The sequence below is a fragment of the Gorilla gorilla genome, chromosome 16, assembly GCF_029281585.2.
Source record: "Gorilla gorilla gorilla isolate KB3781 chromosome 16, NHGRI_mGorGor1-v2.1_pri, whole genome shotgun sequence".
Classification (NCBI taxonomy): Eukaryota; Metazoa; Chordata; class Mammalia; order Primates; family Hominidae; genus Gorilla; species Gorilla gorilla.
This window is the reverse complement of record NC_073240.2, coordinates 63008568-63079086: the sequence shown is the minus strand read 5'-3', so window position 1 is coordinate 63079086 and position 70519 is coordinate 63008568. Positions and strand designations below refer to the sequence as shown.

At 44.2% G+C, this 70519-nt stretch overlaps 2 protein-coding genes and 2 long non-coding RNA genes across 10 annotated transcripts; 3 read left to right on the top strand and 1 right to left on the bottom strand.

The window, feature by feature from the left end:
• Positions 1 to 25220: 25220 nt before the first annotated feature.
• Positions 25221 to 47299, top strand: LOC129527210 (uncharacterized). Of its 4 annotated transcripts, XR_008672180.1 has the most exons (9): positions 25221 to 25506; positions 31247 to 31324; positions 34610 to 34702; positions 38920 to 39041; positions 40041 to 40090; positions 43715 to 43758; positions 43876 to 43943; positions 47123 to 47173; positions 47262 to 47299. It is a non-coding gene; the product is annotated as an uncharacterized lncRNA (long non-coding RNA). The 4 variants fall into 4 exon arrangements; XR_008672179.1 differs by having other exon boundaries at positions 43715 to 43943; XR_008672182.1 differs by lacking the exon at positions 38920 to 39041 and having other exon boundaries at positions 43715 to 43943.
• On the bottom strand, positions 29015 to 54846 carry LOC115930816 (uncharacterized). Of its 2 annotated transcripts, none has more exons than XR_010131003.1 (5): positions 53471 to 54846; positions 39034 to 39229; positions 33098 to 33267; positions 30843 to 30987; positions 29015 to 29213 (listed from the first exon to the last, which is right to left on the bottom strand). It is a non-coding gene; the product is annotated as an uncharacterized lncRNA (long non-coding RNA). The 2 variants fall into 2 exon arrangements; XR_010131004.1 differs by lacking the exon at positions 53471 to 54846 and adding an exon at positions 44791 to 45376.
• LOC129527209 (golgin subfamily A member 2-like) lies at positions 47456 to 55014 on the top strand. Of its 3 annotated transcripts, XM_055364056.2 has the most exons (10): positions 47456 to 47556; positions 49394 to 49452; positions 49809 to 50462; positions 51390 to 51442; positions 51532 to 51626; positions 51811 to 51972; positions 52381 to 52468; positions 53080 to 53297; positions 54641 to 54678; positions 54798 to 55014. In XM_055364056.2, exons 6-10 carry the CDS (start codon positions 51820 to 51822, stop codon positions 55012 to 55014), a joined length of 714 nt encoding a protein of 237 aa, XP_055220031.1. In that variant the 5' UTR covers positions 47456 to 47556; positions 49394 to 49452; positions 49809 to 50462; positions 51390 to 51442; positions 51532 to 51626; positions 51811 to 51819. The 3 variants fall into 3 exon arrangements, with proteins under 3 accessions (XP_055220031.1, XP_055220030.1, XP_055220029.1); XM_055364055.2 differs by having other exon boundaries at positions 51390 to 51626; XM_055364054.2 differs by having other exon boundaries at positions 49809 to 51626.
• A 113-nt stretch (positions 55015 to 55127) lies between these two features.
• On the top strand, positions 55128 to 68182 carry LOC101131916 (golgin subfamily A member 2). Its single transcript, XM_055362753.2, is given in 16 exon segments — positions 55128 to 55338; positions 55432 to 55604; positions 56768 to 56999; positions 57095 to 57180; positions 58578 to 58636; positions 58975 to 59110; positions 59903 to 59992; positions 60098 to 60205; positions 60399 to 60486; positions 60857 to 60954; positions 62568 to 62734; positions 63724 to 63879; positions 63881 to 63929; positions 64016 to 64291; positions 64375 to 64522; positions 64610 to 68182. Coding segments are annotated over 14 exon segments (1809 nt in total). The 3' UTR covers positions 64172 to 64291; positions 64375 to 64522; positions 64610 to 68182.
• The last annotated feature ends 2337 nt before the right edge of the window (positions 68183 to 70519 follow it).

Sequence of the window (70519 nt, the reverse complement as noted above, 5' to 3'; positions counted from 1 at the left end):
AATTCAAATCCAATGCTACAGGGTTCTTTTTCATCTACATTCATTCCAAATTCTCCTACAGTGAGAGGCTTGATATTTTCTTCTCCAAAATATCAATATATTTATTTGTTTTATCCTGCAATTATATACAAAATAGTTTCAGAATTATACTTGTTGCTTTACTAACAACAAACCTACTACGTGAATTCAAGATTTTTTGCAGTTATTTGTGGCCACAAGATGTTACTCACTTAGATTATGTTATTTTCAAAAATTACTTGAATTGATTATACTTTCTCTGGTGTTATGTTAGCAATTTGATATACAATTAAATTGACTTGTGTCTGCATTTAATGTTAGAGTTTGATCCATTTTGAATGTGGAAGACATTTTCTTTCTTTCTCTTTCTTTCTTTCTTTCTTTCTTTCTTTTTTTTTTTTTTTTTTTTTTTATGGAGTCTTGCTCTGTCACCCAGGCTGGAGTGCAATGGTGGGATCTCGGCTCACTGCAAGCTCCGCCCCCCGGGTTCACGCCATTCTCCTGCCTCAGCCTCCCGAGTAGCTGGGACTACAGGCGCGCCCGCCACCACGCCCGGCTAATTTTTGTATTTTTGGTAGAGACGGGGTTTCACCATGTTAGCCAGGATGATCTCGATCTCCTGACCTCGTGATCCCAAAGTGCTGGGACTGCAGGCATGAGCCACCGTGCCCGGCAACATTTTACTGGTTTAATAGTGTAGGCCTAATCTTGTTTTCAGCAAGACAACTGATAAATTTCTCATGATAACTTCAGATAAAGTTTTATCTGCTAGAAGTACCCCAACTAAACAGTTGTGGTGTGGGTCAGTCTAATTTTGGAGAAAGGTTTCCAGTGACAACTATAGGACCCAGTGACATTATAGAAACAATTACCAATGCTCTCTTACTAGATGGTAGTAAGCTCCTTTGCAACAGACACTGTCTTTGAATCCCCAGAGCCTAAGAAATGATTAATACATAAAAGTTGTTCAATAAATCTTTATTGAATGAATGGAAGGGTGAACAAATAGATAAGTCAGTGGTTGGGAAGAATATCTCAAGAAGCTAAAATGATGAGTTACCACCAATTGAATTAAGTAGGACTGAATGAAGTGTGACATTTATGTCATAAAAAACAATGTACGTACAAAAGTAGAGAATGTGGGAATCCTGGCTTAGCAACTATGTAAAAAGATTTTTTTTTTACTCAGGATATTGGTGCTCAAAAAGCTCAACACCTTGATAAAATTATAGACTTCATTACATATTTTCTGCGTGTGTATAATATCGGGGTAGTCCCACTGCCCATTGTTCTGAAGTGCTGTATCCAGTACCAGGTCACACACTTTTTAAATGGGACACTGAGGCAGAGGACGCGCTTTTAGGAGGGTAACCGGGAGGTTGAAAAGTCTGAAAACCACATCCAGGTACTATTATAGATGATAGAAAATGCTGGGGTAGCTTTCCTTGGAGATGATTTTGAGATGAGATGACATAATAACTCTTCAAATTTCTGAAAGATTGTCCTGAAGGAAAAAGATTAGTCACTCTGTGGAGCTTCAAATAGCAGAACTAAGACCAATTCATGTAAGGCATAGAGGCTGACTTCAGCCCAATATAAGAAATTCCTACAGAGTTGAACAGAGAGGGAATGAGTCACTTTGCATTGATGAGCTCGAAACATGCTGAGGCCCGCGGCATTGTCAGCCACTGCCTGTGTGACCATCTTTCAGGAGTGTTGGAAGGGAATGCCCTGCTTGAATTAGATCAAATACACCTGAAGGAACTGTACAGCTGAAAGAATCCACACTTGAGCCTTCCAGGCTAGTGTCATCAAAGAACATTACTGTTTTCTAGTAACTAGATTTCTCTAATAATGGAGGAACATTTTCATGTACTGACAGGTGTGATTTTTGTGTAATTCACCATGTGGCTCTAAAGAGTGTTTATCAAATTCAGATCACACATACTAATCCTCAAAGTACTGCTGAATATACTGCTGTTAGAGCTTCACAATCAATGAGAACATCTTAGAGGGTCTGAGGAGGAAGTTGTTTTAACTTTAACTCAAAATTGCTTAAACATAGTTGTCAACAGAACTAATTTTTTTAATGCTGCTATCTCTGCTTCCAAGTTTCCTTGGTAATACTGGCTGCTTTCCTCCTTTTTGCGTCTCCTGCCTCTGGGGTCATCATTTAATGCTGTTCCTAGTGTTTGAGACCGCAGTCTCAAACACAATTTTCTAAAGCAACCACAAGGTGGCTCTGCTAGTCTTACAAAATCAAGCTGCCGGCCTTCCCTGCAACCTCCGTCTCCTAAGGGCCTTGTGCAGGACTGCTCCACAAGGCCTGGGACCACCAGGTTACCAGTGTGCATGAGTTAAGCTAGAACGACTGCGCCTGACCCAGATGAGTGACGTGTTCCAAAGAGCGTTATAAGTACTGGTGTTTTCTGGTTGTCTCTTCCAAGTTCCCATTTTGAGGATAAATTTCCTTAGAATTCATGAGTGGAACTCTTTTCTTCCAGGTCAGTGAAGAGCAGAAGGCCCTGAAATCTGGCAAGACCCGTTTCCTGCGAAGCCACTAGATCGTTTCAACTAAGTATATTTCATTTCCTTCCTGGTCTGTCAGCAGAAAGAGAGGTGAAGCAGGAAGCTGAGCTGTTGGCACCTCCAGCTTAGCCCTCTGTGCTAATGAGTTAATTCTAATTAGCAGCAGCAGGAACAGTTTAATGGTGTTCCGATCCTGATTGCACCATCATCAAAAAAATTGATTTTTGCAGGTGTATGCATTTTAATGAATGGGAAAAACAAGCATTGTCCTCAAAGCTAAGAAAGGGATATTTCTCACTGAGTCGAAAGAGCTTACACCAGCTGTGCTGCGGGCGGGCAAGAAAGTTTAATGGTTTCCAAGGGCTCTCAGTGTCCTTTGGTTCCCGATTCTAAGAAGATCTATGCGTACATAGACGGTACCTTCAGATATCTTCAGAAAAATCTCTCTGCTTCTTTGTATCAGCTCCTTCTGTGTTGCCCACTGTGTTCTTCCTGGGTAAGTCCTCCCCGAACTTCAGAATTTCATCCATTCATTCATTCACTCATTCATTCACTCATTCAGTAGAAATATTTACACCTACTTTGTGTACAGCACATATGCTACATGCTATAGTTATTGATTGATTGATTGAGGCGAAGTCTCGCCCTGTCACCCAGGCTGTAGTACAGTGGCACGATCTCGGCTTACTGCAACCTCCGCCTCCCAGGTTCAAGCAATTCTCCTGCCTCAGCCTCCTGAGTAGCTGAGATTACGGGCACGTGCCACCACACCCAGCTAATTTTTGTATTTTTAGTAGAGATGGGGTTTCACCATGTTGGCCAGGCTGATCTCTAAATACTGACCTCAGGTGATCCACCCACCTTGGCCTCCCAAAGTGCTGGGATTACAGGCGCGAGCCACTGCCCCCGGCCCTATAGGCGATTTAAAGATGAATTCCCGTCTCATGGAGGTTGGTAAGGGGGGCAAATACACAAATACATGAAAAGTAACAAGTTATGAGCCAAAGGTTGGACAGGACAAGGAATGTGTGCTGAATATGGAAATTTCACCTTGTGGATTCTCAACTAGAATGCTGCATTATGAGTTCGGAGAGAACTCTGTAGAGTTCTCTCCCAGAGGGTTATCTATGTTCAGTCACCATTTATTCTTTTTAAATTGTCTGAAGTTCTCAAAGAGGTGGGAGGGAAAGGAGGATCAGTGGTCACATCATTGCTTATCCCTGGGGTTCCAGGAAGGATGTTACCGACAGGAAGGTAATAATACCTGGAAGAGGACTTAGAAAATGTGACAGAAGTAGAGGCTAGCATACTGGCTGACCAAAGATATTTTCTTGATATTTCTGCCCAGCAGGATATATTGGCTCTGGAGTTATTTTTTGTCTGTCTTCAAATGAGATTTTAAAAAGTTATTCTTAAAATTGTCAACATACAAGAATAGTATAATAAACATGCATATTTCCAACAGGAAGATTCAACAGTTGCTAATATTTTGCCACATTTGCTTTGTCTACCTGTGTGTTCCCAAAATATCTCTTAAAGATGTTTTCCCTCTGAAACTAGCATCCAGTTAAAACTCATGCATTGGTTCATTGGTTGCCACGTCTCTTTAGTCTCTTTTAATATAGGAGAGTTTTTTGTTTTTTTGTTTTTTGTTTTTTTAAGACAGTCTTGCTCTGTCATCCAGGCTGGAGTGCAGTGGTGTGATCTCAGCTGACTGCAACCTCCGCCTCCCGGGTTCAAGCGATTCTCCTGCCTCAGCCTCCCAAGTAGCTGGGATTACAGGCATCTGCCACCACGCCCAGCTAATTTTTGTGTTTTTAGTAGACACAGGGTTTCAGCATCTTGGCCCAGCTGGTCTTGAACTCCTGACTTCGTGATCCACCCATCTTGGCCTCCCAAAATTCTGGTATTACAGGCGTGAGCCGCCGCACCTGGCCAAGAGTTCTTTGTAAAAAAAAAAAAATGACTCTTTGAAGAGACCATGCTTCAATTGTCTTACACATTATGGAATGTCCCTTATTCTGGATTTGTCTGTTAGTTTCCTCTGATGTCTTAAAACTTGCCCTACTATCTATCCTTCTGTGTTTCCTAGAAACTGTAAACTTAGTGATAAAGATGATCCTGACTGCACAGTCTTTCTTGAGACTTTCAGCCAGTAATGAAAAAGACAGACAAGTGTTAGCAAAGGTGTGGAGAAATGGGAACCCTCATATATTGCTGGTGGGAATGCAAAATGGTGCAGCCGCTCTGGAAAAATAGTGTGTCTATTTCTTTAAAAGTTACAGATAAATTTATCATACAACTCAGAAATTCCACTCGTAACTATCTACCCAGGAGACATAAAGACATATGTCCACACAAAGACCTGCCCATGAATGTTCATAGCAGCATCGCTTTTAATGGTCAAAAAGTGGTAACAAGTCAAATGTCTATCAACTGATGTGTGAATAAACAAAATATAGTATATCCACAGAACATTGTTCAGCAATCAAAATTAATGAACTATTGTGATTCCTCACAATATTAAAAATAGAACTACCATATGATCAAGCAATCTCACTTCTGGGTGTATATCCAAAACAATTGAAAGCAGTGTCTCAAAGAGATATTTGCACACCCATGTTCATAACAGTATCATTCAAAATAGCCAAGAGATAGAAGCAACCCAGATATTCATTGATGCATGAATGGATAACCAAAATGTAGTATATACATGCAGTGGAATATTTTTAGCATTAAAAAGGAAGGAAATTCTGTAAATTCTGTAATTGCTACAACATGGATGAAACTTGAAGACGTTAAATGAAATAAGCCAGTCACAAAAAGACAATCATTATATGATTCCTCTTATATGAGGTATCTAAAGTAGTGCTTTATGCCCTTTTTAGTCTGAGTCTGGCTATGGTTCTGCTGGTCACCTCTGGGGGTTTCAAGAGCCCATTCCACATCTGCATTAGTGGTTGTGGCCTCTGGAGTCCTTTCCTAAACTGTTGCAAGCTGAACTGATCTTAGGACTCATGAGTTGATCAGTTCAGCTTGCAACAATTTAGGAAACTTCACTGGATGCATGGTTAGCTACAGTGACAGCCTGACTCAAATGAGCGCTTTTTGTCACAGGTTTAATGTAGCCGAAAGCCCATGTGCCATATTGAAAACTCCTCACAACCGCATCCTAGCTAAACTTCACTTCCGTCATCATAATAACCCAGACACAAGGATAAGCAAGAAGGCATTATTTAGAGGAGAAGTGGGGATGTGATCTTCATCCCCAATTCAGACATGTGTGTTCTTTCATGTTTCATTTGGTTGTGTTTTCTTCCTGTGGGTGCATGTGATTTGTCACACCTGCCTCTGTGAGCACTGGAAATGTCTGTGAGGAGACCTGGTAGCTCCTGACACCTTGACATCAGAAATAATTAGGAGTTGTTCCAGAGCATTGCATCAGATGACAAGCTAAATATTGGAAATACAAAGCCTCTAGCCCTGATAGGGTAAAGGTAACAGAGCCCAGCTCTAACTCTCCAGCTATGCCTTTGATTATGAGGAAGGTATATGAATATTTATAAGACTTTAAAAAAGAATTTGGATTATCATCAGATGGCTTCGAACATGTGTAATGTTAAAATGTTCTAAGAAGAAGACTAAGGGAAGACAAACACTGGCCAAGGCAGGCTTTATTTAGTCCATTTCTCTGCCCCATTACATTTATACTGAGTTGCCTCAGTATAAATTTCCTATTTCTGTTATTTACTCATGTAATCTAGGGTCAGTCATACAACCAGGGAATGTATGAAAATATATTCTAATATGCGGCAGGTTCTGACCCATCAGAGGGATGGTCCCCAAGATTCCTGCTGTGCTAGGCATTAATTCTTCAGTTGTGAATTGTAGTGAGGTCTAGGATGTCCTGGGAGAAGGTCTAGGACAGCCAGGGGCAAAGAGAGGCTTTGGGACAAAAGCTTGAATAACTATTAGCAGAATAACTTAGAGGATTTGGGGCAACAGTTATTTATCACCTGGTTTGGATTTATTTATTTTTTTTTTTTAACAATTGGTATGGCTACACTAGTGCATAATGGCCACATATAACCTTTCCATGGTTCTGTTCCTAATCTGCAGAATGGGGATAATATCCAGGCTGCCTGCCTTGTAGAGTTATTGAACCTTATATATAGATATTCTCTGAGCACAGTAAAGCCTGTAAAACAGAAATACAGAGTAAGAGTTTTTGAGAGTAATTCCTTCCTGCTGGGGGGCGGGAAGCTTTCCCAGCTGGTGAAGGTTCTCTGGGGCTGAGGTTGTTAGAGGGCCGACTCCAATCTGAGATTACACAATATTCCAATAAAACTAAGGACTAAAAATAGACCGTGGGATTGGCTCTCTAGGAGAGCACTTCAGACAGCTCCTGGGGCCAGAGTATTGAAGACCAGGACTGAGGATCCAGGAAGAGGAAAGAATGACCCCTTCCATCGCTGGGGCTGTCTCTGATGTCTGGATCCTTTACCTGCTCCCTGTGGGGTGATTTGGTGTGCGTGAATAAGGGATGGAGGGGAGAAGAAACCCATGTTTCAACTCTGATCCCATCAGGAGGTAACTGTTTTCTGTCAAAGGGAGTATAATTAAAAGAGCCTGACTTGTAACCGGAACTCATTAAATATTTGATAATTAACTCTGTAGTAGTACTAGTAGGACACAGGAGAACACAAGACAGGACACAGCACTCAGAGACAGGGAGAAAACAACTAACTATTAAAATGGAAGATAATCCATTGATGGGAACAGGTAATTAGTGGCAAGCATGTTTCAGAGCATGTTGAAACAATGCAATGTCTTTATATCTCTCGATTCATTTATTTAATACAAAAATTCATGGCATCTTATGGTAGATGAGGATGTATTTATCTTACATGATGCTGCCATCACCCTGTCCTTCTCATATACTTGTCTTAGTTCGTTTTGTGCTGCTAAATCCTGGCCCAGTCACTTACTAGCTGCGTCTCTGGACAAGTAACCTATGTGTCAAGGGTTGTCAGACTTAGCAAATAAAAATACAGGATGCCTAATTACATCAGAATTTCTAATTGTCCATGCATATATGCACTCAGATAATAAGAAAATATTGTACAGAACATACTTTAACAATTACTTGTTTATTTGAAATAAAATATCAGTATCTAAATTACATACCTCTTTAATTGTATTTCTCCAATGATTTGGCTCTCATTAATGGTTCTTTGTTTCGTAGAATGTGCTTATAAAATTCCTTACAGTTACAGTCTAAGTTCCATTTACATTGCAACACAGCTTCTACAGTTATCATATGCAATTCACTTTATTCTTTTGTCCACTGAACCTTCATTAATGAGAAAACATACGCAACATTAGCATGATGAGCCGGTATACTGGGCATGTACTGGCATAAAGTTAACAACCCATAGAGCTTCTCTTCAAAAATGATTTGTTGAAGTGTATAATACCATCTTTCATGGTATTGCTGTCCTACTCTTTAGGATTACATTGCATCTCTTCATCAACAACTTTTAAATAATCCACTGACAAAAAAGAGCATTGATATCAACTTTTATTTTCCTCTTCTTCAATGCTACATATAAAAATTTCACTTGCTTACAGGCCAGAAGTCCATGTAAAAGAATAGAGTTCTCCAAGGGCTAATACCATTTCAAAAGATAGTCATGGCAAGTGCCATAATAATTATCCACTTTAAGTAGGAATTTATTTTCCTGTTCTTAAGTAATATTGTTTTTTTAAGAACAGCCTTGACACTTAAAGGGATAATTTTTGGTCAATATTTTCTTTAATGTACTCAAGAAGTTCTTTTAAGCTCTGGAGTACTTCAATAACACTGTTTTCTTCAGTTTGCATGATCCTATTGCTAAAAGAGATATTAAAAATTAGGAAGTAGAAATTAATAGGCTTCTATGGATTGTTTAAAGAGTCAGCTGCATTTGTTCAAGAGAGCTAACGGGGTTTTGGATGAGAGGGAACTGAAAAACTGTATCAGGTCTGCAAGACCATCTTCACCCTCAGAAATGTACTAGAAGATGGCTTTAACCATTCTACGATGTAAATGTTCTTCAGAACATACTGTTCTATACAATAAAACATACAGTGTTATCTGTCGCCTAAAAATAATAAATACTTTTTTTTGAGACAGGGTCTTGCTCTCTTGCCCAGGCTGGAGTGCAGTGGCATGATCATAGCTCACTGAAGCCTTGACCTGGTCTCAAGTGATCCTCCTAGCTTAGCCTCCTGAGTAGCTGCAATTGTAGGCACACACCACCATCCCTAGCTAATTTTTATTTTTTTATTTGAATTTTTGTTTTTAACTTTTATTTTAAGTTCAGGGGTACATATGCAGGTTTGTTATATAGGTAAACTTGTGTCATGGGGGTTTCTTGTACAGATTATCTCATCACCCAGGATTAAGCCTAGTATCTGTTGGTTATTTTTTTCTGTTTTTTTAAAATGAGATTTCATACCTCTATATTGTAACTCACAAGGGGAAATATTTTTCTGTTGCATTCCAGAACACATATACACACAACCCCCAAAGTTTCATAAAACAATACTTATCCGGCAATATGTAATGCATTAAAAATTTTTCTTGAAAAAAATGCTGGTTGCAAACCGTGAATGGTTGCGATCCATGGTTTGAAAAGCACAGCTCTAACACAGGTAACATTTATAAAGCCATACCATAGCCAGACACTATACATTCACATTTATTACCGTCGTTTAATCCTTCCATCAACTTCATGATTTAGATTATCATCCCCGTTTTACAGATGAGAAAACTGAGGCTTAAGGAAGTTACTCCTCACGGTCACATTTTGGTAGTAAGGTGTGGTAGTAAGTTGCCAAGCAGGGATTTGAACCAAAGACTGAAGCTAGGAACCAAATGCTTGGTCACCAGACTGTATGGCCTTAGCTGCAGAAATTCAGGGCATACTCATGTCCTTGGTAGAGCACTCGGATCCCCCAGAAGAGTTTTGGCAAACATTCCTGTGCAGCGCTTGTCATCACTCCATGGATCCGCTTCATTGGCTCTTCCTGTGTGCGCGTGTGCGAGGACAGAGCGGGATCCCTGGGGGCCACTCTGCTTCGCTATGGCCATCATACTGCTCAAGTCGGCAGGGATGTTTTCTTGAGGGAGAGGGTGGGAAAAAGAGGATTTCAGTTTGAGTGTACACTGGTCTGTGGCTTGTTTCTGCTTCACTATGATTCTTTGTCTTCTATGAGGTGATACTAAGTCAGATATGTATTTAAAGGATATAAGAAAAAGCCACGTGGGTGTTGAAGCTCACAGATAGGAAGCAAAGATCAGGGCATGTGCACGTATCCAGGGTGCTAACATGTACCTGGCTCTAAACTACTCACTGACCGCCACTCCCATCTGGAGGTCCATTGGTTCTACTCTTTTCTCTTTCCCTTCTGGGCTGGTTCTTCACCTAAAGGGCCCTTGGTCTAGGGATGGGTTCAATTGATGAGACGCACAAGGAGTGGTAGGCAGGCTAATAATTTGGATCCACTTCATACAGACTTTTCACTGATGTCTTGGCAGCCATTTGTTGGGGAGGCCGCAGATGATGAGGGAAGGAGGTCTCAGTGGCTTCTCAGCGGTGGGAGCATATGCCAGTCTCACAGTCAGCCCACTCGACTGCACAATGCTGAGCTCAGCAGCACACAGGACCCATATCACCAGCGGGCATCAGGGGCCACCTGGAGTGTGACCCCTGCAAGCCCCAAGTGGATTTTCAAACTTGAGAGTTAGTCAGAATCACCTGGAGGCTGTTAAAATACCAACTGCTGGGCCCCACTCTCAGTTTCTGGTTCAGTAGGCCTGGAGTGGGGACTGAGAACATGCATTTCTTTTCTTTTCTTTTCTTTTTTTTTTGAGACCGTCTCGCTCTGTTGCCCAGGCTGGAGTGCGGTGGTGCAACTCGGCTCACTGCAACCTCTGCCTCCCTGGTTCAAACCATTCTTTTGCCTCGATTTCTGTAGTAGCTGGGATTACAGGCTCTTGCCACCATGCCTGGCTCACCATGTTGGCCAGGCTGGTCTTGAACCTGACCTCAAATGATCCACCCACCTCAGCCTCCCAAAGCGCTGGGATTACAGATGTGAACTACAGCACCCAGCCAAGAAAGTGCCTTTCTGACCAGTTCTCAGGTGATGCCGATGGATGTTGATGTTGCTGGTCTGGGGACCTCAAGAAAAGCAACCTTGCGGAGGATTCTAGCAAAGTCTCTCCACATTTCTTTGATATTTACGGGCTCCTTCTAGATGGGGCCCCTTCTCTCTACTGGCTGGCTCACCCTTTAAGCTGATGTGCTGCAAGTCTTGAAAAGAGAGAAATAAAAAACCCATTAGTCTGGCTGGGAAAGCCCCACCCAGCCTTGCAGAGAGGAGTTTCTGTGTGATGCCAAAGTCACACAGGTGTTTAAAATGTTTGTTAATTTACTTCACGTGAGGTTGCAGTGAGCTGAGATTGTGCCACTGCACTCCAGCCTGGGTGACAGAATGGGTGTCTGTCTCAAAACAAACAAACAAACAAACACGCAAATTTACCCCACCTGAAAGGTTTCTGCAACCGGGGACGGTGGATTCTAACTACCTAAGCGGCCTAGCCACATGAGCAAAAGCTGGTAATATTTTGGGCTCTTTCAAGAGGGGAAGTACAGGGCTGGGCACAGTGGCTCATACCTGTAATCCCAGCACTCTGGGAGGCTGAGGCAGGACGATTGCTTGAGGCCAGGCATTTGAGACTGGCCTGGGCAACATAGTGAGACCCTGACTATTAAGAAATAAAAAAAAAAAATAGCTAGGCATGATGGTACATGCCTGTAGCCCTAGACACAAGGAGGCCAAGGCACAAGGAGCACTTGAGCCCAGGAGTTCAAGGCTGCAGGGAGCTGTGATTGTGCCACTGCACTCCAGCCTGGGAGACACAGCAAGACCTTGTCTCAAACAAAAAAGAAGTACAGTATGAAAAGGACAATATAGTATGAAAAGGAGACTTAGCACATGCACTTCTACCCAAATGTACTTTGTGTACATGATGTCACCAAGCCCATTCAAATATGCATAGATTATAGATTTGCTTGCGCCTAAGCCTTTTGCATATTCAGTCTGGTTGCTATGAACACAAACCTGAAGTTGACAGAAGGAAAGAAACCTGGGGATCAACTAAACCAACAAGGTGCATCTTTATTTTTCACTCCCACTCCCCAGAGCCCAGGTTCTGAAAGACTGTGGCTTCTACTCATTCATTTCCCATGAATGCACCAATCAGCACTATCAGAACTCCTCTGCCCAAGCCAAAAGCTGGGGCTGCCTTTGTGCAGAAAGAGGTCCTCTTTCATTACATCTGGAAATACTGAGGAGAGCTCAGGGGTGCTTTTTCTTCCTGCGTGGGAACCAGCTGGGAACCAATCAATGGGCTGCAAATGACGGCCACATTCCTCTGTCACTGTGCCCTCAGCAAAATGTTATCAGTCTCAGTGAAAACGGAATAGGAAAAATGAGAGGAACCTTGAGGTATTCCTATCTTCTGAGTGCAGCTGGCTTGAGAGCTGAGGAACATTCATTCTTTCTAGCCAAAGGCCTATAAAAACCCAGAGGTAGAATCCTAAGGGATGTCTGAAGGAACCCCACTCTATGGGAAAGGTAAACATACTATGCACAAGTTTAAAGGATTCATTTCTATTTTTAGGACTCAGAAATAAAATTCAATGCATCTCCAGCACTACTGACTGCATTCCTTAGAAATGCCAGTGGGAAAACAACTAACCTGGCTCACTTTAAAGAATGCCCTTGAAGATGGAGTATTATCAATCTCTCTCCCCTAGGGGAGGGCCAGAGCTACAGTGCTGCTGTAGTCATTGAATACAATCACACTTCTTTCATATACCTAAGTGAACCATTACCCTCGCATCCTTGTGAAGAGACCGCCAAACAGGCTTTGCGTGAGCAATAAAGCTGTTTATTTCACCTGGGTGCAGGCGGGCTGAGTCCGAAAAGAGAGTCAGCGAAGGGAGATAGGGGTGGGGCCGTTTCATAGGATTTGGGTAGGTAAAGGAAAAAGGGGGGTTGTTCTCTGGCAGGCAGGAGTGGGGGTCACAAGGTGCTCAGTAGGGGAGCTTTTGAGCCAGGATGAGCCAGAAGAAGGAATTTCACAAGATAATGTCATCAGTTAAGGCAGGAACAGGCCATTTTCATTTCTTTTGTGGTGGAATGTCATCAGTTAAGGCAGGAACCGGCCATCTGGATGTGTATGTGCAGGTCACAGGGGATATGATGGTTTAGCTTCGGCTCAGAGGCCTGATAAACCGTAAATTTAAAAATGTTTTAAAAATGCATATTGAAAACAAATGCTATCAACTTGATCTAAAACAGCATTCTTTTTTTAAATCTTAGCATCTCAGCCTTGCCTGTAGAGCGTGAAGAGCACTGAAGAGGTGAGTTAAAGTTAACTAAGAAAAGCTCTTAGGAAAGCCCATCAACACAAAGGAATCGATTCAGGCTGCAGGAAGCAAAGGAGACAGACCTGGTGGGGTAAGCCAGTTCAGGAGAGGGACCATAGACTGGGTGCGGTGGCTCATGCCTGTAATCCCAGCACTTTGGGAGGCTGAGGTGCGTGGATGGCTTGAGGTCAGGAGGTGGGTGGATGGCTTGAGGTCAGGAGTTGGAGACCAGCCTGGCCAACATGGCGAAAACCTGTCTCTACTAAAAAACACCAAAATTAGCCGGGCATGGTGGCTATTTGGAAGGCTGAGGCATGAGAATTGGTTGAATTCAAAAGGTGGAGGTTGCAGTGAGCCGAGATCGCACCATTGCGCTCCAGCCTGCGCAACAGAGTGAGACTCCATCTCAAAAAAAAAAAAAAAAAAAAAAAGGACAGGCACCATAAACTCCTTTAAAACCAAAAGAATAAGATAGCCTCATTCAAGAGAAGGAGCAATGAAACAAACACTGAACCAGAGAAAACTCCAGTAGACTGTGGACAGTCGGCTATCCCCTAAGGGTAACACTGCCAGAGAGGAGAGTTAAATCAGAACAGGTTTTGGAAAAATTGTGTTGCATTTTGTTTCCATGTGGAAGCACTGACAGAAGTGAAGAGGCAGCATGCTCCATTTACTTTTGTGAAAAATCACACGGCTCGATTTAAGGGAGGAGACCATCCCTCATATTGTCTTATGCCCAATTTCTGCCTCCAAAGAAAGAAGAAGTAAAAACTAAAAGGCAGAAATGAAATCGACAAGCAGACAGCCTGGCACTACACCCTGGGCCTGGTAGTTAAAGATCAAGCCCTGACCTAGTCGATTATTTGCATAAAAGAAGCACTGTGAAGATCCCTGTCCTGTTGTGTTCAGTTCTAATTACCGGCGTATGCAGCCCCCAGTCATGTACCTGGTGCTTGCTCAATCGATCACGACCCTCTCACGCGGACCTCCTTAAGAGTTGTGAGCCCTTAAAAGGGACAGAAATTGCTCACTTGGGGAGCTTGGTTTTTGGAGATGTGAGTCTTGCTGAATGAAGCTCCTGGCCGAATACAGCCCTTTCTTCTTTAACTCAGTGTCTGAGGGGTTTTGTCTGCGGCTTGTCCTGCTACAGATTAATTTTCTCCCTACCCAGGGCAGGATTGAATAAACCTTACCTCCTACCTCCACCCAAAGCAAAAGCTACAAAAGGGGGTTTGTGGCAACAGCTTAAAAAACAAATCAAGGTATGAGAATTCCCAGATGGTCAATCATTATATTTGTTATTTTTGCATTCGGAGGGCACTCCCTACCTCTGTCACCTCTCCCCACCATCACCACCTCCTTCAAACAAGAGTCACACAGAAGATACCTCTCAAATGGAAAATCTGTTCTGTCTCAGTGCCACAGGCTTAGGTCTATCTGTGGATTCCAGCTAATGGGGTGGCCATATGTCAACTTAGAAAGGGTGGGGGCTGTGATGTGACCCCAGCATCATGGTCAGCTCCATGCCAGTACAACAGTCTTCCAAGTTAAAATGTAGATAAGACACAGGTACATGTACATTTATGGAGGTTAAATAACAGAAAGTGAATCCACTTTAGATGTTTATAAAATGAGATAGGGATGATGGTAGGGCTGCATGTGTTGGGCACTGGTGCCTGTTGCAGTCATAATTAACACTGCTTAACTGACATCTTGCTGAGGAAGACAGGGCGATGAGGTGGTAAGAGAGAAAGTAGACATAAGAAAGCAAAATGAAGGCCAGGCATGGTGGCTCATGCCTGTAATCCCAGCACTTTAGGAGGCTGAGGCGGGCAGATCACAAGGTCAGGAGTTCGAGACCAGCCTGACCAACATGGTGAAACCCCATCTCTACTAGAAATACAAAAATTAGATGGGCTAATAAATGTCTTCTTTTGAGAAGTGTGTGTTCATATCCTTCGCCCACTTTTTGATGGGGTTGTTACTCTTTTTTTTGTAAATTTGTTTAAGATTTTGTAGATTCTGGATATTAGCCCTTTGTCAGATGGATAGATTGCAAAAATTTTCTCCCATTCTGTAGGCTGCCTGTTCACTCTGTTGATAGTTTCTTTTGCTGTGCAGAAGCTCTTTAATTAGATCCCATTTGTCTATTTTGGCTTTTGTTATCATTGCTTTTGGTGTCTTACTCATGAAGTCTTTGCCCATGTCTATGTCCTGAATGGTATTGCCTAGGTTTTCTTCTAGGGCTCTTATGGTTTTAGGTCTTATGTTTAAGTCTTTAATTCATCTTGAGTTAATTTTTGTGTAAGGTGTAAGGAAGGGATCCAGTTTCAGCTTTCTGCATACGGCTAGCCAGTTTTCCCAGCACCATTTATTAAATAGGGAATCCTTTCCCCATTGCTTGTTTTCTCAGCTTGTAGATGTGTGGTGTTATTTCTGAGGCCTCTGTTCTGTTCCACTGGTCTATATATCTGTTTTGGTACCAGTACTATGCTGTTTTTGTTACAGTAGCCTTGTAGTATAATTTGAAGTCAGGTAGTGTGATGCCTCCAGCTTTGTTCTTTTTGCTTAGGATTGTCTTGGCGATGCAGGCTCTTTTTTGGTTCCATATGAATTTAAAGTAGTTTTTTCCAATTCTGTGAAGAGAGTCAATGGTAGCTTGATGGGGATAGCATTGAATCTATAAATTACTTTCGGAAGTATGGCCATTTTCACGATATTGATTCTTCCTATCCATGAGCATGGAATGTTTTTCCATTTGTTTGTGTCCTCTCTTATTCCTTGAGCAGTGGTTTGTAGTTCTCCTTGAAGAGGTCCTTCACATCCCTTGTAAGTTGTATTCCTAGGTATTTTATTTTTTTGTAGCAATTGTGAATGGGAGCTCACTCATAATTTGGCTCTCGGTCTGTTAGTGGTTTATAGGAATACTTGTGATTTTTGCACATTGATTTTGTATCCTGAGACTTTGCTGAAGTTGCTTATCAGCTTAAGGAGATTGTAGACTGAGATGATGGGGTTTTCTAAATATACAATCATATCATCTGCAAACAGAGACAATTTGACTTCCTCTTTTCCTAATTGAATACCCTTTATTTCTTTCTCTTGCCTGATTGCCCTGCCCAGAACTTCCAATACTATGTTGAATAGGAGTGGTGAGAGAGGGCATACTTGTCTTGCGCCGGTTTTCAAAGGGAATGCTTCTAGTTTTTGCCCATTCAGTATGATATTGCCTGTGGGTTTGTCATATATACTCTTATTATTTTGCGATACGTTTCATCAATTCCTAGTTTATTGAGAGTTTTTAGCATGAAGGGCTGTTGAATTTTGTTGAAGGCCTTTTCTGCATCTATTGAGATAATCACGTGATTTTTGCCATTGGTTCTGTTTATCAACTAACGGGCAAAATAAACAGCTAGCATCATAATGACAGGATCAGATTTACACATAACAATATTAACCTGAAATGTAAATGGGCTAAATGCCCCAATTAAAATACATAGACTGGCAAGTTGGATAAACAGTCAAGACCCATCAGTGTGCTGTATTCAGGAGACCTATCTTATGTGCAAAGACACACATAGGCTCAAAATAAAGGGATGGAGGAAGAGCTACTAAGCAAATGGAAAGCAAAAAAAAAGCAGGGGTTGCAGTCCTAGTCTCTGATAAAACAGACTTTAAACCAACAAAGATCAAAAGAGCCAAAGAAGGCATTACATAATGGTAAAGGGATCAATTCAACAAGAAGAACTAACTATTCTAAATATATACGCACCCAATACAGGAACACCCAGATTCATAAAGCAAGTTCTTAGAGACCTACAAAGAGACTTTGACTCCCACACAATAATACTGGGAGACTTTAACACCCCACTGTCAATATTAGACAGATCAATGAGACAGAAAGTTAACAAGGATATCCAGGACTTGAACTCAGCTCCGCACCAAGCGAACCTAGTAGACATCTACAGAACTCTCCACCCCAAATCAGTGGAATATACATTCTTCTCAGCACAACATCCCACTTATTCTAAAATTGACCGTTTAATTGGAAGTAAAACACTCTTCATCAAATGCAAAAGAACAGTAATCGTAACAAAACAGTCTCTCAGACCACAGTGCAATGAAATTAGAACTCAGGATTAAGAAACTCACTCAAAACTGCACAACTACATGGAAACTGAACAACCTGCTCCTGAATGACTACTGGGTAAATAACGAAATGAAGGCACAAATAATGAAACCAATGAGAACAAAGACACAATGTACCGGAATCTCTGGAACACATTTAAAGCAGGGTGTAGAGGGAAATTTATAGCACTAAATGGCCACAAGAGAAAGCAGGAATGATCCAAAATTGAAACCCCAACATCACAATTAAAAGAACTGGAGAAACAAGAGCAAACATTCAAAAGCTAGCAGAAGATGAGAAATAACTAAGATCAGAGCAGAACTCAAGGAGACAGAGACATGAAAAACCCTTCAAAAAAATCAATGAATCTGAGAGCTTTTTTTTTTTTTTTTGGAGGTATCTTGAAGGGAATATGAAATCTTGGCCAGGAAACTGGAGGATTTGTGACTGCAGGTGGTGTTTTCATTATTTTTTCCTGCTCTAGGTAGAACTTCAGGGAGGGGATGATCTGGGAGGTAAATAGCTGAAATTCCATTGGATTTGTGTTTGTGGCCTATAGCTCCTGATACCAGAAAGAAGGGCCTTTTCTGGGGTTGGAGTATTTCTTAAGAGGCCTGGAAGAATGTGATTGCCTTGAGCTAACTCGCCTTATGAAAAGGACCTTAAACTGAATTGCCAAGTTATTAATCTCGGGATTCACAGACTTTGGAGGATGGCAGGTATGACTCAGAAGGATTTACAGCAATGAGCCAGAACCATATATATTTATGGCCTCTGATGTCCACAGTGACAACTTGAGAGTCATGAATAATAAGCAAAATGGAACTTGAGATAAAGCATAACACAAAGATGGGAATGGGGGCAGAAGGGGATGGGATCTGGTCAGCAACTGGGTAAATCCAACTTGCTATGCTTTCAAGGAAGTTGTTTTCTGATATTTCAGGCAACATGTGAATTACTGAATTGAATTCTGTGGTAGTACTTTATGAAGGGTGTGTTTAGATAAATTTAGGTTCATTTAGAGAATAATAGCCAGGATTGGGAAGAGATTCTATTATGTATCCAAGGATAGCTGGTTAAATTACTGTGGATTCAGAGAGGAAAACATGGGGGTTCACGATAGCTTGTCTTCAACTACTTGAAGGAGTACATATATGGAAGCATTAGTTTTTATTTGTTTTTGGTGAACACAAGGCATAAAACTAGAACTAATAAGTCAAATTACAAAGAAGTGATTTTCAACTCAATATAAGGAAGTAATTTGTAATTATTTAGAGCCATCTGGTGATGTGGTCTTTAAAAAATAGAATGTTCCTCATCCTTAATAACTTAGAAGGCTGAGATGTTAAATGAGAAATCATATAACTTCCTGAGATCATTGTAGAGCCTAAGAGTCTGTTTCTGAGTTAACACGTACTAGGGTAACTCAAACTTCATTTTAACAGTCACCCTCAACCTGTTTTTTTGTTTTTTTTGTTTTTTTTTTTGAGACAAAGTTTTGCTCTTTTTGCCCAGGCTTGAGTGCAGTGGTGCAATCTCAGCCCACTGCAACCTCTGCCTCCCGGGTTCAAGTGATTCTCCTGCCTCAACCTCCCGAATAGCTGGGATTACACCCTCAACCTTTTTCTTTTCCTCCTTGAAGAACTCTTTTTACTTCTGTAACATCTGGATTCCTGAGTTCCGGGGTACAGAGTTTATGGAATAGCATATGGAACCATTGCCATTCCAGAGTTATGGAAGAGGATCTGGAACCATTTGTTATAAAGCATTGTTGTTGTTGATAGGTAGAGTTTTAATGATTCATATATATACACACACACCCATACATATATTTATATACACACACACATATATATACATATTTTTTTACCATAAAAAACAAACGTTTTTCAAATGTAAATTGTGATAGAGGGTTTAGAGAATGTTACGATTACAGATGGGTCCCCACATGCCTGTGATCATAATTGATACTTGTAGGAATAATCATAGGAAATCTCATGGACCTATGAAGCTGACTGTCTAATTACTTGTAGAGGTAATAGTTGCAGTTTAGTAGACTCAAATGGTAATTGTTATGCAGTTTTACTGAAGTTTGTATTGCTTCTTTTTTGTGATTGGAAGTCTTACAGAAGGAGGGGAAAAGATCACAATTTGTTAGGTTAGTTATGAAATGTTCTGTATACCCTCAAATTATGAGCAATTTAACGAGAATTTTCAAACACTCAGATGACTAATTCTATTATGTGACATAATCCACATTATGGTGATTAAAATCTAAATATATTCGGTCCTTACTTTGATCATTTCTATGGCTGAGATACTAATAGTTGCATTTAGGGTAAAAATATGAGTGTCGATTTACAACTTCAGAACTTCCTCCAGAAGTTCTTTGTTTCTATGGTTATTTTTAGTTACATTTGCTTTACATGCTTATATATGTGTTTTGGGGGCTAACATCCTTTTAAGAATCATTCCTGTATAGTCAGAATACATGTTAACTGTGGTGTTGATACCACAGAATAGTTATCTGGGTGTGATGTTCATCTGTAAAGCTCAGAGAAACAAAAAGTGTTCTTTTTATAAAAAAAAACCTTAGTATTACATATGGATGTGCTGAGCTCATTTACCATGTGCTGCCACATGGTAAAGTAATATTGTTTTTTATTTTTATTTATGTGTTTATTGAGACAAGGTCTTGCTCTGTTGCCCAGGCTGGAGTGCAGTGGTGCAATCATGGCTCACTACAATCTCTGCCTCCGAAGCCCCAGCCATCCTCCCACCTCAGCCTCCTAAGTAGCTAGAGCCACAGGTGCATGCCACCACGCCTGGCTAATTTTTGTATTTTTGGTAGAGACAGGGGTTTCGCCATGTTGCTCATGGTGGTCTCGAACTCCTGGGCTGAAGTGATCCATCCACCTGGTCCTTGCAAAATATTAGGATTACATGTGTGAGCCACTGTGCCTATCCAATATTGGTTAAAATTTTGATTTATTTACTTATCTTTTGCTTTTGCTTTTTTGTTTTTTTAAAATCTTAATTTTTTCAATATTGTTTTTTAAGAGTTTACTTTGCTGACACCTGCATCCTAATTTTTGCCATATCTCCCAAAATGTTCTGTGAGTGCTAAATATAGTGGTATGTTAATAGATGTTTGCTTTGTGGGGATTGCAAGGTTTTGGGGAAGCCAGGTTCAAAATATCTTTTACTAAAGCACCTCTTGGAGCCTTAATGCTATTTTCTATTTTTCCCAAATTTGTTTAATAATCTACCCGACAGTGTCTCAGAGGATGGTGTCCTCTGACTTACTCTCTGGGAAATGCTACTTTGTTGGAAATCCGGAGTTCTGAGTGACTCCCATGTGTTTTCTGCTGCAGAGCCAGAAAGGCTGATGTGATCCCTAGTGGGCAGATGTTAGAGCTCTCTTTTGACAGGTTGTTACAAAGTTGATCACAAAGTTGATCAGCACTTTGGGAGAGTGAGGCAGGAGGATGGCTTGAGACCAGGAGTTTGAGACCAGCCTGGGGAACGTGGTGAGAACTCGTTTCTATAAAAGATAACTCCCACCCTGCCCCCTCACCAAAAAAAGAAAAAAAAAATTCGCTTGGTATGGGGCACATGCCTGTAGTCCCAGCTACTGAGGTGGGAGGTGAGGAGGCTGAGGTAGGAGGATCGTTGGAGCCCAGGAGACCAAGGCTGCACTGAGGCATGTTCATGCCACTGTAGTCCAGCCTGAGTGACAGAGTGAGACTCTGTCTCAAAATAAAATAAATACAAAATGTAATTGTTGAAATAAGAAACTCAGTAGATGGATTAGACATCAGAAGAGAGAATTAATTGATTAGACAATCATCTCCAAAAAATAAGTCAGAATGTTACACAGCGAGACGTGAGGATAGATGATAGGGCAGAAGGTGATGAGGTGGAGATGGGGAGAGAGAGAGCGGAATGAGGTCTAAAATATGTCCTAGTGGAATCCTAGGAGGAGATAATAAAATTATATTAGAAAGTGAGAGAAATAGAAGCTCTAAGGGTTATAGAAGCAAGTCCACATAAATCAGTCACAACAAATGTAAATGGACTAAAGTTACCAGTTAGAAAGATTGAATTAGTAAAACAAAATCCAGCTGTTTTAATCTATTATATTTAAAATATAAGGATACAAAAAGATTGAAAGTTTTTATAAAGGAGAGAGAGTGATAATGATATGCCGGTATACATTAACCAAAAACAAGTGATGTAGCTTTAGTATCAAACAAAATAGGATTTTGGAACAGAAAGCATTAGTAACAATGTGATGATAAAAGTCTGTTAATTAGGAGGATGTAGCAATTTTTGTATTTTATGTACCTATCAAAATAGCCTCAAAATACAGAGGAAAAACTGATAAAACCGCAGAGAGAAATTGACAAGTCCATTATCATATTTAGAGATTTCAACATACCCTGCTTACCATAAATAAGTTAAACAGAATGTCCATATGTAGATTTGAATAACCATTTAACGGGCATGGTATAATGGACAAATATAGACCTCTGTACCCAACAATTAGATATTATATATTCTTCTCAAGCATATATGGACTATGGGAGAAAAATTAATTATGTATTAATCCATAAAGCAAGTCAGAAGATTTAAAAACAATTGGTACCATACACACCATGTAATTTATAATTTAAATATGAAGCAATTAAGGTTAGAAGGCAATAATGAAGAGATTAACAAAAATCTACATGAATTTATAAATTAAACATCCTTGTAAATCATAGTTTAAAAAATCAAATGAAATTTTAAAATGCTTAGAATTGAACCATAATTAAAATACTAAACTTCTATCTATTCTTCTCTCTCCCCCTCTTCCTATCTGGAACATTCACGAAGCTAATCTTTTTCAATGAAGAACACCTGAAATACTGAAAAGTAGAAAAAGGACAGATGTCATTCTCTGATCTTAGTTAAATCTATAAGTTAATAAAAAAACCAGAAAACAAATATTTGTGGAATTTTAAAACTCATGCCAACAGCCCTTAGCTCAAATAAGGATTTGAAATTAAAACTGCAGAATACCTAGAGAATAGCAATAATGCAATTATTACTTACTAGAGACTAAAGGAGAGCTCTGAGGAATGTTCATTGCCTTAAAATCCTTACGTCATTAAGAAAAGAATGAAAATGAATAAAGCCTCTTAACTCATTGTCAGAGAGGACAATCAAAAAACCCGAAGGAAAGAAGAAGGGGGAAATTATTAAAGATATACATGCAGAAATCAGTGAGTTAGAAGAATAGAAAGGGCTAAATCCCCATTACAGTAAAGCCTCTGCAGAAACATTCCTTTAACTTGGGCTTTGTGTACCTTGCTACTGATGATGGAGACTGGGAAAAGCCAACATTCTTATTTTCTCCTAGTGTTTTGGGTGATGGGCAGTAGGGTTGGGAAGTGACTGCTTCACAATCATTTCGGAGTTTCAGGGTATTTGTACTTTTTATGCACAGTTTGTTTCTGAATCTTTTATGTTTGTCCTTTTTGTGAAAATACAGACTGACTGAAAAAACACTTTTTCATTCATGTTAAGGAAAATGTGTTACTACACATTTTATATCTCAGTTTTTTAGGTGCATTCTGGCAGGGCTTTACTAGTTTAAAGAGCTCTTAGAAGTTGAAAAGGACTACCCTGTAGAAAAATGGGAAAAGTGCTTACGTAAATGTAATGTCATGTTTTTTAAAAAAAAAAAAAGGGAAAAGGGGCCGGGTGCAATGGCTCACCCCTGTAATCGCAGCACTTTGGGAGGCCGAGGTGGGTGGATCATGAAGTCAGGAGATCAAGATCATCCTGGCCAACACAGTGAAGCCCCGTCTCTACTAAAATTACAAAAATTAGCTGGGCGTGGTGGTGGGCGCCTGTAGTCCCAGCTACTCAGGAGGCTGAGGCAGGAGAATTGTTTGAATCCCAGGAGGCGGAGGCTGCCGTGAGCTGAGATCGCACCACTGCACTCCAGCCTGGTGACAGAGAGAGACTTTGCCTCAAAAAAAAAAAAAAAAAAAAAAAAGGAAAAAGGATATTAAAAGTCTGTTTACAGAAATAGAAATAAATGGCTCATGAACATAATGGAGACATGTTTAGTCTCACTCAATAGTATAAATACAAATCAAAACTATACAGGGAGTCCATCTTTCATTTAGTATATTGTCAAAAATCACAAAGGTTTGAGGTACTGTGTTGGTGAGGCTGTATTGAGGCACTCTTATAGATGGCTGGTGGGCAAACACAATATACAGTCCTGTAGAGGGCAATTTAGCAATATCTCAAAATTACAAAGGCATATATATCTTTTGACCCAGCAACTCTACTCTAGGACGTTTTTACCAGTACTCAGCAGATATATGTACAATGTTGCTCATTGCAATATTGTAAAACAGCAAAATACTGACAACAATGTGGTTGTCCACCAATAGGGGACTGATTAAATATGTGAATATCCATATAATAGAAGTATTTCAGTGTTTAAAACAGAAAAGTAAAGCTTTCTGTGTACTGATATGGAACATTCTCCAAGATGTGTTAAATGAAAAAAGGGGCAGACCAGTGTATGTAGCATGCAACTCTTTGTGAGGGAAAGCAGAGGACAGTGGCTAATAACAATGGGCTATGCATGAATATTCTTGTATAATCTTAAAGAAGAACATACAAGAATAGTGGTTAACTTGTGTGGAGGAAGGAGAATGAATGAGAGGAAACTGGGTGGTTTGGGGACAAGAGTAGAAGGGAGAGTTTTCACTTAGGATGTAGACATTTTTGAGTGTTGTACTGTGTGAATTTATTATGCAAAAAATTCTGTGACATAATATAGTAGATAGATGTGTACTGCTACAGAGAATGCTGATGGTATATTAATTGGAAGTTAAGGTACAGGTTAGTTGTACTTATGGTGACAAAACTAACCCTAGATTTAGCTCCTTAAAATGATTGTATATTTTTAGGGCCAGGCGCAGTGGCTGACACCTGTAATCCCAGCACTTTGGGAGGCTGAGGTAGGTGGATCACCTGAGGTCAGGAATTTGAGACCAGCCTGGCCAACATGGTGAAACCCCATCTCTCCTAAAAATACAAGAGTGAAACTCCATCTCAAAAGAAAAAAAACTGTATATTTTTACCAAAAGAGGATTCCTTTAGTAATGGCTTGGTGCCAATTATGGGCATTCTTTAGCTTTCTTTTTTTTTTGAGATGGAGTCTCGCTCTGTCACCCAGGCTGGAGTGCAGTGGTGCGGTCTTGGCTCACTGCAAGCTCTGCCTTCTGGGTTCACGCCATTCTCCTGCTTCAGCCTCCCGAGTAGCTGGGACTACAGGCGCCCGCCACCACACCCGGCTAATTTTTTGTATTTTTAGTAGAGACGGGGTTTCACCGTGTTAGCCAGGATGGTCTCGATCTCCTGACCTCGTGATCCACCCGCCTCGGCCTCCCAAAGCGCTGGGATTACAGGCGTGAGCCACCGCGCCCGGCCCATTCTTTAGATTTCTAACTTAAAATGTCATTCATATGCGTAGTCATGGAAGCTTAATATCTTCTTATCTGAAAGTAATATTTTGTAGTTTTAATAGAATTTATGAGGAAGGGAGTTTGAGTTTCATTAACATCCAGATCGCATCCTTTAACTTTATTTCTCAATATGGAGATAGGCTCTAGAACCAGAAAGCTTTGTAGTTGTCCAGTGGTAGGAAGACTTATAAAAATGAACTGTTAGATTTGTTAATTTTTATTGGGGTACAATTTTGGTTTTGTTATTCTTATAAAAATGTAGAGAATAATTGAGAAATAAGACTATTAAGTTAAAATTGTTTTTGAAATGGAAATATTCAGTTTCCTGTGTACTTTTAGGCACAGTGGTAATGCATTCATAAATAGTAATAATTTTCACCTAATTAGTTTTGATTTAACATGTGTCTCTTTCAGAATCCATATAATCTAGGAAGAGCCCAACAATCCTATTATTCCATTGTACAGATACATGAGAAAAATAGTATGTTTAATACAATGTGTTTATTGACATTTAGGACGTTTCAGATAACGTTCTTGATATGGTTTGGCTATGTCTCCACTCAAATCTCAACTTGAATTATATCTTCCAGAGCTCCCACATGTTGTGGGAGGGACCCAGGGGGAGGTAACTGAATCACGGGGCCGGTCTTTCCCATGCTATTTTCGTGATAGTGAATAAGTCTCACGAGATCTGATGGGTTAATCATGGGTTTCCGCTTTTGCTTCTTCCTCATTTTTCTCTTACTGCCTGTGTAAGAAGTGCCTTTCGCCTCCTGCCGTGATTCTGAGGCCTCCCCAGCCATGTGGAACTGTAAGTCCAATTAAACCTCTTTTTCTTCCCAGTCTCGGGTATGTCTTTTATCAGCGGCGTGAAAACAGACTAATACCGTTTTGATATTTACCCTGTTTTACTTTTCAGTTTTTGCTTTAGTTTCTTAAAAAGTATGGTTACCATAGTGAAAAAATTTAACATGTGCTGCATATAAAATATTTTAACGAATCTTTAGCACTGTGCCTCAGTCAAAATCTTTGTGTCCTGTACACTTAACCTAGGTATCTCTGAGTCAGAATCAAGATTTTGTTTTTTTAAGTACGTTAGTGAATGACCCACTCTACTTACTCCAAATCAATGGTCTTAGGTTAGGAATTGAGTTAAAGGCAGCTCTTTATAGATGGAGTTCTTGTTGTAAGTGGGTAAATGCAATCAGAATCATGACTCGCTGCTTCCGAAACATCTTCAGACTATACTTAGTGCTTTTGACAATGTTACATATTTATCTATTCAAGTAAGAATAGTTGTAATTTCAGTATATACTTGAGTATTGAGTTGAAAAATTTTTTAAGTTAAATATAAAATATCTTTCATACATTTATTGGTCTTTAAATTTTGCTTATACCTTATTCACAGTGCACGTTTTGAGTTTTTGTCTCTAATGGTGAGATTTAAAAAAACAACTAGACTTGAAATAATTTCATAAACAAGAAATAATTTTATAAAGCCTTTTAAAATCATGTAGAACATATTTTTATATGCCATGTTATACTTAGCACTAAACTTGTTTCTCTGTCTCCTTGTTTTACAAGGTTTTCTTTTACTAAGTAAACGAACCCATCAGATTTTTCCATTATTTGGTGGGGAATCAAGGAAAAAAGGAGGTGGGGGAGCTTTTGGCGGGGTGAGAAGTAGGACATGTATATAGAATTTTTAAAAAAGGTTCCAGGTAAATCTCTAATTAGAATGATTTTGTCCCCTGTACTTGCATTTCATTTATTCCCAGAGCAGCTGCATGGACATTAACAGAAAACAAATAATCACTCTGCTAAGCTTTCCTATATTGACCTCTGTGCACAAATGTTCCATTAGTTATCTTCCATTTGATGCAAGAACGGTGCTTGCAAATGAAACGTCAATGAGCTTGTTAAGCAAACAGAAAACGGAACTTACCTGTAATTAGAAGTTAACAAGAAGCTTTTGAAAATGTATTAGCTCACAAGGAAGTCAAGAAAAAGAGGAAAATTATTTATGTGATCCCTAATAGTAAAATATATCAAAACAAAGGTAAATTAAAAATAGAGAAATTTTCTAAATTAAACTCAAGGCTGTCAGATTAGAAAGACAATATAAATGTAATACAATCTCTTTTCCATTAATGCTTAAAACTTGTCCTATACTGACCTGTAAATTTGCCCCACTGATGAAATGGAATCTGAAAATCGGGATACAGATACTCTGGGAAGAACTTCACCAGATCAGCTCCAAAAGATATGTACTATTAACAGGGGAAATATTGTGAACTGCAGTCTTTAATAGATAACATTAATCAAAAACATTCCTGTGGGTAAATTATGTAAAATACGTTTCTCACCAACAAAAGCCTCTATAAATTTCAGACTGATCTGATGACAATTTATTTTTTAAATGCGTAATTATATCAAGATTGCCACCATAAAGGCCTGAATACAATCTCTGAGCCTAAGATCTTCCCCATCTTTACCTCCGTTTCACATTTGATTGTACATATATTTGAGAGAGCGTCACTCATTATTTGTTTTGGGAGTAGGTCTATAACTTTGCACGTTTATTGAGGGTAAGAATCAAATCTTTTACAGCTTCTAGCATGCCTCTGTGCACCCAACAGACCCTCAATAAATAATTTGTTACCCTACTTTGTCATAAAATATATGACATACTTAGCTGTGCAGCACAATGTGATTTGATCACACCCAACCTACGAGTGGATGATAACAGCACTGAATCTGTTTAAAAACAACATTTTCTATTCCCTTTTCGTCTTCATAGTATATTCGTTTGGTTTCTAGTCATGTTGGTTCTATCCATATGTTTTTAGATAACAGTACAAACTATGTTGTGCCTAAGTAAAATTATACCAAAAATGTTTATGGGGAAAAGCTAATGCACTGCTCTTAATTTTAAGATTTTAGACATTTGAAAATATAAATTGAGATATTGGACAGTGAGAGTTTTCTTTTGGAGGCTGGAGGAAATTGAAGTATCGGGGTGAGATTGATAGGCTCCTTTGGCTACTTGTATATGGGGTTGGGGAGAATATACAAGTTTACAAAATCTTGTAAATTCTTGCAGTGCTTAGTTTTGTGACTTTACAAAAACTGTCATTATTTTTTCCTTGCTCTCAGTGGAGAAATGTAAGCTGTGAGTTTAACATCATGTTTATTGTGCTTTGGCCAGGATTTTGCAAGCTTTTGTGGAAAAAATTATTTTGCTTTCATTATCCTGTTTGTAACATATATATCAATATGCTTCTTTGTATTTTACTATAGTAAATTGTATCTTTCATATAGAGAAATAAGTCAGAGTGAATTAAAAGAAATCTTTACTCTGAGGTGGAAGCGTTGTCTAATGGACCATATGTTTAAGCCTTGTTAATTAATCACACGAGAGCCCAGCCCAGCGGTGTGCGCCTGTAATCCCAGCCACTTGGAGGGCTGAGGCAGGAGGATTGCTTTAACCTAGGATTTCAAAACCAGCCTGGGCAACATAATGAGACCCCATCTCAGTCAATCAACCAATCAATCAATTACACTAAAAAGAGCAAGATCTTAAAACTGTTCTAACAAATGTCTGGGTGTCTGAAACAATGAAAAGAGTTTATGACAGAGTTACAGCAGTCATCAGCGAAAAACCCTGGACAAATTGCAAATGTGTACCAGTTGTGAATTGCTATGACTGCAATTGAAAACCAAAGTTATTTTTGTACAGTCTTTTTGGGTGTATTTGTGTTTAGTAATAACTTGTTTGCAAATTTAGAGGACTCTCGCTTTGATTTCTTAGAGACTTTGAACTTGAGGAGCTCACAGTTTAATAGAAGAGAGAACTAGAAACCAAGATTAAATGCAGAGAGTGAGGTTCTGCAGTACAGGGTGTACACAGGGTGCAGAAGCACTATGGCACCGTGTTCTGGCCTCATGTTCTACTGCTGTAGACTTCCTGAAGTGCCATTTCCTGAACCTACCTTTTTTCCCCACCATCTGGACGTCTGTCTGTAGGTGCCATTCTCTCTCCTTTCAAGCCTTTTCCACACCTTATGTGCCTGGTAAGTTCTATTTCTTCAAAATCTTCTTGAAGCCTGCCTCTACCTCATCCAAATAATTGTTTTGTCTACTTCTCTGTTATGTCCTTATAATTACAGTCAATTCTCGTTATTTGCAGTAGTTATATTCTGTAAAGTTGCCTAGAACACTGAATTAAAGAAATACTAAACCCTTGTTCCTAGGGAAAATATGCACATATACACATATCTCACATAGGTTATAATCTTAATTCCTAAAAACAACTCATCTTGGTAGATTGAATTTTCTTTATTTACAAAACAATAAAGGAAGTACAGAAGCATTAAGTGATTTGCTTGAGGCTGCTTCACTAACAGGTGCCAGAGTTAAGATTCAGACCTCGTCCAATTAGTCCCAGAGCCAGAGCTTCTTGCACTACCCTGCACTGCCCTCTGCTGCCTCTGTCCTTGGGTCATCTTTGTATGAGAGCTGAAACAAGAAGGCCCAGGGTCACATTAATTGACCTTAGCTTGGAACGTGCATAAGGAGTGACAGATTTTTCACTACTGTGTGTATGTCCATGAATCACCTTGAAAGCTCCACAAGTATTAATTTGGAGATTACAAACACATTTTAGCAAGTAAGCAAATTTGCAAATATAGGATCCACAAATAATGAGGATCAACTGTATTTGTAAGTGACTGCTAGGGTCTGGTTCATGATAACCCCTTCCCCCAACAATGTGGAATGTTCGTTCATTTATTCATTCATATATTTATTAAGCACTTACTATTAAGCCAGACTCTGCTTTAATCTGTGGTGAACAAGCTAGAGATTAAGGTCCTGCCCTGTGGATTTTATATTAGAGTGAGAAAGACAGATAGCTAAGTCTGGAGCTCGGGGGAATTAGACAGTCACTTGACCAAGGTGAAACCTGGTGTGCCCCTTCCTACTTCACATCCCCAGACATATTTCTAGAACGTTTCTGTTCTATTCTTGTGTATAAACTCTTCCTTTTGAGCCTCTTTCCATTGACACACGTCAACCTCTACTTGTCTTTTGTTGATTTTGAGGCCACTTGCCCATGTAACTGGCAGGATATTGGAGAAGAATCACGCCGACTTGCTCTTTGAATTCTGGTTCTGCTACCTACCAACTGAATTACTCTGGTCAAGCTCTTGGACTTCTGAGCCTATTTCCTAATTTCAGAAGTGGCGATATGATGTGTTAGACCCTGATGGGTTGCAAGGAAGAGGCACACACTTATCACCTTTGGTAATGAGGGCCGAATGTAAACTTGGATGGGAAGTCATCTAAGTAGCCATATTGTTTCTTGGCCCTAGTACTTTCAAAACTTCACAGAACATTAATTTAGCAGTATTTAGGATAGGATTTGAGCTCTGAAAACCTGCCCTCTTTTCCTTTGTTCACCCAACATTTGTATTTTCCAAGAGAGAATATCTGATTGGATTAGCCTGTCACCTTCTAAAAATGGAAGGCCCCTATTAGAGAGAATTTTGAGCCATGCCATGTCCTTGGCGATTGTCCCTGAAGTTCAACCTATATGTTGTCCTTAGCTGAAACGCTGAGCCTTGGTCCAGTTACTTGTGGCCAAAGAAGTAAGGTTGGTTTTATGCATTATTGGTCACAGGAGTATGCTACAGATATGCTTTTTTGTATGCTACAGTTGCACAATAGTTGTATGACTATAGCATATTCAGAAAGAACCGTTAGGAGACAGTTTCTTTAGAAGACAATTGAGAGCATAACAAACTCTAGCAGTCCTAGAGTTTCATGGCCTTCTGTCCAATTCAAATACGTATCTAATATGATCATAGATAATTGTTAATAAAGTATCTAACAAGGTAATTGACACATGTCAAATATTCAATACATTTCCCTTTTGGTATTGTATTTAATATTATAGTGTGGTTATTTGTTCATATGGCTGTTTTCCATACTAGACCATGCGCTCCATGAGGGCAGGTTCTACAGTTTCATCTTTCTATCCTAGATGCTTAGTTCACTGCCTGATACATAGTAATAGAGGCACAAACATTTCAAGAGTAGAGGAATTCTCAACTCTTACTGAAAGAATGGGAGAATATAAAGGTTTACCAGAGAAGGGGTTATTTAAGCTGAGTCTTTAAGGGTGAGTAGGAATTCTTTCCAGGTGAATAAAACCTTGAGACATCATTCCAAGCAGAGACCAGCAGGTGCAAAGACACAGAGATATAGACATGGTGAAGTTTACCAAACACTCCTAGATTAAAAAATACCAAAAAGCAAACAATCAAAATCAAAAATTAAAATTAAAAATCACCTAAAGAAAAAACTACGAATGGGCTTGGCCAGAGAGCATGTCACAATTGAGTTAACTATGGCTGGAATGGATGGAAGTTTTAGGGAAAGAGCATAACATTCTCAAGTTGTTGGCAGAGTATCTAGAACGATTTAGAAATACAGGTATTGAATTCTGGGAATGATGACACTGTAGCGAAATCATTTCCTTCTCTGTGTAGGAAGCATGTATGTGTCACACACTGTTCAAGGTCGCACATTGCTCAAGGAGCCCACGAGCAATCAAGGGAGACAGATCGGTGAGTAACTGATTATCATGTGACAAGTGAGGTAATAGAGATATGAAGAAAATCCTATATAAAAATGAAGAAAGGAATAATTAGTAATATATGGAGTGCTTGGGAAAGGTTTCTCAAATGAAGCTGGCTGGGCGTGATGGCTCACACTTGTAATACCAGCACTTTGGGAGGCGGAGGTGGGAGGATCCAGGAGAATCTAGGAGTTCAAGACCAACTTGGTCGACTGAGCAAGACCCTGTCTGTCTCTATATTTGAAAAAAAAATATTTTTAAATGAAGTGATATTTGAACACATTGGAGCACTATACAAATGTAGGACAGACTGAAAGAATGTATCCAGCTTAATTTGAGTTAACATTTTTTGAAATTTTATATTGCAAAAATTGTACATATTCACTGTTGTGAAATTAGAACTGATAGACAAGGAGGGGGAATCTACAAAGCACTCCACAGGTCCAGCACACTGAGACAATGCTTAATGCTTTGACGGATTTATTTTATACTTTCTATGCATATGCATGTATTGTATACATACATATGCATTGTTAAATAGAAATTGTTATGCTGGGTGTTCTGTTTATCCATTTATTTTATGAAATAAATCCTCAAAGAGTACGTTTGCTTTGCTCAAGGGAGTCTTTTGCTACATAATGCTGTACATAATGAAAACTGAAAAAGGGGCTAACTTTTCAGCCTTGTGATCTTGTGGAGATTTAAATAGAAGCTTCATCAAAGGCACATTCAGAAATGAACTTGGTGTGTGTAGGTGGTTATGCTTGCCAATATTGTTTGTGATAGTATGATAAGGATGACTTCAGTGTCCACCAACAGGGAACTGGTTCAATAAACTGTGGTACATCCAAACGATGGAATACTGTGTAGTTGTAAAGAAGAATGAGAAAGACCTATGTACTCATGTAGAAGAACTCAGATATATTTTGTGTGTTTTTAAAAAGGAACAAGGAATGGTATAATATATATGGTCTGCTACTTTCTGTGTTGAGAGAGAAGAGTAGAATAAGAATATACATGTGTATTTGCAAATATAAATTCCAAAATGATACATAAGAAACCAATTAAAAGTGTTTGGCTGTGGAGGGAGAATAGGATATGAATGGGATTTTGCCACATACTTTTATAGTTATATTTTTAAATTTTTTGAACTATGTATTTGTACACGTAACCCCTTTAAGAATAAGTGAATGAAGGAATGAATTGAGATTATGAGAAAGAGATAAGAAAAAAGTATCTAAGGGGCTGCCCATCTTTTTAGTACCCAGTGAATATTAATACATAGCAGTAGCAGCAAAAATTGGAAGAGCAGCCCCAGAAAGTTGGGGAGTCAGCCTTTCCTTTGCCTTTTCCTCTATTTCATATATTTTTTAAAAACACTCTGAGAACAATAAAACAATTTAAAACAAAAATGTTTCCAGACATTTTAAAATAAAAGGAAGATGGGGCAGCTTTGTGTAGTGCACATTCCAAAAATGGACTGATTGACCTCAAGAGGCAGGGATTCTACCTCCCTAGCCTACATGGGATACGTTCATGAGAAAAAGTAAGAGAAAGAAATTTAAATGTAAGTAAATGAAAATAACACTTCTTCCTGATTATGAAGGAAATCACATTTTTTATGTAATAATTTGGATGACAAAATATAAAGAAACATCTTCAATTTTGCCACTCAAAACATTCTGGTTTGTTGCTTTTTATACTTTATGCATATAAACATTGTAAAAAGTAGAATCATAATATATAGTCTTTTGTCACTTACTATATTTTGGGCTTGCTTCTATGGCAGTAAATATATCCTGGCATCATCATTTTTAATAGCTGGATGTATATTAAGTTAATCATTGCCACCCCAGAGGTGAATTTCCTCATATATACATTTTAATGGACTCGAGCAAGCATTTTATGACTGAATTCATAGAAGTAGAATTTCTGGAGGAAAATAATATAAAACAGTTTTAGGGATTTTAATAGACATTTTCAAATTATTGTGCAGGGAGATTGGTTCAGTTTATACTCCCACCAACAGGGACAGAGCTCCAGCTTCCCCCTTCCATTTGTTGTCTTTGCTAGTCTTTAAGCAGAAAATCTTATTGTTTTCATTACATTTCTTTGATTTCTAGTGCTTTTGAATCTTTTATATGCTTATTGGCAATTTTTATTCTTGTGAGAAGTGTTTGTTTCTCCATTTCCCATTTTCTGTTGGAAACCATTTGTTTTTCTCTGAGTAATTTTATAAAATTGTAAAATAATTTTATCTTTTAAAATCATTTTTCTGAGTAATTTTAAAGATTTCTTTATGGCCTTAGGATATAAACCTTTTATCTGTCACTGAGGTTACAAAAACTTTCTCCTAGTAAGTAATTTGTTGTTTAGCTTTATATTTTCTTTCCTTTTTTAGCCACCCAAGCTCCAAAATCACATTTCACTTAATCAATTTATTTTTATTTTTTGAGACAGAGTCTGGCTGGAGTGCAGTGGCATGATCTTGGCCCACTGCAACCTCTGCCTCCTAGGTTCAGGTGATTCTCCTGCCTTAGTCTCCTGAGTAGCTGGGATTACAGGCACTCGCCACCATGCCTGGCTAATTTTTGTATTTGTAGTAGAGACTGTGTTTCACCACGTTGGCCAGTCTGGTCTCGAACTCCTGAACTCAGGTGATCTGCCCGCCTCAGCTTCCCAAAGTGCTGGGATTACAGGCGTGAGCCACCGCGCCTGGCCACATTTCACTTAATTTTTTTTTTTTTTTTTTTTTTGAGATGGAGTTTCGCTCTTGTTTGCCCAGGCTGGAGTGCAGTGGTGTGATCTTGGCTCACTGAAACCTCCCCCTTCCAGGTTCAAGCGATTCTTCCCGCCTTAGCCTCCCGAGTAGCTAGGATTACAGGCATGTGCCATCGTGCCCGGCTAATTTTGTATTTGAATTAGAGACGGGGTTTCTCCATGTTGGTCGGGTTGATCTCGAACTCCCGACCTCAGGTGATGCACCCACCTCGGCCTCCCAAAGTGCTGGGATTACAGATGTGAGCCACCACACCCGGCCATGTCACTTAATTTTTATCCTGCTGAATGAAAGCATTTTAACTTAGTGATTTTAGTGTAAACAGGAGCAGGACAGAATGTAATTATCTAGGTCTCGCTCTGTCACCTAGGCTAGAGTGCAGTGGCATTATCGTAGCTACAGCAGCCTCAAACTCCTGGGCTCAAGCGATTTTCCCACCTCAGACTCCCAAGTAGCTAGGACTATAGGCATGCTAATTTTTAAATTTTTTTGTAGAGATGTGAATTCACTATGCTGCCCAGGCTGGTCTTGGACTCCTGACTCCAAGTAATCCTCCCACCTTAGCTTGCCAAAGTGCTGGGCTTACAGGTATGAACTACTGCTTCCGGCTGAGAGTTTACTTTTGTTTGCTAGTGGTGTTTTTGGTATCTTTTCATATTTGAGGCTTTGGTGTTAGTGCTAAAATATTACACTCACCATCTGAGGTTTACAGGACTTTTGTTTTAATATTAACAACTGTTTAGTTCTGCATCTTTGCAAGTATACACAATATGCCTACAAGGACTCTGCTTTATATCAATCAAAAGCAAGACATAATAAAGTAAAACTTTGCCTGGCTAGAGGCTTTGGAAGTATGGAGTATTCTGGCTTAATTCTATTAACTTGGAAGTACAAAGGTGAAAAAAATTCAAAACCTTAATTTCCTGTTGAATGCAATTTGAAAATACAGCCAGTGATTCCACTTTTCTTCTCTAGTAAGTTTGGACATTCAGATCTACTTGGTCTTTTATTATCACACTCCTAGTGTGCCTTAGACTTATATTGTGAAGGTCCCTTTCTAAAACTTTAGATGTAGGAGGATGTAAGTGGTATTGTATAAGATCAGACTGGATAAGAACAGATATCTGTAAACATACTTTTTAGATTAAATCTCTGATTGCTACTTGTTTTCTTATTTAACTTATAAAAATAAAACACATTAGCTGGAGGATGGGAGTAGGAAGGAGATTTATGTCTTTTAATTGCATGTCTTTGTTTCATATCAAGACAGAACATACAGTATCCCTGGCTTTGGACCTACAGAAGGAAACACATTTTTCTACCTGCTGTATGCCAGAGGTTCCTGAACACCTGCAGGGTTTATTGCAGCACAGATTGCTAGGCCCTACTCCAGAGTTTCTGATTCATCAGGTCTAAGGTGTGGCCTGAGAATATGCATTTATAAAAAGTTCTCAGGTGATGCTGGTGGTGCTGGTCCAGAGACTACATTTTTGAGGACCATTCTTGTATACTAACTGTAAATTGTAGAACTCTAGAAGAAAGCTTACTTGGGTCTGGGGTAAGAAGCACACAGGTTATGGAGCAAATCATGAAAGATTCAACCCTTGATCCCAGCCTAGTGTGGAATTCAGATAACATGCAATACCCAGTGACATAACACAATTCTTGGTTTTCACAATTGCTGCAAGTCGTAGTCTAGTATCTAGTGAGAAATTCAGTTTCATTTGCAAGGTTTGGAGAGGCCAGGTGATTCTAGTCAAATAGGATTTAGTGATTAACCCCTTGAGAGTAGGAGTTGTTTATGTCCTTTTTCTCTCCCCCATCACTTAGCATTTAGCCTTACTTTAGAAGGGCCTTGTAATTTTTTTTTAAACTGGTAAAGAGCTTTGAGTGCTTATTAAATTGAAAAATGTGTGTTTTTAAAGATATTAGACATGTTTCTTGTTAAAAAAACTTAATAATGTAGGAGAATAAAATAATCTATTTCCAAAAAAGAGAAATCATTGTGATTATTTTATCTTATTGGAATGTTGGATAATATAGTCTTCTGCCTTAATCATCGAGCATGCTATGGGTTTTCCATTTTTATAGGATTTGTACCTCAATTGAGGTAATACTGGTAATTCTTGTGCTCCATTCGAAGATGAATAATAAAGGCCAAAATCAAAGACCTGGCATAGAAGCTGTATAATGAAGACAGCTCTGAAAGAACACATATACACACACATAGACACACACATATATATAAAGTACATGCAGATTTTTTTTTAAGTTTTAAAGTTTTTAAAGTGAAAGCCAGCCCTGCCCCTTTCCTGGAGTGGGCGGGGAGAGCGGTTGCCTGTGCAGCTTTCCTTGTGAAATCACAGGTCCCTCTGGCCACGCTGCCACCTGGCCATGCCTCCTTTCCCTTTTTTTTCCCTTTCCCTCCTTTCTCGTCGACCAATGGGCTTGGAGCATTGAAGCCATGCCCTTATCCTGCATTCTAGTGCGGCCCTGGTTACGCCTCCTCTGGCTCAGTTGCACAACTGGTGGTAGCTGGCTAGAAGTGTTTAGCAGTGGTTGCCAGGATTACACTGATGTGGTCCCAACCCCACCTCCCTCCCTGCCCTGTGGTGTCGGAAGAAACTAACACAGGGAATTGGACACAGCCAAGAAAAAAACGGTAAAATGAAGCCAACTGGTCAAGGCCAAGAAAAAAAGGTAAAATGCACAGGGTTGTGGCTACCTGACCCAGCCCTAAGCCCCCTTCAACAGCAGGACCACTGCCAGAGTCCATGCCACTCCTGAGGCATACCAGGCTGGGCCTCTGGGCTTCCCCAACCAAAGTCTTGTCAGCCAGCCCCGCCCCCTCAGCAGCCCAGTCCCCACCCTCACTGGTCACCCCTGGGTGACTTTGGGCCAATGACTCCCAGGGCTCTCAACTCCAGATTTGGTCCTCACCTCCTGCCACCCCAAGCCAGACCTCCCTAGGCTTTTTGAGCTCATGTCTCCAAGCACCCCCTCTACCATTCAGAGCGATGTGGCCCCCCCAACAGGGAGTTGTTGGGAGAAAAGCTGAGGGTTGGGAGAGAAGCTGAGGCAGGGCTTGCACGTCTGACATAATGCAAAAGAGTCTTGGAATATGTCCGGGGTCCAGAGTATAAAACCCCTCATGACCTTTGGAACACCAATCTCCATGCTAAAAGGTGGAAGTCTGCCCTGCCACACCACAATCTAAGCCCAGGGCATAAAACCCCTCATGGCTTGGATGGAATCCAGGGCTCAGGGCATAAAACCCCTCGTGGCCTCTGGAATGTGTCTAGACTTGCTGGCTTCTTGGTTCTAGCAATCCCAGGTTCATAAAACGGTTGTATCTTAAACTAGAAGAACATGTTTCCCATTATCTCAAGTAGAATAACATGTTCCATATACTTCAAAGAAAATGCTAAACCGTCACAGCTGTAGCTCATTCACCTGATGCACTGCTTTCTCTCAACCCTCATATCCTCACTACCTGCTTCTTTGTTGGATTACCAATAAATGGCATAGGCTCCCAGAGCTCGGGGCCTTCACAGCCTCCATACTAGCATTGGCCCCCTGGTCCCACTTTATGCCTTAACTTGTCTTTTCTGATTCCTTTGACTCTGCCGGACTTCGTAGCCCCCATGGCCTGGTGTTGGGTCTGATCACCCCCAACAAGGAGTGGAATGTAGTGAGTCACAGTCCCCCTGAGAACTGTCATTATTGCCACAAGACTGGCCTTTGATCTTAGGACCCAGTCCCCTAAGTGTTCTCACCCCCTTTCTGGTTCCTCTGGTTGCAGCACACATTTCCAACTGGAAGGGGAATGGGAACTATGGAACCTGGGAGCAAGAGGCTTCAGGTTGCCTTACTCCCTTAATTTAGACACTGATAGTGTGAAAAGCCTACACTCCCCGCCGCACCCCCACCCCTGCCCCAACCTGTGAGCAAACATTGGCAGTTGTCAATGGGAGAATGGGATTGGTTGGTTTCCTTCCAGGCTTCTACTCTTAAGAGAGACTTTAGCATTTTGTTTTCTGAGTTCTCGACCTCATATTTGAGTTCTCCATTGTTCTGAGACCAGAGTGCCCTTCAGTCAGTGGTCTCTGGAGTGAGATCTGCTCATCTTCTGTGGAACAGATCTTGGGAAACTGAACTTGACAGCTTGAATCTTCCTCATCTCATGTCAACCTAGGGTACTTTGCGTGGCACAGGATAAATATGGGGCATCTTTCTGAAGCATCAGTTTCGCTTGATTCTCTTGAAAGAGAAAAAATAATATACTTAGGGGTGACAGTCACATAGATTTCTAAGAGTATACCAGACTTCTCTCTGAAATGAGGCTTGGGTTGTCCTCTTTCTGATAAATTCCCAGATTTAACAGAAAGGCTGCCTTCTGCCATGAAGATACATTGATGTAAAAGTTTAAGAGGTGCTGGTGCACTTCTTACTCTAACAGACGTGTGAGGATGTGTGACTCTAAACTGCACAGTGTACAGTTCCTGCCTATTTCATGTTTACTTTTCTACCTCTGCCTCTGGTTTTGGTCCCTGGCAGCTGCTGATTCATGGCAAAACCCCAGAGCTTGGATCAGAAGACTGAGTTTAAGTTTCATTATTGCCTTTTTTTTTGTAGCCATCATATCAATCCCTGTCTGTCACTAAGTGATTGTGACAACACCTTGTACAGTTGTTGGTGGCATTAAATCAGATGGTATATAAGAGTATTTTGTAAAAACTGTAACGTACGATGTGATTGTAGGGGCTTGCAGTTCTCATGAGTATTACTGCTCTTCTTTTCCAAAGTTGAGAGAATATCAGCAGAGGAACAGCCCTGATGTTTGGCAGGAATAAAGAGGAAGAAAAAGAAAAAAAATGGCAGTAGCACTGAGACAACCACTTCTGGTGGTTGCCACTCACCTGGGAATGTGAGTCTTGGCTGACCAGGCTCCTGAGGGCAGGGGGCCCAAAGGGCAGTAGAGGGTAATTGTTAAGATTGTGGAAGAACTGTCGGGTACTGGTTAAGAATTCTGGGTTCGAATCCTACCTCTCCATCTGCTAGGGATATGATTTAGGGCAAATTGCTTGAGTTCTCTTTGGGCCTCCTTTTTCACATCTGTAAAACAGGGATGGTATTGTTTTACATATATTTGTGAGGTTTAAATGAGATTTGTTATCGCTGTTGTTTTTATGTTAATCCCTAGTACGGGGCCTGCTGTAAACACCCAGGACATCCAGGAAATGGTAGTTGCTGTTTGATTTTCCTCATCCCCAGTCTCAAGGGGGAAACCAGGGCAATGAGAACAGTCATTTGCCCATCAGGCTGTCCCTTTAGGAGTTACTGAAAGGGCCCCAGCGTGTGGTGAGGAGAGCCCCAGGCACTAGGATTAGGAGATCTAACTTTTGAGTTCATCTTTGCCATCAGCTTGCTGAGTGACCACAGAAAAATCACTTCTTCCACTGGTCCTCAGTTTCCTCCTCTGTAAGATGATACTGGGTAAGATCAGTGTCTTTCGTTTTTTAGCTGGAGCCCCCTTTGTTCAAGTGAACCCTTACTCAGAAGTCTGGTTTTTAAAATAGAGGTGGAGGTCTTCTGGAGCTCTACCAGATTCATCGCCCACGTCCTGGGCCTGAGGAGAGGGGTCCAGTGAGTGTAATAAGAGCTGCACTGGTCAGGCGACCCCACTCTGTGTGACTGCATCGCTTAGGGGACTTTCCCATCTATTTGTTCCTGCCCCTGGCAAGGCAGCAGGTGGCCATTTGGTGGGAGGAGGTCAAAACCACAGGTCATGGTTTTGACCTCCTCCACTCTTCTTCAACATTTCGTTTCCCTGAACCTATATCTTCCTCATTCCCTGACTTTCTTGCCTCTCTCTAAGTGACTCTTTCTCCCCCTGCCCTTGTTTTTCCCTTTTCGCCTCCTGTAGATTCAGGACTTTGTGAAGGTGCTGCGTTCCCCACAATGGACAAATGGAAGGTGAGAGAGTGCTGAGACTCCTCCCTGGCTTGCTCTCTCCAGCTGTGCATGCCCTTAGGCTTCTCTGGTTTTGGGGGATACTTTGCCTTTGGCTTATTTTATTTTGCTGCCTTAACCTTCAGCCTGTTTTTGTCCGCTTCTTCAGTTGCTTGATTGATTGGGTTTTTTTTTCCTTCCCCCACATCTTTTATCATTTTAGAGAAGGTGTGACATACCTTACAATTTAAAAACAATTTGAGAATAACTTTCAGAGCAGGCATGTGGGATTTGGGACTTTTTTTTGTTTTGAGATAGAGTCTTGCTCTGTCACCCAGGCTGGAATGCAGTGGCACAATGTCAGCTTGCTGCAATCTCTGCCTCCCGGGTTCAAGCCATTCTTTTGCCTCAGCCTCCTGAGTAGCTGGAATTACAGGTGCCCATCACCATGCCCAGCTAGTTTTTGTACTTTTAGTAGAGACAGAGTTTTACCATGTTGGCCAGGCTGGTCTCGAACCTCTAACCTCAAATGATCTGCCCTCCTTGGCCTCCCAAAGTGCTGGGATTACAGGCATGAGCCATCATGCCCGGCCTGAGATTTGGGCTTTTGAGTGCCCAGTGTGATACTCTCAGACTAGGAGGGATAGAGAAAAAAACCCAACCAACTTTTAGGTTTTGCCCTAAAGGCAATCATTAGACCACATAGAAGTTTGTGATTTTTTAAAATTAATTCACTTTGGTTTAAGAGTAGAGAATATAGGGTTAAGAGAAAATGAGTTCACATTACAGTTGGAAGGATTGAATCTATTTTTTTGGAGGAACTAACTGTGAAAGATATGAGGTTAACCAAACAGATAAGTGACTAAAACATTCTGCCCCTAATCTCTTTAAAATCAAACGGACACTTAGCCATATTCATTGGGCTCTTGATAGCAAAGACACTTCGCTAAATAAACAATGGAGAGAATTGATGAACAAGCTAGGCTGCACACTGAGTGAGGCAGACTCCTCTGAAGGAGGAAAGAGAGAATTTTGGAAAATTCCAAATGCTCAGCTGAAGGGTAGGTTGGTTCCGAATGGACTCGAGGCCGGAGGAAGTGGCATTTGAGGCTGGCTTGAAGATTTAAGGTGGGTAAACATTCATCCATCAGGGGAGTGGGGGAGGCAGGGGGAGTGGTGAGGTCATGGTCATCATTATGAACTCACAGAGCACCTTTCAGGAGCACAGGGAGCCTGGTGGGGGGCAGGGCATGGGGGTACACGGGGCTAGGAGATGACTTCCTCTGGTTGTGATTTGGCATTTCCTTCATATCTAACTTGCCTGGGGGGCTCCTGACAAGCCAGAGGAGCAGGGCACAAATGGCACCAGATCCTGTGGAAGATGGGCATGGGGAGGGGGACTAAGACAGAGCACCCTTGGCTGCTGTTAGAGAGTTGTTCAGTCATCACACCTGTTACCCCCGCAGTCGGTCAGGTCTGTCCAGGTGCTGTAACTCACCTTGCCAGCTCAGAGGAGATACTGAGTGGTACTGTGGGGAGCACAGGCCTAAGGGCATCCTGCAGCCGTGTATTTGGCTTTTTCTCTGCCAGTGGTCCAGTGGATTAGGGGGTCTGGAGCCTGTTTTCTAATGCTCTGAGATTGTGTGCCCAGCCCAGGTCTCTCTGTTCTGGAAACAAAGGCCCAGATCCACATATTTCCTTCTTGCTGTTTAGTTTTAGTGTTTGTTTTTGAGGCAAGAGTCTGGCTCTTTCTCCTGGAGTGCAGTGGCGGGATATCGGCTCACTGCAACCTCTGCCTCCTGGGTACAAGTGATTGTCATGCCTCAGGCCTTCCGAGTAGCTAGGATTACAGGCACCCACCACCGCGCCCGGCTAATTTTTTTGTATTTTTGGTAGAGACGGGGTTTTGCTGTGTTGCCCAGGCTGGTCTGGAACTCCTGGCCCCAAGTGATCCACCAGCCTCGGCCTCCCAAAGTGCTGGGATTACATGCATGAGCCACTGCCCCTGGCTCCTTGCTGCTTTTATACCTTCTCCATATCCATAACTGTTTCCCATGTAAGTTTTTTTTTAAATTTCTCATTTTTATTACCATGTAAATTTTCTTTCTTTCTTTCTTTCTTTCTTTCTTTCTTTCTTTCTTTCTTTCTTTCCTTCCTTCCTTCCTTCCTTCCTTCTCTTTCTTTTCTCTTCTCTTCTCTTCTCTTTTCTTTTCTTTTCTTTTTTGAGATGGAGTCTCGCTCTGTCGCCCAGGCTGGAGTGCAGTGGTGTGATCTTGGCTCGCTGCAACCTCTGCCTCCCAGGTTCATGCCATTCTCCAGCCTCAGCCTCGCAAGTAGCTGGGACTACAGGCACCCGCCACCACACCCGGCTAATTTTTTGTATTTTTAGTGGAGACGGGGTTTCACTGTGTTAGCCAGGATGGTCTCGATCTCCTGACCTCGTGATCAGCCCGCCTCGGCCTCCCAAAGTGCTGGGATTACAGGCGTGAACCACCGTGCCCAGCCAACCATGTAAGTTTTCTACTCCAGGAGTGTAGGTCTGTGATTGCAGTATCCTGAGTAGAGCTGATAACATTTCCAGAAGTAGGGAATAATGGAGAGAGAAAAAAATCTTAATGGGATGGGACCATTTGAGGAGAGTAGGCTTTATTTTTTTTTAACTCCATTCTTAGCTACAAGACTTAAAATTATCTTCAGTTCTTCCAGCCTCTACAGCACTTGCTCTAAGGAGGGAAGCAGATTTGGGTTTTCAGAGGCCAGGACCAAAGGGTCCAGTGAGCAGGCAGTCCTTTCCCTGGAGCGAGGTGTAGCCACTTCCTCCAAACCCAGCTTCCCTGTCCAGGCCCTGGCTCCCTGGTGGTTTTCTCTTGTCAAGCTTTAGCTGGTCAGCCAGCTTTTTCCACTGTCTGCCCACCTGGCCTGTTGGATATTAGAAGATCTCTAGAGCCAGATGCTTGGGCCAAGAGTAAGGCCAGAGCCTGGAGACAGGCCGGGTGGGGCTCTGGTCAAGCAAGTAGGTCCAGTTCAGGGCAAGGGAGAGGCTCCAAATGACTCCAAGTCCTGAATCCTAGGATGGTCCCCAGCTGCTGTTCCCAGGAAAGAGGCCCCACAATTTCTAAGTTGCCAAGAGCCATAGGGCAGATGTCTTATGTCTGTTTTTTGGGTTGTTTCTTGGTTGGGTAGATGTTTCTGGATGTAAAAGGACGGGGTGGGGGTGGTGACTGTGGTTTATTGTCTTTTTACCTACAGAGAGCAGGGAGAGGCTTCCAGTTGGGCAACTTTTTTTCCCTGAAAAGGCCTGAATCAGAAACACAGTTAATAAGCCAGGTGCAGTGGCTTACACCTACAATCCCAACACTTTGGGAGACCAAGGTGGGAGGATCACTCGAGCCCAGGAGTTTGAGACCAGCCTGGGCAACATGGTGAGAACTTAGAGAGACGGGGTCTCTCTATCTTACAGGTAGCTTGTTCTCTAGGACCAAGTGGCCTTCCTGGGAACTGGACTGGGGGAAGGCTGAGACTGGACTTTTCCTTGAGGTCTGGGGAGATGCAAGATTGTTGGAATGAGCTTGGGAGCTTGGCTCACCCCACCCTGGGTGATTGTTACCAGAAATTGAATGAGCCTCTTATATGTTTCTTCCCACACAGAAACATGATGCTGACAATGGCCCTAATCTTACAGGTGAAACCAAGTGAGTGTCTCCTATTGGGGCAGCAGCCTCTAGGCCAAGGGAGTCAGGAAGGCCACTGCCCATGACCTTCTTTCCCATCAAGCCACCTGCACCCGTGACCCATGTCTCCACCCCTAGGACTTTCTCATCGACCAAGAAAGAGCCTGCAGTAACTCTACCAACAGCTCAATGGTGTTGCCTCTGAGGTACCTCAGAAATTGAAGCCCAGAGTGGGGTGCAGGGGCAAGGAAAGTATGATAGAAAGAAACTGAGGCAGGGTTTCACAAGAGAGGGCAGATCCTGGGAGCAGCTGATTTGCTGCTGAGCAATGTTGAGGAAGTCGCCTTTTCCCTTAGCCTTCTCCCTTGAAGCTGTTCACGTGAAGGAGTTGGACCACATGACTGGTTGCATCATTTTTTGCTGCAGAAGCACCAGATGAAGGGAGGGATGGTGGGGAGATAAGAACTGTGAGAAAATTTGGTACAAAAGAGTTATGGAATGAAGGGTTCAAGATAGGCAGAAAAGAAAATATTGCCAGTTGCTGGGGAAGAAAGGAGGTCATAGGGCTTAGACACTGAGGGGCAGAACATTTCCATGCGCACTCTCATCTCTTGTAGTCAGCAACAGGTATCCACTAGGAGGGCCCTGCATCATCATGTTAAGAATAAAAAGTTCCTCTTCGAAGTTTCCCTTTTTAAAAACAGTAAGTGTTAAGAAGAAGAACAGTTCCTTTTAAAAACTTCTTTCAAGTTTTCTTTTCTTTTTATGCTACAAACTAATAAATCTTTTAGTTTACTAATGACTCTTTGTTATGCCCTGGGTAGCTGTTAAATATAGTAGAGAAATAAGTGTATTCTATGTTTCTATGTCCTTATATTTTAAACAAAGCCTAAGTTGTTTATTCTAGTTTCTAGTCTGCCTAGATATGCTTGGACATGCCCAGGCATGTCCCAGCTTGTAGCCTATGCCTTTTCCTTATTTGGAAATGTTATTATTATCCCAGTTTCCTGTACGTAACCCCCTCCCTTTCTTTGTTCTCCATTGTGCCGTTACCTATTTAGGAAAGTTTTAAGATTTTAGCCAGTCAGAATCAGTTTAGATTGTGAGTTCCAGCTCCAGCCAACGGAGATAGGACACAGCAGTACGGTCCTAATGCATCAGGGATAAAAACTCCTGCTTTCCTTTGTTTGGTGTGCTCTCAAGGCAATCTGGCTTGCAAACAGGATCCTTCTGCAGAAGTAAAATTGCCTTGCTGAGAAATCTTTTGTTTGTGTGTTCGTGTTCCTTGCGACTCTGAATTTTCATTTCTAATAATCTGCTACCCTGAAGAATCTGGACGTAAGAGGGCCTGGGCCAAGGTGCAGTGACCCTCTGGGCCAGCCCTCAAACCTCCTCCCACAGTGGGGGTTGGATGACCCTCTGCCCGCTAAGACATCCCAACAGCTCCCAGCCCTAATGATTACCCTTTCTAACTCTCCCCACAGTCCTCCTCCAGCTTCTCCTCTCTGCGTGTTATCAAGAGGTAACTGTACCCTGGACTCCAGCTATCTAACAAACAATCAACTCAATAGAATAATTGAGAAATAGTTAAGAGTCCAGTAGGGTCCCCTGGTTCCACTCTGCCAATCTGGGCTCCAGTTTCCCCTTGGGGCCCTGAAGAAAGGGTCTAGGAGCACCCAGTGCCAAGGGCAAATGGGGAGCTGGGGGGCCCAGGTCTCAGCTGGAGGGACCCCAGATCATGGAGCATGCATCATGGCTCTTCTGCTGCTGCCCTCTTTGCCTACTGTCTCTTCTCCAGACATGCCTGCTCCAGTCATTGCCAGACATGCCTTGGGATTGTTGCCTCTTGGGGAAGTGCTAGTCTGACTGGTTGTCAGGAACTCCACATTTCTGCCCTGACTCAGTCCCTAATTTGCTCTTTGATTCTGGACAAGCCACCTCTCCTCCTTGGGCTTGCGTTTCTCAAAGGAGTAGAGAGTATCAAAAGTCTCTGCTAGCTCTGAGAGTCCAAGATTTAAAGGTCCACTAGAATGTAAACCTCAGGGCCAAGGGATCCTGTCTGAATCTATAGGATTCTTTTCCATCCTATATCCCTGCTATGAAGAATTGTACCTGGCCTGTATGTGCTTAGCCAATGTTGAATGAATGCACTTTCTAAATCACAAGCTGGCAGAATGGTGGGCTTTTCTCAGACTCCATCTATAGATGTCACAGGTAGAAGGTCGTGACTACAAGTTGTCCAGGTTCTTGGAATTTTGAACAAAGAATTGGACAAAACGCCTAGCAAAGCAAAGAAAGAATGAAGCAACAAAAGAACCAAAGCAGGGATTTATTGAAAACAAAAGTACACTCCACAGTGTGGGAGTGGGCCTGAGCAGCAGCTCAGGGGCCTGGATACAGAATCTTCCTGGGTCCAAATACCTACCACAATTTTCCCATCAGCCACTTCATGCTCACCTCATGTAACTGAAGTGGTAGCCGCCATCAGTCTGATTGGTTGCAGAAAGCAGCCAACCAGAGGCTGAAGTGAAGTTACAAACGTCACACTCCTGTGCAAACAATCTGATGAGTTGCAAAAAGCAACCAATCAGAGGCTAGGGTGAAGTTACAAAGTTATACTTCTTTGCAAATGAAGACTTGACCAGCAATCAGTCTTGTTGCAGACAGCCAATTTCCCATCTGCCTCACAGAAAAGGTCAAAGGTAGTAGCCTCTGGTTCTTTTGTTACTTAGACATGGAAAGTTAGGGTTTTCTTTTCATTTTGGTTCTAGGAAGTCAGAGCGAAACAGCCTTAGGTTCCCTGCCTCCAGACCCTATTTTCCTGCCTCATAGAGGTTTATGTCACTCTCCTTTTGAGAGAATCCAGATTCAGACTTTCAGTTCTGTGGCTGTGGGCCAAAACCAACAAAGACCCAAATCCTCTGTCCTTGGGAGCTTGAGGAGAGTTTACCAGTTCATGATCCTAGTGGGTCTGAGAACTTTGCCTTTAAAATCCACTCCTGGCCTCTGCCTACTGCTTCGTGGCCTGGGGAATAGAGTGGAGGGGGCCACCCTTGGTCACCTTCCTTTGACTCTCCCAAGGAAACAGCACAACCAAGAAATTGTGGATCAACTAGAATCACACTAGTAATGTAATTTCTTTGCTCACAGCATGACTGCTGGGTTTGGGGGGCACTCAGATGTAGAGGTGCTAGTCTCGTCTTGCTGACCCCCAGCCTGGGAAGAAGGCTCACCCCCCAGGTTCCACCTCATCCCCACAGGGTCCCTGATAACCTGGTCCCATGGGTGGGCCTGTCCTGGGGCATTGGTGGAATTCTGGGGGCATGTCTTTGCTGTGCCATCTCTGCCTCCCCCTAGTTAGAGCTCTGTCTTCCTCTTCCTATAGGAAAATCAAGAAAGCCAGCAAAACCAGGGAACCCTAAAGAGGCAGTTAGAGGTGAGTGGAGGGTGTGAAGTTCCCTCCTGTCCTCTGGAGAATGTTGCTTTCCTTCTCTTTCAGCACTTGCTTGGCTTTTCTCCCAAAGGTTCAAATTCAGAGAACCGGCAAACTGATGTCTGAGAAAGGAAAATTGAATACTGAACTGTATCATATGCAACGTGCTGCCAGGCACTTTGAAGGTGGGAATCTGGGCACCCTGTCATCCTTCAACCTGGTGCTTTGATAGGCCTTCAGGGGGAGTCCTTTGGGCCCCATCTCAACCTCTCTCATTTCAGGAGAGTCCACGGATCTGGCCAGCGGCCTGCAGTATTCCCAGCAGTGTGTGGGAGAGTTGGATTGGACTCTTTGCTGTCTCCATGCAGCGGAAGAACATGGACAGTGTGAGTCCTACCGCCTGCCCCATCCCTTGGCAGCCCAGCTTCCCAGGTGGAGGAGTGAGGGACCTTTAGGTCCCTTCTGCAGGATGGAGTGTCCTGCCCAGAAAGCAGCATGGGCCATTTCTCATTGTTTTTGTGTGTGGTTGTTAGAGGCAGCCTGCGGCTGAGTTGGCTGCTGTGGATGAGTTGGGGGGCGCTGTGGGGAGCAAGCAGAGCTTGGACGTGGAGCACTGCATGCAGAGCTTAGAGGCCAAGTGCCTACCCTGCCTTCACTTGGCTGTGGCCTTAGCCAAATCCTAGGTGTGGGATATGGTACTTGCACTGTGAAAGTACAGAAGAGTATCTTTAGTATGTTACCATTTGTGGAGAGAGAAGGACCGTGTGTGTGTGTGTGTGTGTGTGTGTGTGTGTGTGTGTGTGTGTGTGTGTGTGTGTGTGTGTGTGTTGTGTGTAAGTACTATGACAATATACATAAAACATGCTTGAAAGTGGTCTCAGAGCCAGACTGGGTCTGGCTGCGTTTTCTTGAGGCTCAAAAATGGGAAGCAAACTAGGAAAGAAGGGGATTTATTGCTGTAACTGGATACAGAGAGAAGGCTGGAGATAATTCCACCAGACCAACTCGAAATGTTACAGTATTCTTAGTGTTTATATAGGTTGGGGTTATGTGTCTACGTACAGTATAGCATTCGCCTAAGTCTATTGATAACTAATTTTGTTTCAACTAGAAGGTCAGAGGCAAAAAATGCTTGCTAAGTCTGATTAAGCTGTGAGGGCCCTGGTACCTTCGAGGTCTGTCTACTGTGGTACCTGAATGATTATTTCTATCTTACCTCCCTTACAGCTTGGTCTGGAGACTGCCTTAGACTCTCCGATGAATCTATTCAAACAGCTGCCTCTGTTACCTTGACTCGTCTCAGATTCCATCGACCTGAGACAAGGAATATAAGACTGTCTCTATTATTTTGATTTGCTCCAGGTTAGGGAGAAGCCTGTGCAAGGGTCCTACTGACCATATGTTTCATTTTTAGCTTTGATACCTGGGCACGCATTTCCCTAGGTTTAACTATTTGCTCCATGTTAAGGCAGCTCTGTGGAAATTTGTTTGTATAACTGGAGTGCGGTGCAGGGCTCTCTGTGTGACTGTCATGAAGGCCTGTCTGTGTGACTATCAGGGAGAATTGGCCTGCCACAAAAGGATTCATACAAAACTCAGGAGAGAGAAACAGGGTGGCTGGGAGATATTTCACTTCTGTATCTTCTGAGTTTGGGACTACGTGAATTTATCATTCTTTCAAAAAGTGAACAAAAAATTAATTTCCTCCTCCCTTTCTGTGTCCCAACCCCCAGTGAAAAAAAAGGGCTTAGAGAATCAGATATACCTGGGTGTTCAAATCCCAGCTCTGTCTGAGTGATCTTAGGCAAGCAATTAACCTCTAATACCCCATGTTTTTTATCTACGCAATAGAGGTAAAAATAGTAACTGTCTCATATGGTGGTTGTGAGAATTAAATGGGATTGCTAGCATGGTGCCTGGTGAAGCACTCAAAGCTTCAAACAGTGGTAGTAATAAGGGTAATAACAACAGCAATATTCTCTGATCTCTCTGGGCCTCTGGTAGCCAGCTATAAATTCGATCTCTTTCCCCATCGCTTCCACCCTTATTGAGTTCTTTGAGAAACAAATGAGACTATAGGATTGGAAATGCCATGAAAACATGTCAGCTGTGATTGAGAGTAAGGAAGTGTTGACTGGGGAATAGTTATTATAGCTATTGTTACTGGCCAGCCAGCTGCTCCTCTGCCTGTTATGTCCTGACTTAACCTTTCTGTATTTGCAGTATAACAAGGAGGTAACCAAAGACAGAGATGCCCTCAGGCTGGAGTCATACAAGAACAGGTAGGATGGGGGAGGGTGGGATGGGAGGTGTGGGGCCCTTAGCGTGGGTGATGTGCTGGGGGGTGGGAGGGCTGCAGGTGAGCATGGTGAGGTGATCATACAGGTTTGCATGTGTGAACAGGCTACGCTTTAGGGCCGGCTGTGCCCCTGACTCATGGTTTGGCCTCGGGGAACTCATATCTTCTCTCTGGACTGCCACCTGTGACTTTTGATTCCTGAGGTCCCTTCCAATGCCATGGTTCTGTGGTTGTGGGGTGAGGTGAGGATAGAGGAGCAGTCCTTTCTGCTCTTCATTGATTCCACAGTAGTCCTTTCTGTTCTTTGTTCATTCCTTTCTCTACTGCCTCTGGCCATAGCCAAAACAATAAGGACCGGAAGCAGAAGAACTCAGAACTAGAAGAGAAGCTTCAAGTCCTAGTGACCGAAGATTTCGACTCAATCTGAAGCAACTGCAAAGGAAGCTGGAGAGGGCTAAGATCCTGCTTCAGGCAAGAGGCTGCAGCCCCAGGGGTGGTGGGAGCCCTATCCAAGCTGGGGACATGGTCTAGGGATCATGCAGGTTATGGGGAGGCTCCAGCCAAGAGCTGGAAAATTTGGGTCCTTGTTCTGGTCCTGCCATAGAATCCTCTAGAGACTGCTAAAAATCTACAAACTGGGCCCTGCCATAGACCTGGGGAACCAGAATCTCAGGGTTAGGGCTTAAATTTGTTTTAAATGCATCATGGATGAAAACCATTATTATATAGATTACACTTATATGGCTAGCTCATGAGTCTGTTTATTTCCTTCTGAGGTTCAAGCCAACACTTCAACTATTCCACGGTGATAATAGATTGTAGAGTTTTTGTTTGTTTGTTTTTTTCTTGGGATGGGGCCTCCCTCTATCACTAGGGCTGGAGTGCAGTGGCATGACCTCGGCTCACTGCAACCTCCACCTCCCAGGCTCAAGCGATCCTCCTGCCTCAGCCTCTCAAGTAGCTGGGACTACAGGTGCATGCCACCACTCCTGGGTAATTTTTGTATTTGTACAGATGGGGCTTTGCCATGTTGCCCAGATTGGTCTTGAACTCCTGACCTCAAGCAATCCACCCACCTCAGCCTCCTAAAGTGTTGTTATTATAGGCATGAGCCACCATCCTTGGCCTGAGATCTTTTTAAAAATTATTTAATATTTTATTTCTAAAGCAAAGCAACTTCACAGTAGAGATCTTTATTGATCAAGTTGTACATTGAGCCCAGCTCTAGACCTTTTAAAGGGCACTGTGTGGAATGGCCCAGGATCCCCAGATCTGAACTTCTCACTCTTTACCATTCAATTTGATTCTAGGAAGTCAGCGCGAAACAGTCTTAGATTCCCTGCCTCCAGACCTTATTTTCCTGCCTCATAGAGCTTTATGTTACTGTCCTTTTGAGAGAATCCAGATTCAGGCTTTCAGTTCTGTGGCTGTGGGCCAAAACCAACAAAGACCCAAATCCTCTGTCCTTGGGAGCTTGAGGAGAGTTTACCAGTTCATGGTCCTAGTGGGTCTGAGAACTTTGCCTTTAAGATCCACTCCTGGCCCCTGCCTACTGCTTCATGGCCTGGGGAATTGAGTGGAGGGGGCCACCCTTGGTCACCTTCCTTTGACTCTCTCCAAGAAACAGCACAACCAAGAAATTGTGGATCAACTGGAAGTAGTAATGTGATTTCTTTGCTCACGGCATGACTGCTGGGTTTGGGGGGCATTCAGATGTAGAGGTGCCAGTCTCATCTTGCTGACCCCCAGCCTGGGGAAAAAGGCTCACCCCCGAGATTCCACCTCATCCCCACAGGGTCCCTGATAACCTGGTCCCATGGGTGGGCCTGTCCTGGGGCATTGGTGGCATTCTGGGGGCATGTCCCTTGCTGTGCCATCTCTGCCTCCCCCAGTAAGAGCTCTGTCTTCCTCTTCCTATAGGAAAAGCAAGAAAGCCAGCAAAACCAGGGAGAGCCCTAAAGAGGCAGTTAGAGGTGAGTGGAGGGTGTGAAGTTCCCTCCTGTCCTCTGGAGAATGTTGCTTTCCTTCTCTTTCAGCATCTGCTCGGCTTTTCTCCCAAAAGTTCAAATCAGACAATTGGAATCTTGATGTTTGAGAAAGCAGAATTGAAGACAGCACTGTATCACACTGAACGTGCTGCTGCCAGGCAGTTTGAAGGTGGGAATCTGGGCACCCGTCATCCTTCAACCTGGTGCTTTGACAGGCTTTTAGGGGTAGTCCTTTGGGCCCCATCTCAACCTCTCTCATTTCAGAAGAGTCCACAGATCTGGCCAGCTGCCTGCAGTATTCCCAGCAGTTTACGGGAGAATTGGAACGAACTCTCTTTGCTCTCTCCATGCAGCAGACGAACATGGACAGCGTGAGTCCTACAGCCTCCCTCATCCCCTGGCAGCCCAGCTTCCCAGATGGAGGAGTTGAAGCTGGTTATGAAGCCCTTGATGCTAACCAGCAGTTACAGCAGGCCATGGAGGAGCGGGCACAGCTGGAAGTACACCTGGGGCAGGTGAGGCTTTGCAGAGGGAGGGATGTGGAAGGAAGATGACCCCAGGGGGCCAGGAGCGGGTGAGGATCAGTGACAGCCCTTCCTAACTTCTGTGCCCATTCTTGCAGGTAATCGAGTCACTGAAACAACTACAGATGGAGAAAGATCAACACGCTGAGAATCTGAAAGGAGAGAGAGCCTTGTGGTGGCAGAGGATGCGGGAGATGTCAGAGCAGATGAGACCTGACCCTTCAGCCCCCACCATAGATAGGTCACTTGATTGTTCCAGGCATCTGTGAAATGGGAGGAGCACAGCCAGAGGTGGTCATGGGTCTGGGCTTTGTGGAGGTAGGGGCAGAGAGGGAGATGGTAGCCTGTCCAGCTGGCAGCCCCTCTCTGCAGGGCCCTTTCCCCCTGTGCTTTGGGAAGGTGCACACGTTGAGGGAGGAGACGGCGCATAGCATGAGTCGAGTACAGGAGCTGGAGATGAGCTTGGCTGAACTAAGGAACCAGATGGGTAAGCTGGGGCTGGGGTGACCTGGGAGCAGGACTGGCGTCAGAGGGCTGTGGGGACGGCTTAGAATGCCAGAGAGGTGGATGCATGGAAAGGCTTTGAGGCAGAGGGAAAGAGGTCTGTGCCAGGAGGCGGCAAGTCTTGTAATCGTCATGAGCCTCAATGTCCCCATCAGCAAAGAGGAAAAAGTGCCTGTTGTCAGCCACCCACAGTTGTCTCTATCTGAAAGTGGCTTGGAAGATTGGCTACCATCAGGGTGCAAGGAATCATTAGCAGGGAGGCCAAGTTTGGGGAGCCTGAGGGGAGCAGTGGATCAAGAGGAGGGTTTTTTTTTTTTGAGAATGCAGAGGGTTTTTTTGAGAATCATTAGCAAGGAGGCCAAGTCTGGGGAGCCCAAGAGGAGCTGTGTACCAAGAGGAGGGTGTTTTTGAGAATCCAGAGGCCCTTATTGTCTGCTTCCTTTCTCAGCTGAATCCCCACCCCTGGAGCCCCCAGCAGGGGGCGCAGCCCTCATGTGAAGCGGCACTTCTGAGGGGACCTGTGAGCCAGAGCCCTGCTTTGATGGCTGTGGATGAGAGGGGATGATTTTTCTAATCTGCCTCCATCCTTCCCAGTGCCGTGGGAGGCAGACACCAAGTTCTGGGGTCTCCAGCTGCAGCAGCAGCTACAAGCAGAGGCTGAGCACCTGTGGGAGGAGCTGGAGAGTCTAGCAGGACAGCTCCAGTGGGCCCACATGCAAGACAATGAGGACTTGAAATGCCTGAACTGGGAGCAGGAGGAGAGGCTGCTGGAGCTGTGGCGGGTGGCTGAGCTCTGCGGGGAGCAGGCGGAGGTATGCAGGCAAACCCTGGGGACCGTGCAAAATGACCTCACCACCATCAGCCCCACACTCTCCCAGAACCCTGAGCTCAAGGAGCAGCTGCAGAGAGCAGCTTTGTAAAACTGGTGCATCCCACCTGGGGAGACTGCCCTCCTCCCTAGCCCTCTAGGCCTTTGTTTCCCCACCTGTTAAGTGGGGCAGTGTAGCCCTCATGTGAAGTGGCACTTCTGAAGGGACCTGTGAGCCAGAGCCCTGGTTTGATGGCTATGGGGGAGAGGGGATCATTTTTCTTATCTGCCTCCATCCTTCCCGGCGCCATGGGAGGCAGACACCAAGTTCTGCGGTCTCCAGCTGCAGTGGGTGGCGTGATTGCTTCTCTCTGTCCAGAACAGTGAGAATATGGAGATCAACAACGCACTTTAGTCTGAGCAGCATGTCAAGGAGGAGCTGCAGGAGAAGCTGGGCGAGCTGTAGGAGATGGTAGCCCCTGCTGATTATGCCACTGCAAGGGAGAAGGGAAGGGAGAAGAGAGAGGCAGCTACATTGTACATTGCCCAGACTACTACTTCCTCATCACTGTCCTCTGCCCAGGAGGGGCCCAGTTAGGGTCACTCTGTGGCACAGACTGGCGTTCTGGAAGAACAGTGCCTTTCTCTTCCCTGACTTTGGTACACCTTCCTCCAGCCTGCTGTGGCTGCCACAGGTCAGAACCTGCTGCTGTCTTTTGCTGAACTCCAGGGGGAGCGAGGTCCTCATGTATTCATGAAGGAGGCCGTGCAGCCCCTGCTTTGAGCTTTGGCCATTCAAAATGCTGCCTAGCAGCCCAAGGCCTGGGCAAACCATATCCACACCCCCGAGTGGCTCCAAGCATGCGTGACTGTCACTGTCATTGCGTAAGCATCTGTCATACCTGTTCCACACTCTTGTGTCCATGCCACTGAGGCACCTTCTCTCCTGCATGGCCCCCTGATGCCCTGCTTTGTTCTGTGACAGACGCCAAAGACAATGCTGCGTCTGTCTAGCCACCTGCCAATGACACAGTGTTACCTGGTGGTGTCCCTTGCCCTGGTGCCAGTCTTGCTAGCATAGCGGCACCTCAGGTTCATGCCTCCTCCTCCTCTGCCCACTGCCCTCCTGTACCTACTATGGATTATCTTCTCTTTTCACAAGTAGTTTGTTCCCTAGGGCCAGGTGCCCTTCCTGGGGACTGGGCTGGGGGAAGGCTGAGACTGGGCTTTTCCTTGAGGTTTGGGGAGATAGAATATTGTTGGAATGAGCTTGGGAACTTGGCTCACCTGTTCTCGGTGATTCTTACAGAAATTGAATGACCATCTCATATGTTTCTTCCCACACAGAATCATCATGCTAGCCCCAATCTCATGGATGAAAGCAAGTGAGTGTCTCTTATCAGGGCAGCAGTCTCTAGGCTGAGGGAGTCAGGGAGGCCACTGTCTAACACCTTCTTTCCCATTGAGCCACCTGCACCCCTGACGCCTGTGTCTCTGCCCTTAGGACCTTGTCATTAACCGAGAGCCTGCAACAACTCTCCCAACAGCTCAATGGCGTTGTTTCTGAGGAACTTCAGAAATTGAGGGGAGTGCGGGGGAAAGGAAAGTATGATAGAAAGAAACTGAGGCAGGAATCACCAGAGAGAGGAAAGATCCTGGGACCGGCCGATTTGCTGGGCCATGTTGAGGAAGTTGCCTCTTTCCTGAGGCTTCTTCCTTGAGGCTGTTCACATGAAGGAGTTGTACCCCGTGGCTGGTTACATCATTTTATCCTACTGTAGAAACACCAGATGAGAGCTGCTTGGGAGGGAGGGATGGTGGGGAGATAAAAACCATGAGAGAAGTTGGCACAAAGAGGTTACGGGATGAAGGGTCCAAGTTAGGCAGAAAAGAAAACGTTGCCAGTTGCTGGGGAAGAAAGGAAGTCAGAGGGCTTAGACATGGAGGGGACAGAAGATTTCCATGCGCACTCTCATCTCTTGTAGTCAGCAACAGGTATCTGTGTGGAGGGCTCTGGATCATCCGCTACCCTGAAGGATCTGGAAGTCAGAGGCCCTGGGCCATGACCCAGTGACCCTGCAGGCCAGCCCTCCAACCTCCTCCCACAGTGGGGGCTGGGTGCCCCTCTGCCAGCTGAGACCGCTCACACCCTCCCCCCAACCCTAATGATTGCTCTCTCTACCTCTCCCCTCAATCCTCCTCCAACTCCTCCTGTCTTCACGTGCCTCAGAGCAGATACCAAGAGGTAAGAGTCGCCCTGGACTCGAGTTATATAACAATCAGTCGACTGAATAAAAGCATCGAGTCATTGGTAAGAGTTCAATGGGGTCCACCAATTCCACGCTGCAAGTCCTGGGCTCCAGTTTCCCCTTGGGGCCCTGAAGAAAGGGCTGGGGGTCCCTGATGCCAAGGGCAAATGGGGAGCAGGGGGGCCGAGGCCTCAGCTAGAGGGACCCCAGAGCACGGAACAGGCATCATGGCTCTTCTGTTGCTGCCCTCTTTGCCTACTGTCTCTTCTCCAGACACCCCTGCTCCAGCCCTTGCCACACATGTCCTGGGGTTGTGGCTTCTCAGGGAAGCACTGGCCTGATTTGTTGTCAGGAGCCCTGTATTTCCACTCTGACTCAGGCCCTAATTTGCTCTTTGATTCTGGGCAAGCCACCTCTCCTCCTTGGGCTTGTGTTTCCCGAGGAGGTAGAGTTAGAGAGGATCAAAAGTCTCTGTTAGCTCTGAGAGTCCACGATTTAAAGGTCCAGTAGAATGTAAGCCTCAGGGCCGAGGGATCCTGTCTGTCCTTTTCTGTCCTACATCTCTGCTATGAAGAACCATACCTGGCCCGTATGTGCTCAGTCAATGTTTGTTGAGTGAATGCACCTTTCTAAATCACAAGCTGGTAGAAGGGTGAGCTTTTCTCAGACTCCATCTCTAAAGGTTTATGTTACTGTCCTTTCGGGAGAATCCAGATTCGGACTTTCAGTTCTGTGGCTGCGGGCCAAAACCAACAAAGACCCAAATCCTCTGTCCTTGGGAGCTTGAGGAGAGTTTACCAGTTCATGGTCCTAGTGGGTCTGAGAACTTTGCCTTTAAAATCCATTTCTGGCCCCTGTCTACTGCTTCCTGGTCTGGGGAATAGAGTGGAGGGGGCCATCCTTGGTCACCTTCCTTTGACTCTCCCCGCAGAAACAGCACAACCAAAAACTTGTCAAGCAACTAGAAGAAATGATTTGTTTGCTCACGGCATGACTGCTGGGTTTGGGGGGCATTCAGATGTAGAGGCCCCAGTCTCATCTTGCCCTCCCCCAGCCTGGGGAAAAAGGCTCACTCCCCAGATTCCACCTCATCCCCACAGGGTCCCTGATAACCTGGTCCCATGGGTGGGCCTGTCCTGGGGCATTGGTGGCATTCTAGGGGCATGTCCCTTGCTGTGCCATCTCTGCCTCCCCCAGTAAGAGCTCTGTCTTCCTCTTCCTATAGGAAAAGCAAGAAAGCCAGCAAAACCGGGGAGCCCTAAAGAGGCAATTACAGGTGAGTGGAGGGTGTGAAGTTCCCTCCTGTCCTCTGGAGAATGTTGCTTTCCTCCTCTTTCAGCATTTGCTTGGCTTTTCTCCTAAAGGTTCAATTCAGATAATTAGAATCTTGATGTTTGAGAAAGCAGAATTGAAGACAGCACTGTATCACACTGAACGTGCTGCCAGGCAGTTTGAAGGTGGGAATCTGGGCACCCGTCATCCTTCAACCTGGTGCTTTGACAGGCCTTTAGGGGGAGTCCTTTGGGCCCCATCTCAACCTCTCTCATTCTAGAAGAGGCCGAGGATCTGGCCAGCCATCTGCTGTATTCCTGGCAGCATGTGGGAGAGTTGGAGCAGGAGCAGAGGAAGGCAGATAGGGTGAGTCCAACCACCTGCCCCATACCCTGGCAGCCCAGCTTTCCAGATGGAGAAGTGAGGGACCTTTAGGTCCCTTCTGTGGGATGGAGTGTCCTGCCCAGAAAGCAGCATGGGCCATTTGTCGCTGCTTTTGTGCGTGGTTGTTAGAGTCAGCCTGGGGCTGTGTCGGCTGCTGTGGGTGAGTTGGGGGGTGCTGTGGGGAGCGAGCACTGGATGCAGAGCTCGGAGGCCAAGTGCCTACCCTGCCCTTACCTGGCTGTGGCCTTGGTCAAGTCCTAGGTGGGAGATATGGTACTTGCACTGTGAAGGTACAGAAGAGTATCTTTAGTATGTTAACATTTGTGCAGAGAGAGGGAACACGTGTGTGTGTGTACTATGATAATATACATAAAACATGTCTGCAAGGATTTGTAAAAAACTCAGGAGAAAGGACCAGGGTGGCTGGGAGATATTTCCTTTCTGTGTTTTCTGAGTTTTGGACTATGAGAATGTACTCTTCAAAAACTGAACACAAGTTTATCTCCCTTTCCATCTGTGCCCCCACCCCCTGCTGTTAAAAGTGGAGGGTGTCCAGCTTCTTAACGTCTTGAACAAAGAACTGGACAAAATGCACAAACAAAGCGAGGAAGGAATGAAGGGACTTATTGAAACTGAAAGCACACTCCACAGTGTGGGAGCGCACCCGAGCATAAGGGCTCAAAGGCACCATTACAGAATTTTTGGGAGTTTACCCCCTAGAGGATTCCATTGGTTACTTGGGGTATGCCCTATGTAAATGGAGAGGATGAAGTAAAGTTACAAAGTCATTTAGCCATAGGCCCCATAGAGAGGATATTTCCTGTTATAGCTGAAGTGTGAACAGGCCTTATGTTCCCTGCCTCCAGATCCTATTTTCCTGCCTCACGGCGAAAAAATGGGCTTAGAGAATCAGATATACCTGGGTGTTCAAATCCCAGCTCTGTCTGAGTGATCTTAGACAAGCACTTAACCTCTAATACCCCATGTTTTTCAACTACACAATAGAGGTGATAATAGTAACTGTCTCCTGTGGTGGTTGTGAGGATTAAATGGGATTGGTAGCATGGTGCCTGGTGAAGCACTCAATAAAGGTTCCAACAATGGAAGTCATAACGGTAATAACAATAGTAATATTCTCTTTTTTCTCTGGGCCTCTGGTAGCCAGCTATAAATTCGATCTCTTTCCCTGTCCCTTCCACCCTTACTGAGTTATTTGAGAAACAAATGAGACTGTGGGCTTGGAAATGCCTTGCAAACGTGTCAGGCATGATTGAGAGTGAGAAAGTGTTACTGTGGAATAGTCACTGTAGCTGTCGTTCCTAGTCTGCCAGCTGCTCCTCTGCCTGCTGTATCCTGACTTCACCTTTCTGTATTTTCAGTACAACAACCAGTTAACCAGAGACAGCGATGCCCTCAGGCTGGAGTTATACAATAACAGGTAGCACGGGGGAGGGTGGGATGGGAGGTGTGGGGCCCTTAGCGTGGGTGATGTGCTGGGAGGTGGGAAGGCTGCATGTGAGCATGGTGACGTGGTCATACAGGTTTAAATGCGTGCACAGGCTACGCTTTAGGGCCAGCTGTGCCTCTGACTCATGGGATAGCCTTGGGGAACTCATGTCTTCTCTCTGGCCTGCCACCTGTGACTTTTGATTCCTGAGGTCCCTTCCAGTGCCATGGTTCTGTGGTTGTCAGGTGAGGGTAGAGGGCTGATCACCAAAGCAGCCCTTTCTGTTCTTTGTTCATTCCTTTCTCTACTGCCTCTGGCCGTGGCAACAGCAATAAGGAGCTGAAGCAGGAGAACTCAGCTTTGGCAGAGCAGCTTCAAGTTGTACTGATTGACAAGGCAGGGATGCAGTGTGACTTGGAGGAGCTGAAAAAGAAACTGGAACTCACTGAGCTCACGCTTCAACAGGTGAGAGGCTGCAGCCCCAGGGGTGGTGGGGTATGGGAAGGCTCCAGCCAAGAGCTGGAAAATTTGAGTCCTTGTTCTGGTCCTGCCATAGAATCCTCTAGAGACTGCTAAAAATCTATAGATTGGGGCCCTGCCATAGATCTGGGGAATCAGAATCTCAGGTTTAGGGCTTAAATTTTTTTTTTTTAAATGCAGCATAGATGAAAATCATTATTTTATAGATTACACTTATACGGCTAGCTCATGAGCCTGTTTATTTCCTTCTGAGGTTCGAGCCAACACTTCGACTATTCCATGGTAATAATAGAGAGTAGAGTTCTTATTTGTTTGTTTGTTTGTTTTGGGACAGGGTCTCGCTCTGTCACCTGGGCTGGAGTGCAGTGGCGTGATCTCGGCTCATTGCAACCTTCGCCTTCCATGCTCAAGCAATCCTCCTGCCTCAGCCTCTCAAGTAGCTGGGACTATAGGCGCATGCCACCACGCCTGGGTAATTTTTGTATTTGTAGAGACAAGGCTTCGCCATGTTGCCCAGGCTGGTCTCTAACTCCTGAGCTCAAGCAATCCACCCACCTCAGCCTCCCAAAGTGTTGGGATTACAGGCATGAGCCACCATCCCCGGCCTGAGATCTCTTTAAAATTACCTAATTTTTTATTTCTAAAGGAAAGCAACTTCACAGTAGAGATCTTTATTGACCAAGTTGTACATTGAACCTAGCTCTAGCCCTTTTAAGGGGCACTGTGTGGAACAGCCCAGGCTCCTCAGATTGAAACTTCTCTTTCTTCATCATTCAGTTGTCTAGCTGGTGTGAAGCCCCTGATGCTAACCAGCAGTTACAGCAGCCCACAGACGAATGGGCACAGCTGGAAGCACACCTGGGGCAGGTGAGGCTTTGCAGAGGGAGGGATGTGGAAGGAAGGTGACCCCAGGGGGCCAGAAGCATGTGAGGACCAGACAGCCCTTCCTAACTTCTGTGCCCATTCTTGCAGGTGATGGAGTGGCTGAAGTATCTGCAAATGGAGAGAGAGCAGTATGCCGAGTGTCTGCATGGAGAGAGTGCCATGTGGTGGCAGAGGATGCGGGAGATGTCAGAGCAGGTGAGACCTGACCCTTCAGCCCCCACCGTAGATAGGTCACTTGATTGTTCCAGGCATCTGTGAAATGGGAGGAGCACAGCCAGAGGTCGTCATGGGTCTGGGCTTTGTGGAGGTAGGGGCAGAGAGGGAGATGGTAGCCTGTCCAGCTGCCAGCCCCTCTCTGCAGGGCCCTTTCCCCCTGTGCTTTGGGCAGGTGCACACGTTGAGGGAGGAGAGAGTGCATAGCATGAGTCGAGTACAGGAGCTGGAGACGATCTTGGCTGAACTAAGGAACCAGATGGGTAAGCTGGGGCTGGGGTGACCTGGGAGCAGGACTGGCGTCAGAGGGCTGTGGGGATGGCTGAGAATGCCCCAGGGAGGTGGATGCATGGAAAGGCTTTGAGGCAGAAGGAAAGAGGTCTGTGCCAGGAGACGGCAAGTCTTGTCATCTCCACGAGCCTCAATGTCCCCATCAGCAAAGAGGAAAATGTGCCTGTTGTCAGCCACCCACAGTTGTCTGTACCTGAAAGTGGCTTGGAAGATTGGCTACCATCAGGGCGCGAGGAGTCATTAGCAGGGAGGCCAAGTTTGGGGAACCTGAGAGGAGCTATGCACCAAGAGGAGGGTTTTTTTGAGAATCCAGAGGCCCTTATTGTCGGCTTCCTTTCTCAGCTGAACCCCTGCCCCCGGAGCCTCCAGCAGGGCCCTCCAAAGTGGAGCAGAAGCTACAAGCAGAGGCTGAGCACCTGTGGAAGGAGCTGGAGAATCTGGCAGGACAGCTTTAAGCCCAAGTGGAAGAAAATGAGGGCTTGAGTCACCTGAACCAAGAGCAGGAAGAGGTTGCTCAGGTTGTTGGAGCAAGAGGAGAAGTTGCTGGAGCAAGAGGAGAGGTTGCTGGAGCAAGAGGAGAGGCTACTGGAGCTGCAGGAGAGCCTGCTAGAGCAGAAGCGGAAGGCCGCTTCCTTTCTCAGCTGAACCCCTACTCCCGGAGCCCCCAGCAGGGCCCTCCGAGGTGGAGCAGCAGCTACAAGCAGAGGCTGAACACCTGCGGAAGGAGCTGGAGAATCTGGCAGGACAGCTTTAAGCCCAAGTGGAAGAAAATGAGGGCTTGAGTCGCCTGAAGCAAGAGCAGCAAGAGGTAGCTGAGATTGTTGGAACAAGAGGAGAGTTGTTGGAGCAAGAGGAGAGGTTGCTGGAGCAAGAGGAGAGGTTGCTGGAGCTGCAGGAGAGGCTGCTAGAGCAGAAGCGGAAGGCCGCTTCCTTTCTCAGCTGAACCCCTACTCCCGGAGCCCCCAGCAGGGCCTTCCGAGGTGGAGCAGCAGCTACAAGCAGAGGCTGAACACCTGCGGAAGGAGCTGGAGAATCTGACAGGACAGCTTTAAGCCCATGTGCAAGAAAATGAGGGCTTGAGTCGCCTGAACCAAGAGCAGGAAGAGGTTGCTGGAGCAAGAGGAGAGGATGCTGGAGCAAGAGGAGAGGATGCTGGAGCAAGAGGAGAGGATGCTGAAGCAAGAGGAGAGGCTGCTGGAGCAAGAGAACAGGCTGCTGGAGCTTGAGTGGAAAGCCGAGCCTTGAGAGGAGCAGGTGGAGGCGCTCAGGCAAACCGTGCGGAACGACCGTACCACCATCAGGCGCGCACTCTCCCAGAAACACGAACTGAAGAAGTATCTGGGCGAGCTGAAGGAGGTGGTAACCCCCGCCCAATTCAAGAAGGGCAGGGAGGTGGGCATCAGCCTCTGGGGAAGGGAGGTGGGAGGCCAGAGGCAGCTCCAGCCTGGGGTACAGGTGACCCTAGCAGCCTCCAGGGCAGTGCCGTGACTGTTTCTTGCTTCCTGCCCTCTGACTTTTAGAGGTGGATAGCGTTGGACTCCTCCCAATGTCCTCTAGCTGGCTATTGTCCCAGCTAGAGACATGGAGCACCCCCAATCACAGGGAAAAAACAGTGGTATAAGAGGCTCCTTAGATTCAAACTGAATTCTGGCCTCGGTTCCACTGCTCACCATTGAACTACTTTCCATCTCTAAGTCTTGGTTTCTTTCACTTAAAAAGGAAATGAGCATTTTCCTCGCAGAGGTGCTCAGGATTAAATGAGATAATACATGGAAAGCATTAGGCATGTAGCACACTTAGCAGATGGTGGTTGGCTCCTTCTGCTTTTCCACCTGTGATTTACAGGTTAAATGGTGGGAAATGGGTGTGTGATTTGAGGCTGGGGAAGGAGGCATGGGGCTCTCCGCAAGGGAGGCAGTCACTTAGGCCTGGAGCAAGGGGCCAGGGGCCTGGGCAGGCGACAGAGTCCCACAGTACCCTTGCTACCCTATTTCTGGGCCCAGAATCTGGAAGCCAGCCACCACCTGCCCTCACGCCCAGGGTCTTCCTGCAGGTGGAGCTGAAGAACCAAGAGGCTCAGAGCCTGCCGCAGCAGGGAGACCAGTGCCAAGGTCTCCTGCAGCAGTACTATCAGCAGCTGATCTCTGAGGAGGAGGCACTGCACAGGCAGTTATTTCTGCAGATACAGCTCGTGGACCAGCTGCAGCACCAGAGAAAAGAGTAGCAGAGATGGCCCGCCAAGAGTTGCAGGAGACCCGGGAAAGGGAGTTGCTGAGGGCAGGTCCCCGAGGGGGATGAGACCTGGCAACATCCATGCCTTCTCATTCTCTTTCCTGACCCCTTAGGAGCGCCTGGAAGCAGAACCAGTAGCTACAGGCCCAGTTGAGCCTCATGGCTCTCCGTGGGGAAGGTACAGGGGAGACCAGTCACAGGAAGAGGAGAAAGTCCTCGGAGGAGCAGGGGACTGTTAGCAGCATAGGATTGAAGAGTTGGAAGAGACCCTTAGAACAGCTGGTCATTATGCCGACGGGGTGTCCGCGCTAAGTTCGTCATCAATATGGTGCCCTGGGAGTGGGGGACCACCAGGTTGCCTAAGGATGGGTAAACTGGCCCAGGTCAGAAATGGATCAGGTCAGAACTCCCAGGTAGATAGGTAGTGGTACTGTGCCTGGGCAACATAGCGGGACCTTGGCTCTTTAAAAAAATGCAATAAAAATAAAGAGCAGCTACTCATTCCTCTCTGGGGAAGGGCTGGCCTCGGGTTACACAGTGAGGGTGGGGGCAGAGGTGGGCCCACTGTACTCCCTTGTTGGGTTGTCTGAGGACCCCTCTGGTCACTGCCCCGCCCCACCCCCATAGGAGATGGACTGGAGAGTGAGGAGGAGGAGGAGCCTTGGTCCATGCTGAGCATCCTGGAGGACCTGGAGAGCTGGGAGAGCATGATGAGCCTGACTCCCCATGCCCCACCTTTGCTGCCTCCCTCTCTCCTCCCTCCCAGACACCCTTATGCTCTTGGTTTTTCTGCCTTCTGATTGCTTTGGACCCTCACCCCTTCCCTGGGAGCCAGTGGTCAGACACCATTTCACCTGAGACCAATAGGTGCACCCTCTGAGGCCCCAAGGGAAGGGCTTCTCTCTACTGCCCTGGCCCGTTCATCCTGTGTATCCCCCTACAAGAATGCGCACCTCCTGCCCGCAGGTGGCATTTTAAAACTTGGCTTTAGCCAGTGCCGAAGAGGAGCAGGCACAGCTACATGGGCAGCTGAAGGAGCAAAGGGTGCACTGCCAGCGCCTGTCTTACCCGGTGGCCTTGGCCCAGAAGGAGCCAGAGGCAGCAGCCTCAGCCCCAGGGACTGGGGGCGATTCTGTGTGGGGAGACCCACCGGACCTTGCAGGGGACCATAGGGAAGCTGCAGGTGAGTGAGTCTCTCCTGGCATGGCCAAGAAGGGTGGGGGCGGGGCAGGTTGTTGCGGGGATGTGACCCCATTATTTTGACTCCAGAGCCGCTTTGTGGAGCTCATGCAGGAGAAGGAGCGGGTGGAGAAACTGGAATGTCGCTGCATTCAGCTGTCTGGACAAACAGACACCATCAGTGAGCGAGAGGTCAGGGCACGGCAGGGGGAGCTGCAGGGTGGTCAGAGGGGCCCCAGTGTCTGAGCCCTGTCCTCCTGCGGGAAAGTACATCACATCATACCAGAGCCAGAGGTCAGTGCTGAAGACGTGGACCGGGAGAATGAGTACATAAGCAGGCTGGCTCAGGACAAGGAGGAGATGAAGGTAGGGCGTGCAACATCTCTGCAGGGGTGGAGGTGGGGTTGGGTGTGGGCACGGGCGTGGCAGCTGAGCACCCCTCCCTCCAGGTGAAGCTGCTGGAGCTGGTGTTGCAGCTTGTGGGCGACTGCAACAAGTGGCATGGCAGATTCCTGGCAGCTGCCCAGAACCCTGCTGATGAGCCTGCTCCATGGGACCCAGCCCCCCAGGAGATTGGGGCTGCCAGCAAGCAGGGTGGTGAGTAGAGCCCTTGGGCAGGGTGGGCTGGCAGGATGAGGGGAGGGCTCACACAGTGCTCTGAGCCCTGCCTCCCTGTCTCCAAAGGTCTCCCACAGTGTGGAGCCTGAACAAGAAGAGGCTGGGGAGGGTTTTCCCCACGACAGCCCCACCGCACAGCAGATCATGCGGCTGCTTCATGAGATGCAGAACCCCCAGGAGCGCCCAGGCTTGGGCAGCAACCCCTGCATCCCCATTTTTTACTGAGCTCAGGAGAGCAAGATGAAGGTAACAATCATCTAAAAGCCAGCCACTGTCAGCAAAGCCTGGAGAAATGGGACCAGAGAGTCTGCCCCTACCATGTCCCTGCCACCCCTTCCCAGTTACCCCTTTACCCTTACAGTAGCAAAATAAGACCCCTATCTAATGAGGGAGACAGGTGCAGATGAGGTGAAGATCACTGTCATCTAAAAGCAGGCCACCAAATTTAAAAAAAAAAAAGTTATGGGATTAAAGAAATTATGAAAAAAGCTGTAGGTAAAATGTTATGAAAAAAGTTAGTTATGGAAAAAAGTTAAGGAAAAAAGTTATGGAAAAGTTATAGAAAAAAAGTTATGGGATTAAAAAATAGTCATGGATAAAAATTTAAAAAATAAAAAATAATAAAAACAGGCCACCGTCAGCAAAGCCTGGAGAAGTGGGGTTGGAGGCTGTGCCCCTACCATGTCCCTACCACCCCTTCACAGTCACCCTTTTACCCTTAGAGTAGCAAGACAAGCCGCCTGTCTAATGGGTTGAGACAAACAAGTGCAGACCCTTTGCCGCCTTGGCCAGGGCTGAGTCCTTAAATTTCTGGAAGATGATTATTGTTATTTAAGAGCTAGAGGCTCAGAGTTTATTTCTTTCGAGGAAGCCTCATGGCCTCTCTGATGGCGTTAATCCCACCAAAGCAATTTTTCCCTCATGGGGGCTCCCATTTTACTCAGAGAGGCAGCTGAGGCAGGACAATGGAGCTAATGTAGACCAGGCGAGGGCATGAGCTGCTGGAGGTGGGTCCCCTTCCCCAGTGTACATATTGTATTTGTGTAACATTTTGTATATTTTGGGGGTAGGGCTGCCCCCTGTATCATACATAGCAGAGGTTGGAGTTGGCACATGGGGAGGAGGTTCTAATAATTATTTGTGGCTGGGAAACTTATTTGATAGCATATGACAGAGGAAGGAGGCAGGGATGGGGTTGTGGCTCCCTGGTGATGAGACTCCTGTTTATTTTGCTTTTCATTTTGGAATAAATAGCTTTTGGCCATACTGCTCATCCTGGTGTGTTCCTGTTTCCTTCACTGGCTCCTGGAGTTTGTGCCACTGAATGGGGAGCCCCAGAGTGTCTGAGCATGTCCAACTGGGCTGATGGGGACCTTCCAGGCCTGTTTCCTGGATGCTGCCTGGTGACACCTGGGGGATTCCACGGGGACTGCCGTGGTGCCTGTGGGGCACAGTCCAGCCCTGACAGCCAACAGGCTCAGAATCCTGATCTAGCGGTGGCCAGGAAGGCAGGTACCAGCACCCAAGGGCACTGACTTCCATCCAGCCCAGGCATCTTCCATTCCATCCTCCTGCCTCCCTTGCCTGTCTGCATCTGGTGGCCTGTTCTGTCTGTCCCTCCAGAGTGCCAGGTGCCCTGCAGGCTTCCTCCAGGCTGAGTTCATGGCCCTGCGCCCTAGTGGCCAGAACCGGCTTCACAGGATGAGCCAGCTAAGCTCCAGGGGCTTTCCAGGAAAAGTGTCCTTTGGAAAGGATGTGGCCTTTTCACTGCTCCCAACAGCACCCTAGTAATGGCTTGGCCCTTTCCCTCCCCTGAGCTCCACTGAAAACACAGCTAGCAGAGGACACATTTCCCATCATTCAGGATGGGTTTGATTCTCAGCCGAGAGACAGCAGGACTGGTAGAGACTATCAGGCCACATGGCTGCCTACACAGTACACCCATGCTTGGCGGGGGACTGAAGTGATGGTGGGGGCTGGCTGTCCACAGGCTGGGCACGACAGGGAGGCTCACTGAGGTGGCACACTTTGGAGGGGCAACATTCCTGTTGGCTACTGAAATCTTCCTTTGGGCAGTAAGTTGAATGTCAAAATGAGGAACCATGGGTCATTTTACCTTGATGTGATATACCTGGCTCCTTGCCAAAGGATACCTTACTTTTGGTTTTGCTAAGGGAAGAGGAGACAAAACATGAAGGCACTTGTTGACTAAAAGGAAGTCTTAAAAAATACTTCAGCATTGAAAAGAGAAATGGAAAAACTAGAAAATAAACCGTACTTCACAGAAGCTCAAGAGAAAAAGTTCCCTCTTTCCATATGGCCCACAGATGCCAACAGTGGGAGAGGGTGGCATGTTTAAAAACAGGCAGAATAAGAACCTATTCACAAGCCAGAGATTTGGAAGTGACATCAGCTACCCCTCTCCAGATATAGGGGAAAGTACAGATCCTTGGAAACCCTAGACCTCACTCTATGTTTACTGGATTCTCTTTCGAGCAGCAGCTTAGAAAGGCAAAGATGGGGACGATTTTAAATTTCACTTCCTATGAGTTATGCAGCTTCTTGCTAAGCATGGCTGAGAGTTTATTTGGGCAGGAGAGATTATGTGCCAATCAAGGAACCTAAGAGGAGCCTACTCTGAAGAATGCTGACAGCATCAAAAGGTGTGGAGGAGGAGCTGGAATAAAACATCCAAACTCCATAGACTCTAGGGCACATCTTGGGAGAGGTTCCAAATGTGGGCCCTAGTGATGCCATCTGCAGCAGAGAGAGCAATTTCCAAAGAAGATGTGATGAGGAACCATAATTTGATGGTGAAATATCTTATATCAAATTTTGATAATAGTACATAACTCTGTGTGTGTTAATTCCATTAATATGTATTATTTCAGGAAAAGTGGATAAAATCTAATCATCTCTTCCACAATATGTGCATATAAGTGAGTGAGGATGCCACAGCTGCCTACCTAGCAATCCTAAATTATCCAACTAGCACTCAGGGGAGCCATAAACTTTAAGGGTCTATATGTTTAGCCACAACTCAGGTCGCTGGGCTCCCTAGCCCAAGTATAGTTTCAGCCAATCTGGCAGCCGTGGACCCAAATTTGAGGTGATCAAAATCAGTCTTCCTCTGAGATATACACAGAATGCCCCGCCCACCCCAGCCTTGCACCCAACTACAGCCCAACTTACAAGTTAATTATCATGATCCCTGCCCTTTGGAGAGCATCACATAATTCACAAGCAGCGGATGAAGAGCGGGGAGTTGGTTTCATTCATCTTTTTCCTCTTTATTTCTAGCCTAGTGCATGGTATGGTCAGGCTCTGAACACTTATTTATTACGGAATAAAGGAGAAAGGGGAGAAGAGGGAGAGAGTTGGAAGACAGCTAAAATATGCTTGTGTCTAAACAATGAAAAGGAGAGAGAATACTGCAAGATGACTCTTTCCCCTCTTGAAGCACTCTTAGTAACCTCATGTCTGTTTCTTTCCTTACTCTTGCCCTTATCCTTCTTCCAGCGACCCATTCTGTCTCCATTTTTGATGTCACTAATCTCTTCCTGTTTGGGGCCTTATTTCTACCCCTATTTGCTTGCAAGACTATCTACCTTTCTTTTTCTCATTCTCTGCATATCTCATCTGTTTCTCTGATTTTTACAAATTTGATCTCTTATTCTGTCATCTGATAACCTCTTTCTTTTAAGTAGGAATGGCAGGGCCTCAGGAGAGCCAATGGGTAAAAGAGTAGCTAAGAGAAAGAGCATCATCTAATGTTTCCCACAGGGGCAGGGCCCATTCATCCCTCCTCTCCATGCTTTGTCCCAGTAGGTCAGAAGTGGTCAGTCAAGGGTGTCCTATCTCATCTCTCTCGGGGCTCCTTTGAGTTGTCCTCCTGACCTACTACCTACTGTTACCATCAACATGGAAGCTAACCCTTTCAGGCACTACCCAGTTTCTGTTGTTAACTGATCTACCTCAAAGAGGCAGCCCCAGGCCCTAATTTTGAACAGCAGTGAAGACCTATATTCTACAAAAGCCAAGAGAACTCCATGTTTTTCCCACAGTTCGCTTCCCCAGAAACTGACACTTGAGAACTCCATATACCCAAACCTAGTCTTGGTTCGGAGGTTTCTAGGCAACTTCCTAACACATGCACAGAGGCTACCTCTAAGGGGTGAATCCTAGTTTCAGCTCCCAAGTCTAGCTTCACCCTAAGATCAGCTCCACTAACTCTGAAGAACTTTATGGTGTAGGAGCTATTTCTCACTCATCTTAGCATCGCAGCATTGGGGAATGTCTGGCCACCATGGGTTCTCTGTTTGAATAATAAAATAACTTCCCTAAGGCATTAAAATTTAAGTTTATTTTCTAAAGCATTATAATACATAGAAAAGTTTAGGGAAAAAGCAGTTGCTTCCTGTACGGAATGAATCGATTGGTGTCATATCTAAGAAAAACCATTGTCAAATCGAAAGTCATGAAGATTTACCTCTATGTTTTCTTTTAAAAGTTTTATGGTTTTAGCTCTTATATTTAGATTATTGATCCATTTTGAGTTCATTGTGTATATAGTGTAAGGTAAGAGTTCAACTTCATTCTTTTGCATGTGGCTATCTAGTTGTCCAAGCACCGTTTGTTGAAAATACTATTCTTTCAAATGGTCTTGGTATCCTTGTTGAATGAAAATCAATTGACCCTGCTTGTATGGCTTTCATCCTGGACTCTCAATTCTGTTCCATTGATTTATATGTCAATCTTGTGCTAGTACCACACTGTTTTGATTACTGTGGCTTTGTAGTAAGTTTGAAATCAGGAAGTGTTTGAATTCCGCTTTTATTCCTCTTTTTCAAGGTTTGTTGGCTATTTGAGGCCCCTTGGCAATTCCATATGAATTTTGGGATGAGCTTTTCTATTTCTGCAAAAAAGATCATTGGGGTTTTGATAGGGATTGCATTGAATTTTATTTGTGGATTCTTTAGGATTTAAAAAATATATATTGGTCATTATTTCTATCTTAAAAGTATTAAGTCTTCCAGTCCATAAATATGGAATGTTTTTCCATTTATTGGTGTCTTTAATTTCTTTTAGCAATGTTTTGTAGTTTTCTGTGTATAAATCTTGCAATGCATTGGTTAAATTTATTCCTAAGTATTTTATTATTTTTGATGCTATTACAAATGAAATTCTTTTCTTAATTTTCTTTTTGGGTTGTCCATTGCTAGTGTATAGAAATATAACTGATTTTCTGCCTTGTACCCTAACTCTGCTGAGTTAATTTGTTAGCTCTAATAATTTTATTTGTAGATTCTTTAGGATTTTTATATATATATATATATATATATATATATGGAATCATGTCATCTGTGAATGGTTTTATTTCTTCCTTTTCAATTTAGATGCACTCTCTTTTTCTTGTCTAATTGCTCTGGCTAGAAGTTCTAGTATGATGTTGAATAGCACTGGTGAAAATGGGCATCCTTGTCTTATTCCTGATCTTAGAAAAAATTTCAGTCTTTTACTACTGAGTATGATGTTAACTGTGGTTTTTAAAAAATAAATACCCTTTTATTATGTTGAGGAAGTTCTCTTCTACTAGTCATAGTTTTCTGAGTGTTTTTATCACTAAAGGGTGTTGGAGCTTGTCAAATGCTTTTCCTGCATCATTTGAAATGATCATGTGAGGCCAGGCACAGTGGCTTATGCCTATAATCCCACCATTTTGGGAGGCCATAGCAGGTGAATTGCCTGAGCTCAGGAGTTTGAGACTGGCCTGGCCAACATGGCAAAACCCCATCTCTACTAAAAGTACAAAAATTAGCTGGGCGTGGTGGTGCACGCCTGTAGTCCTAACTACTTGGGAGGCTGAGGCAGGAGAATTGCTTGAACCCAGGAGGCAGAGGTTGCAGTGAGCCAAGATCACACCACTGCACTCCAGCCTGGATGACAGAATGAGACCCTGTTTCAAAGAAAACAAAC

Coding starts and splice junctions, on each gene's coding strand:
- LOC129527209 (XM_055364056.2), top strand. CDS start 51,820: ATGGACAGCGTGAGTCCTACAGCCTCCCTCATCCCCTGGCAGCCCAGC. Junction 52,469..53,079: donor TGAACTAAGGAACCAGATGG/GTAAGCTGGGGC, acceptor CATCCTTCCCAG/TGCCGTGGGAGGCAGACACC. Junction 54,679..54,797: donor AATCTCATGGATGAAAGCAA/GTGAGTGTCTCT, acceptor CTCTGCCCTTAG/GACCTTGTCATTAACCGAGA.